The sequence below is a fragment of the Nicotiana tomentosiformis genome, chromosome 2 (assembly GCF_000390325.3).
Source record: "Nicotiana tomentosiformis chromosome 2, ASM39032v3, whole genome shotgun sequence".
NCBI lineage: Eukaryota > Viridiplantae > Streptophyta > Magnoliopsida > Solanales > Solanaceae > Nicotiana > Nicotiana tomentosiformis.
The window spans coordinates 72,358,197-72,419,155 of NC_090813.1; the positions used below are offsets into that span (position 1 = coordinate 72,358,197).

The 60,959-nt window shown below is 40.0% G+C and overlaps 11 protein-coding genes and 1 pseudogene across 11 annotated transcripts; all 12 read left to right on the forward strand.

The window, feature by feature from the left end:
* Positions 1-28,594: 28,594 nt before the first annotated feature.
* LOC104115566 (uncharacterized) lies at positions 28,595-29,434 on the forward strand. The gene has a single exon (XM_009626235.2). It carries the CDS (start codon positions 28,595-28,597, stop codon positions 29,432-29,434), a length of 840 nt encoding a protein of 279 aa, XP_009624530.2.
* A 641-nt stretch (positions 29,435-30,075) lies between these two features.
* LOC138905037 (uncharacterized) lies at positions 30,076-30,915 on the forward strand. The gene has a single exon (XM_070193540.1). It carries the CDS (start codon positions 30,076-30,078, stop codon positions 30,913-30,915), a length of 840 nt encoding a protein of 279 aa, XP_070049641.1.
* Positions 30,916-31,546: 631 nt separating this feature from the next.
* LOC138905038 (uncharacterized) lies at positions 31,547-32,386 on the forward strand (annotated as a pseudogene).
* Positions 32,387-33,019: 633 nt separating this feature from the next.
* On the forward strand, positions 33,020-33,859 carry LOC138905039 (uncharacterized). The gene has a single exon (XM_070193541.1). It carries the CDS (start codon positions 33,020-33,022, stop codon positions 33,857-33,859), a length of 840 nt encoding a protein of 279 aa, XP_070049642.1.
* Positions 33,860-34,490: 631 nt separating this feature from the next.
* Positions 34,491-35,330, forward strand: LOC138905040 (uncharacterized). Its single transcript, XM_070193542.1, has one exon. The coding sequence runs from the start codon at positions 34,491-34,493 to the stop codon at positions 35,328-35,330; it is 840 nt and encodes a 279-aa protein (XP_070049643.1).
* Positions 35,331-35,832: 502 nt separating this feature from the next.
* LOC138905041 (uncharacterized) lies at positions 35,833-36,804 on the forward strand. Its single transcript, XM_070193543.1, has 2 exons — positions 35,833-35,845; positions 35,969-36,804. The coding sequence occupies exons 1-2, from the start codon at positions 35,833-35,835 to the stop codon at positions 36,802-36,804; spliced, it is 849 nt and encodes a 282-aa protein (XP_070049644.1).
* A 7,244-nt stretch (positions 36,805-44,048) lies between these two features.
* LOC104116586 (uncharacterized) lies at positions 44,049-44,888 on the forward strand. Its single transcript, XM_070193544.1, has one exon. It carries the CDS (start codon positions 44,049-44,051, stop codon positions 44,886-44,888), a length of 840 nt encoding a protein of 279 aa, XP_070049645.1.
* A 503-nt stretch (positions 44,889-45,391) lies between these two features.
* Positions 45,392-46,363, forward strand: LOC138905042 (uncharacterized). Its single transcript, XM_070193545.1, has one exon. It carries the CDS (start codon positions 45,392-45,394, stop codon positions 46,361-46,363), a length of 972 nt encoding a protein of 323 aa, XP_070049646.1.
* A 631-nt stretch (positions 46,364-46,994) lies between these two features.
* On the forward strand, positions 46,995-47,834 carry LOC104099147 (uncharacterized). The gene has a single exon (XM_009606056.2). The coding sequence runs from the start codon at positions 46,995-46,997 to the stop codon at positions 47,832-47,834; it is 840 nt and encodes a 279-aa protein (XP_009604351.2).
* Positions 47,835-48,469: 635 nt separating this feature from the next.
* Positions 48,470-49,309, forward strand: LOC104108091 (uncharacterized). Its single transcript, XM_070193546.1, has one exon. The coding sequence runs from the start codon at positions 48,470-48,472 to the stop codon at positions 49,307-49,309; it is 840 nt and encodes a 279-aa protein (XP_070049647.1).
* Positions 49,310-49,808: 499 nt separating this feature from the next.
* Positions 49,809-50,366, forward strand: LOC104108092 (uncharacterized). The gene has a single exon (XM_070193547.1). The coding sequence runs from the start codon at positions 49,809-49,811 to the stop codon at positions 50,364-50,366; it is 558 nt and encodes a 185-aa protein (XP_070049648.1).
* Positions 50,367-51,413: 1,047 nt separating this feature from the next.
* On the forward strand, positions 51,414-52,253 carry LOC138905043 (uncharacterized). Its single transcript, XM_070193548.1, has one exon. The coding sequence runs from the start codon at positions 51,414-51,416 to the stop codon at positions 52,251-52,253; it is 840 nt and encodes a 279-aa protein (XP_070049649.1).
* The last annotated feature ends 8,706 nt before the right edge of the window (positions 52,254-60,959 follow it).

Sequence of the window (60,959 nt, forward strand, 5' to 3'; positions counted from 1 at the left end):
GACTTAGTTGGCTTATTTTGAGCAACTTGGATGATGCCACCAGAGTCAAATATGTTCCTGAATGGTAACTTCATGACCCCTGCTGGTTTCCTTTCTCTAGGGATCATTTCAGGTGTGTCATAATCAACAACAACTATACGATCTTCCTGAATAGTAGCAATATTTTTCTCCACTCCTAAACAATCACCATGTACAATATTTTGATCGAAATACTTTTGGGTGATTGCAGTTATTTGAGCCTCAGCATCACTAGTCCAGCCATTGTCCTCACCAATTTCCTCACAACTATTTTTACCAACAACTTGTACAGAATCCTCCACCAAACACCCATATTAGCAGTAATTTTCTTAACTTATGCAATATTAACTACACTATCACCATCTACATTATTTTTGTCACAAAACTTCTGGGTGATTACAGTGATTTCAGGCTCGGCATCCTCAATCCTGGCTTCGTCATCACCAACTCCTTCACTACTTTTACCAGCTTCTGTAGAATTCTTCACCACACCCTCCATAACATCAACAGTTTGCTCTAGACTTACTTCAGTGCCAATCTTTTTCATTACAACTTTCTTACTGCTAATATTTTTCTCCATAACTTTCTCACTACCAAAATTATTCTCTGCAACTTCCATATCGCTAAAATAATTATTATAAATATCACCAGTATCATGATGGCTATGACTATCATGATGGTCGTCATTTTTTCTATCACCTTGTTCAGGTAAAATATACACAAAGTTGTAAAAATTATAATAACAGGTAAAAATAATAAATAAACATAGTCATGAGAATTCCTTTGAAGCACCACGTTCACCTAGAGCTTTAAAAACCTTTTCAAATGAGGAAATCATTAACTGCTCCAAAGACGAAACCTTGTCGTTTACCTATAAAAGAAAAAGTGAAACCGAATATCAATTAAGTTGTCAGAGTTACTCAAAGCCAAAATAGAACTGTACCTTGTTGATTTCACTTCTCAAAAGTTTCAGCTCATTCTCGCTTGAACTCAAGCTACTGGGCGTGGATCCGGATTCTGATTGTTTACAGGTTGTGATTCTAGCTTATTTTTGGGGTGCTTCTTAGCATTTTGTTTAGGTCAAGTGTTGAAATCATTAATATCATCTCTTGGATTAACTTCAGCCACGACTCCAGATACGATATACATCTCATTTTATCTTCATACACCGGGACAAAATCATACAATTCAAGCCTTGTTTGTTCAACATTTGTTGGGGCAATGTTACCAAACACTAACTACAAATAAAAAAAAAAACTTAGCAATCATGAAATTTAAAAATAACAAAAGACAACCAATATATTACTTGTAGAAACTACACATCATACAATTAATTGATATTATGTATATTAAAGGTATAAAATATGTATCAGAAAAGTATAATTTATGTATCAGAAATGTATAATTTATGTATAAGAAGTAAATTCATATGTATTGCTACAAAATATTGTAAACTAAACAAAATTATTTTTTACCTGCTCGCAACTTAAAAGAATTTTTTTTTCATCAACCTCTTAAAGGTCACCTTCTTCTTTACAGTCCAGTTTGGTATGCATGGCACATGATCTCCAATCCGATAAGCGAGGTTTTTGCGAGTATAGGGGCAGCATTCATAAAACCAACACTGAATGCCAAAGGCAAACCACCATATCGGTAAATCTCTCTCCTACTATGAACCTTATCTTTCATTGACTCCAATGTAGCATTGAAAACCACTTTTCCCCAAGGAAAAATCTCAAAATCACTAGATTCAAACAACAGAAAATCATTCTTTGTTATGAAATCATCATTCGTAATAAAAAATAGGAAATTGTGAATGAAATACGATACTGCAATCTTTAATGCGTCTTCATCAGATTTTCACATCTTTTTTAAGAAACAATTAGTTAACAATTTCTTAGACACTTTCGACATGCTTGGAAAGTACAAATCCATCAACCGACTCATTTGGACAGATTCATAATCCTTATTGGGATCACCATTATACTTTAAACCTGTGATAATACAAAACTCTGCAAGTCCAAAGCGTAACTTGGTGCTATTCACTTTAATCCATAACTCATCATCTTTAGGTGACACCACTTTCCTAAGCAATAGTGAATGGATAAGTTGGTTTTGTATAAAAAATTCGGGCAAGTCCACAAAATAACCAAAATATGTTCTTCTAAACATCTCAATCTACGGATCATCCAAAGTATCTTTCAAATGTTCCACTATACTGCAGTTTGTATGCACACTGATATAAGTACTATAATGATCACCCAAAAGAACATAGTAATCCCAAAGCTGAAGACAATACAAAAATATAAATATATATATAAGCTTCATAACAACCACAAATATGCTTTAAACATTACGTATACACTATGTGGATAGATGATACACTTTATATACAAATTGCACATTACTTATTGACTTGATACAAATTATATACTATATCAGAGTTATATCATTAGAAAATACCTTCAAATCAGATGAGCTAGAACATTTTTGATCAACGTGAACTTTTCTCTTTTTTGATGGAACATCATCCCCATCCCTTTTAGCATTCCTTTTAGAACCTTTGCCCTTATCCTTGACAACATCCTTTCCCACCATTTTAATCTTTCTTTTTGAACTTGTGCCTTTTTCAACAACTACACGTTGAGTAGTTTGTGACCTTTGTACTCTATCGCTGGGAGTCCCGCTATGTGAACAAGTCCTTCTATCAACAAGGGTTACTTTGCATTCCTTCAATAGGGTTATTTTGTATTGCTTCAACAGATTTAGGAGTTGCATGCTCCAAATCGCACCCAAATTCTGGTAAATCTTCAAAAGCGTCATCATCATTCCTACTGAAACTAGGGTTAATTTCACTAATTTACCAGCTAATTTCATAGAATGTGGAGATGCCCTCAACTTTATATTTTTCTTCAAAGACTTCCTTTCCTCTATTATAGACTCGACTATTAATAAAAATCCAAAAACCTACTGAAATTTTGACTTACATCGAGAGCAAGAGTAAAAATGGAGAAGTTGTGTTTCAGAAAAATGGAGAAGTTGTGTTTCGAGAGAACCGAGTGTAATAGGCGTGAGAGAAAAAAACGTGAGTGAGTTAAAAGGCGTGGATGGGTCAGTGTATTATGGATTGGGCTATTAGATGTAATATGTTTGGGTCGGAGGGACATTTCGGATCCATAGAGGAAATCATGGACTATTAAAATTTTGAGGGGCTATAGAGGATAGTTTTCTTAAAATGTTTCGGGAAAAAACCCTGAGTTATCGTATTTCACAAACGTACGACCTCAACAACCCATATGCAACGCTAGAAAATTAAATAGTAGTACTAAGAAAATATGAGTAGCGTCACCTAATTCTTTCACAATTATTTTTCTCGACATATTTGTGGAATTTGTCACGGTCCAAAATCCTAACCTGTCGTGATGGCGCCTATCTCAATACTAGAAAGCCGACACCATCAATAACCCATAATTTCCTTTAAGTTTGAAAACATAATGTTTAAACACAATCCAAAATTCTCGCAAATACTGATACCAACACTCCCAAAACTTGGTGTCACTGAGTACATGAGTATCTATACATTACAAGTCTGGAAAATACGGTTTATAATGATATGAGATCAAATATATAAACAAGAGGATATGGAAGGAGAGAGAAGGTCTGCGAAATATGGCAGCTACCACTGAATCTCCGAAAAATCCACTATGTGAAAGAATCAACACCCCATGTGTCCGGGATCACCTGGATCTGCACATGAAGTGCAGGGTGTAGTATGAGTACAACCAACTCAGCAAGTAATAATAATAAATAAGGAACTCAAAGTAGTGACGAGTTTCTCATCTAAGTCCAAATATAATACTTTCCAACATAAAAGGGTAGGCATGCTTTCAAGTCCAACATTTAAAACTCCACAGTAATTTCATATCAAATTTGACTGAAACAGAAAATAATGTTTATTTTGAAATTTCTAAAATAGTGATATATGACAGCTGAAGTGCAGCGATAATGAAATCAATGCATCCTCTCAGAGTAACAGTCACTCAGTCCTCCTATTCACTCCAACCTCACAATCATTCTTTCTTCACATTCACTCATTCCTCTCAATCACTCAGCACTCGGCATTCGCACTCGCACTTAAGTAGGTACCTACGCTCACTAGGGGTGTGTACAGACTCCGGAGGGGCTCCTTCAGCCCAAGCGCTATATCAAGCCAATCATGGCATATAATAATGAAACATGCTGTTGCGCGTAGCTCGATCCCATAAATATCCTCATAATTAGGCCTTCGGCCTCACTCAGTCATCAACCTCTCCAATCTCTCGGGCTCAAGATGTCATGAAAATCAGCCCAAAAATGATAATATTATGCATCAATAATAGCAACAGAGACTGAGATATGATATGAAATGAATGAACATGACTGAGTGTGAAATTATAATTTGAACATATAATTCAACCACAGAAATGACCCCAGTAGGTACCAATAATAACAGCATATGTCTAAGCATGATTTTTAATATGAGTCTCAACTCAATTTTCCCTAACACGTAGAGAATGTACATATATCAACAAATTATTCAACTACAAAGTTACATGGAATTTGACCAAGTCACAATTCCTATGGTGTACGCCACACGCCCGTCACCTAGCATGTGCGTCACCTCAAAACCAATCACATAACACATAATCCGGGGTTTCATACCCTCATGACCAATTTTAGAGTTGTTACTTACCTCAAACCGTATAATTCTTTATTCCGCTATGCCTTTGCCACGAGAATTGGTCTCCGAAAACCTCGTATCTAGTCACAATTAATTTGATTCAATCAATACCAATTATTGTAATTAATTCCATAAGGAAATACTAATTTTCCAATAAAATCTAAAATTTAACTCAAAAATTGCCTGTGGGCCCCACGTCTTGGAACCCTACAAAAGTTACAAAATATAAATGCCCATCCAACCACGAGTCCAACCATACAAATTTTACCAAATTCCGACATCAACTCGACCCTCATATCTTTAATTAAAATCTTTGTAGATTTCTACCATTTTCAACCCAATTTTTTACCCATTTAAACACAACAATCTTTCCACAAACTTTATTGGTATGTGTATGTATAAATAATACTCTCACACCCAAGAATCATATTCCCAATCACCCATCTTTACTCAAACTCGAAATTGAAGACTAGTGTTAGAAATTCTTACCTCTTTGAAGCCCTAACAAGATCCTTGTGAAATCTTCAAACCTTGAACAAGAATTGATGGACAAATGAGGTCTTCACTTTCTCTCTCTAAGATGCTCTCACCTCTCTCTAAAATATCAGATGAAACCCTTCAAAATGATCCCCAATAGTGTTTTATAAGAATGGGGTCGGGTTTAAAAAACCAGAAAAATGAAGCCCCGAAACATACTCTGCGGTCGCATATGCGATCGCAGAATTGATATGCGGTCCGCATATCGGCCGCAAAAATTTGGTGCCCAAAACTGGGGGTCGCCTTCCTGGATCTGCGGTAGTTATGCGGCCAGCAGACCTGTTCTGCGGTTGCATAATGTACTGTAGAACTGTTCTACGGTCGCATAATACATCGCAGAACTGGTCTGCGGTCGCATAATGCACCACAGATCTTCCTCCAAGTTGCCCCGCCTCTGATCACTGTGTGACCATTATGCGGCCCGTAGAGTGATTCTGCGGCCGCATAGTGGGTTGCAGAAATGACTTTTTCTGGCAAAAATATTTCTTTTACTCCCCAGTGCTTTGTTCACCCCAAAAAGTCCGAGTCGCGGCGGGCCGCGAGAATTTCAACAACCTTTGTACTAATTAATCTACCTCGGCACCAGATAACCTTAATTTCCTTAGAAAAAATTGTCCAGGATCGCTACACATAAGTCAACATCCAGTTATCTTTTCCAACTTAAGTTTTCAATTATGAGACTAAGTATCTCATTTTACTCCGAAATCCTTTCGGACCCGAACCAACTAACCCGATAAGTCATAAAAAGCTGTAAAGTATAACTTGAGCAGTAAATGGGGAAACAGGGTTATAATACTCAAAACGATCGGCCGGGTCGTTACATTCTCCCCGTCTTAAACAAACATTTGTCCTTGAACGGATTTAGAATTATACCTGGAGTCTCAAATATGTATGGATATTTGCTCTACATCTCCCGCTCATTCTCCCAAGTAGCTTCTCCAATTGACTGGCCTCTCCACTGCACTTTCACTGAAGCTATGTTCTTTGATCTCAGCTTTTGAACTTGCTGGTCTAAAATAGCCACCGGCTCCACATCATAAGTCAAATTACCATCCAACTGCACTGTGCTGAAATCCAAAATATGAGACGGATACCCGACATACTTTCAGATCATAAATACGTGAAACACTGGATGAACACCCGATTTACTAGATGGAAAGGCAAGTTCATAAGCCATCTTTCCAATCTTCTTAAGCACCTCGCACGGCCCAATATACTGAGGGCTCAACTTTCCCTTTTTCTCGAACCTCAACACACCCTTCATGGGCGAAATTTTGAGCAAAACCTTCTCCTCAACCATGTAAGTTACATCACGGACCTTCCGGTCGGCATAACTCTTCTGTCTAGACTGCGCCGTGCGAAGCCGCTCCTGAATTAATTTAACCTTCTCCAAAGCATCCTGAACCAAATCAGTACCCAATAGCCTAGTCTCACCCGGCTCAAACTATCCCACCGGAGACCGACACCATCTCCTAGATAAAGCCTCATACGGATCCATCTGAATGCTCGATTGATAGTTGTTATTGTAAGCAAACTCTGCGAGTGGCAGAAATTGATCCCAAGAACCCCCCAAATCAATGACACAAACGTGTAGCATATCCTCTAATATCTGAATAGTACGCTTGGATTGTCCGTCCATCTGAGGGTGAAGTGTTGTACTCAACTGAACCTGTGTGCCCAATTCTCGCTGCACTGCTCTCCAAAACTGTGATGTAAACTGCGGGCCCCGATCGGAAATGATGGACACTGGCACATCGTGTAGGCGAACAATCTCGCGGATATAAATCTCTGCCAACCGCTCCGAAGAATAATTAGTACCAACTAGAATAAAATGCGCGGATTTGGTCAACCGATCCACAATCACCCAAACAACATCAAACTTCCTCAAGGTCCGTGGAAGTCCAACTACGAAATCCATGGTAATACGCTCCCATTTCCACTCCGAAATTTCAAGTCTCTGAAGCAATTCTCCCAGTCTCTGATGCTCGTACTTTACCTGTTGACAATTTAAACACCGAGCTACAAACCCAACTATATATTTCTTCATTCGCCTCCACCAATAGTGCTGCCTCAAATCCTGATACATCTTCGCGGCACCTGGATGAATGGAGTATCGCGAACTGTGAGCTTCCTGGAGAATTAACTCACGCAACCTATCTACATTAGGCACACATAGCCTGCTCTGCATCCGTAATACGCCATCATACCCAATAGTGACTTCCTTGGCATCACCGTGCTGAACCGTGTCCTTAAGGACAAGCAAATGGGAGTCATCATACTGACGTTCTCTGATACGATCATAAAGAGAAGACTGAGAAACCACACAAGCCAAAACTCGATTCGGCTCCGAAACATCCAATCTAACAAACTGGTTAGCCAAGGCCGGAACATCCAAGGCTAAAGGCCTCTTTGCTACCGGTAAGTATGCTAAGCTGCCCAAACTCTCCGCCTTACGACTCAAGGCATTGGTCACCACATTGGCCTTTCTGGGATGATAGAGAATGGTGATATCATAATCCTTAAGCAACTCCAACCACCTTCACTGCTGCAAATTAAGATCCTTCTATTTAAATATATGTTATAGACTCCGATGATCGGTATATACCTCACAATGGACACCGTACATGTAATGCCCCCAAATTTTCAAGGCATGGACAATAGCTACTAACTCAAGGTCGTGGACCGGATAATTTTTCTCATGTACCTTCAACTGTATGGACGCATATGCAATCACCCTACCGTCTTGCATCAACACTGCACCGAGACCAATATGCGACGCATCACAATACATAATATAAGACCCAGAACCTGTAGGCAACACCAATATTGGAGCTGTAGTCAAAGTTGTCTTGAGCTTCTGAAAGCTCTCTTCACACTCATCCGACCACCTGAACGGAGTACCTTTCTGGGTCAAATTAGTTAAAGGCCATGCAATAGACGAGAAACCCTCCATAAAGCGACGATAATAACCAGCCAAGCCGAGAAAACTCCGAATCTCAGTAGCTGAAGATGGCCTAGCCAACTCTGAACTGCCTCTATTTTCTTCGGATCCACCTTAATCCCTTCACTGGACACTATATGTCCCAAGAATGCCACTGAACTAGGCCAGAATTCTCCCTTAGAGAATTTGGCATACAATCTCTCCTCTCTCAGCCTCTGTAATACAATACCCAAGTATTGTGCATGCTCCTCCTGGCTACGTGAGTACACTAGGATATTATCAATAAATACTACGACAAATGAGTCAAGATATGGCTGAAACACACTATTCATCAAGTGCATAAATGCAACTGGGGCGTTGGTCAGCCCAAATGACATCACAAGAAATTCATAGTGACCATAACGAGTCCTAAATGCCGTCTTTAGAATATCCGAATCCCTAATTTTCAACTGGTAATACCCCGATCTCAAATCAATTTTGGAGAATACCTTTGCTCCTTGTAGCTGGTCAAATAAATCATTAATACGCGACAAAGGGTACTTATTCTTGATTCTAACTTTATTCAGTTGCATGTAATCGATCCACATCTGCATAGTACCATATTTCTTTTTCACAAACAAAACTGGTGCACTCCAAGGTGACACACTAGGCCTAATAAACCCCTTATCAAGAAGTTCCTGAAGTTGCTCTTTTAATTCTTTTAACTCAGCTGGTGCCATACGATACAGAGGAATAGAAATGTGCTGAGTGCCCGGCACCAAGTCAATATCGAAATCAATATTCCTGTCGGGTGGTATACCCGGCAGGTCTGCAGGAAATATATCCAGAAATTCTAGTACGGCCGGTACTGAATCAATAGTAGGAGTATCTGCATTAACATCTCTCACAAAGGACAAATATGACAAACACCCCTTCCCAATCATATGTTGGGCTTTCAAATAAGAAATTACCCTTCTGGGAACATAATCTAGAGAACCTCTCCTTTCGACATTCGGTAATCCTGGCATTGCTAATGTCACAGTTTTTCTGCGTGACAGTCCAGAATAGCATAACATGGAGACAATCAATCCATACCCAAAATTACATCGAAATCAACCATACTGAGCAATAAAAGATCAACTCTAGTCTCCCCCTAATAGTTACCACACACGACCGATACACACGGTCCACAGTAATAGTATCGCCTAACGGCGTAGATACACGAACAGGTGAAACTAAGGACTCACGGGGCATATACAGATATGGGCATATACAGATAATGAGTAAAGTACAATGATACATACGAATAAGTAGAACCAGGGTCAAATAATATATAAGCTTCCCTATGGCACACTGAGACAATACCTGTGATCACTACATCGGAGGCAACGATATCTGGCCTGGCAGGAAAAACATAGAATCGAGCTTGACCGCCACCTGATCAGCCTCCTTTTCTTGGGCGACCCCTAGCTAACTGAGCCCCACCCCGAGCTGGCCGGGCGGGTGGCGAAGTAACTGGTGCTGAAGTCGTAGCCTGACTCCTCTAATGCACTTGACCTCCCGAGCGACGAGGACACTGTATCCATATATGCCCAAATTCCTCGCACTCAAAGCAGCTCCCTGGTACTGGTGGTGGTGCGGACTGAATCGGGCCCCGAGAACCAAAATAACTACTAGAAGCACCATGTGCAAATGAACCCTGAACTAAAGGGGCACAGGACGAACGCTGGGCTTTTAGGGCATTGAAAGATGACTGACCCTGATGAGAACTATATGCACTATGTCCGGATGATGCACCACGGTGAACTGGACAATCCGTCTGGGCGTGACTATAAGGACGACCCCTACCGCGGTAAAACTGACCCCCTGAAGGAACATCGCTAAAATCACCTGGTCCACGAGGCCTCTTGGCCTCCCCCTCTCCACGTTCCTGACTACGAACCATCTCTATCTGCCGAGCAATGTCAACTACCTCATCAAAAGTAGCACCAGGTACTCTCTCCCGAGTCATAAGTAACCATAGCTGATATGTGAGGCCATCATTGAACCTCCTAATCCTCTCCCTATCAGTGGGAACCAACCAAACTGCATGACGAGCCAATTTAGAAAATCTCATCTCGTACTGCGTCACAGACATGCCATCCTGACGTAACTGCTCAAACTGTCTGCGCAGCTCCTCTCTGCGAGACTACGGCACAAACTTCTCCAAAAAGAGAACGGAGAACTCCTGATATGTAAGTGATACTGCACCGACCGAACTGCGTCTCTCATAAGCCTCCCACCAACTGAAGGTAGCCCCAGAAAACTGAAAAGTAGTGAACGAGACCCCACTGGTCTCCAGAATACCCATTGTCCGAAGCCTTCACTGGCACTTATCTAGAAAATCCTGAGTATCCTCTGACTCAGCTCCGCTAAATGATAGCGGTCGAAGCCTCCCAAATCTCTCAAGTCTCCTCTGCTACACCTCGACCTCTACCTCGGCCGCGACCTCTACCATGGCCACGGCCTCTCGCGGCCCTAACTAGTGGCACTGGTGGCTGACCGTCTGATTCGATAGTACGTGTCCTCACCATATGTGAGAGAATAGAATAACAAAAATTTAGTTTCCGAAATCAACAAATTCGCACGACAGAATGCAAGAAGGTAAAATTTTCCTAAGGGTTCGGCAACCTCTCGAAGATAAGTACAGATGTCTCCATACCGATCCACAAGACTCTACTAAACTTGCTCATGACTCGTGAGACCTATGTAACCTAGGCACTGATACCAATTTGTCACGACCCAAAATCCTAACCTGTCGTGATGGCGCCTATCTCAATACTAGGCAAGTCGACACTATCAATAACCCACAATTTCCTTTAAGTTTGAAAATATAATATTTAAACACAATCCAAAAATCTCGCAAATACCGATACAAATATTCCCAAAACATGGTGTCACTGAGTACATGAGCATCTATACATTAGAAGTCTGGAAAATACGGTCTATAATGATATTAGACCAAATATAATAAACAAGAGGATAGGGAAGGAGAGACAAGGTCTGTGAAACATGGCAGCACCTCTGAATCTCCGAAAAATTCACCGTGAAAGAATCAACACCCCCTGTATCCGAGATCACCTGGATCTGCACACGAAGTGTAAGGTGTAGTATGAGTACAAATAATTCAGCAAGTAACAATAATAAATAAAGAACTCAAAGTAGTGACGAGCTTCTCAGCTAAGTCCAAATACAGTACTTTCCAACATAAAAGGGTAGGCATGCTTTCAAGTCCAACATTTAAAACTCCACAGTAATTTCATATCAAATTTGACTGAAATAGAAAATAATATTTTTTCAAAATTTTCAAAATAGTGATATATGACAGCTGAAGTGCAGCGATAATGAAATCAATGCATCCTCTTAGAGTAACAGTCACTCAGTCCTGCTATTCACTCCAACATCACGATCACTCTTTCCTCACAGTCACTCTTTCCTCACAGTCACTCATTACTCACAGTCACTCATTCCTCTTAATCACTCAGCACTCGGCACTCGGCACTCGCACTCAGTAGGTACCTGCACTTACTGGGAGTGTGTACAGACTCCGGAGGGGCTCCTTCAGCCCAAACGCTATATCAAGCCAATCATGGCATATAAAAATAAAACATGCTACGGCGCACAGCTCGATCCCATAAATATCCTCACAATTAGGCCCTCGGTCTCACTCAGTCATCAACCTCTCCAGTCTCTCGGGCTCAAGATGTCATGCAAATCAGTCCAAAAATGATAATATGATGCATCAATAAATAGCAACATAGACTGAGATAAGATATGAAATCAATGAACATGACTGAGTGTGAAATTACAATTTGAACATATAATTTAACCACAGAAATGATCCTAGTGGAATAACAACAACATATGTCTAAGAATGATTTTTAATACGAGGCTCAGCTCAATTTTCTCTAACACGTAGAGAATGTATAGATTTCAACAGATTATTCAACTACACAGTTCCATGGAATTTGACCAAGTCACAATTTCTACGGTGCATGCCCACACGCCCGTCACCTAGCATGTGCGTCACCTCAAAACTAATCACATAACATATAATTCAGAGTTTCATACCCTCAGGACCAAATTTAGAACTGTTACTTATCTCAAACCGTGTAATTCTTTATTCCGCTATGCCTTTGCCACGAGAATTGGTCTATGAAAGTCTCGTATCTAGCCACAATTAATTCGATTCAATCAATACCAATTATTGTAATTAATTCCATAAGAAAATACTAATTTTCCAATAAAATCTGAAATTTAACTAAAAAATTATCCGTAGGCCCCATGTCTCAGAACCCGACAAAAATTACAAAATATGAACGCCATCCAACCACGAGTCCAACCATACAAATTTTACCAAATTCCGACATCAACTAGACCCTCATATCTTCAATTAAAATCTTTGAAGATTTCTACTATTTTCAACCCAATCTTTTACCCATTTGAACTCAACAATCTTTTCACAAACTTTATTGGTTTGTGCATGTATAAATAATACTCTCATACCCAAGAATCATACTCCCAATCACCCATCTTTACCCAAACTCGAAATTGAAGACTAGAGTTAGAAATTCTTACCTTTTTGAAGCCCTAGCAAGATCCTTGTGAAATCTTCAAACCTTGAACAAGAATTGATGGACAAATGACTAGATCTTCACTTTCTCTCTCTAAGATGCTCTCACCTCTCTCTAAAATATTAGATGAAACCCTTCAAAATGTCCCCCAATAGTGTTTTATAAGAATGGGGTCGGGTTTATAAAACCAGAAAAATGAAGCCCTGAAACACACTCTGTGATCGCATATGCGATCGCAGACGCATATTGGCCGCAAAAATTTGTTGCCCAAAACTGGGGGTCACCTGCCTGGGTCTGCTGTAGAAACTTATTCTGCGGTCGCATAATGCACCGCTGATTTTCCTCCAAGCTGCCCCGTCTCTGATTCACTCTACGACCATTGTGCAGTCCGCAATGTGATTCTGCGACCGCATACTAGGCTGCAGAAATGACTTTTTCTGGCAAAAATTTTTCCTTTACTTCCCAGTGCATTGTTCAACCCAAAAAGTCCGAGCCGCGGCGCTACAACCTTTGTACTAATTATTCTACCTCGGCACGAGATAACCTTAATTTTCTTAGCAAAAATTATTCGGGGTCGTTACACATAAGTCAACATCCGATCAACTTTTCAAACTTAAGTTTTCAATTATGAGACTAAGTATCTCATTTCACTCCGAAATCCTTTCGGACCCGAACCAACTAACCCGGTAAGTCATAAAACAACTGTAAAGCATAACTTGAGCAATAAATGGAGAAACAAGGTTATAATACTCAAAACGACCGGCCGGGTCGTTACAGAATTATAATATATAAAGTTTAAATAAATATGCAATTATTTAGTAAATAGCTTTTTATTGGAGATATTTGGTTTATTAGACTAAAATAAAATATAATATCAAGTATGTGTCTGGTGTACACTAGATAAAGGACTGTTAACGGATACAACCTTGAAAAAGATTTTTTTTTCTCATAGTGTTTTATCCTGGGATTAAGTAATCCCAGGAATATTATCCCACCCTCAATATGGGATATAATAATATCACAAATATGGTATAACTTAATCCCGAAATTATTAATTCTGAATTCGAAAAATAAATTAACCGCAAAATAATTTGCATCTAATTCTAAAATTATTATCCCTTATCCCAACAACCAAACATCCCTTATTCCACCAAGATATATAATTATAACATCTGAATTCAGAAGTTATTGGAACGGTTCTCAATTTCATCTCCATGAAATTTTTTGGATAAACTAGAATCCAGTTTCTGAAAATATTTGAGAAGTAGAGAACGTTTTTAAATCTAAAGAACTTATAACATTAGGATTTGAAATAAATGGAAGACAATGATAACATAGACAATCTAATAATATACAAGTGTGTTTGATAATATTTCCATGGAGAAGTATTTCGAAAACATATTATTCATCGATTTATTCGTGAGTGGAATCACACACACACATATTTATATATTAACAATTACTATAATATTTAATAAATCAAAAAGTCTTTCGATTAAGCTTTTGTATTAAATATGAAGTACCTAATAATAATATCTAAATATTAAAAACATAATAATCATGTCTGATTGTTAATTAAAGCAAATGATACGAAATTAAAAGATAAAATAATTACAAAAGAAAATGACTGCAAACGAGTTCAATATTCGTATGTCACTATTTACAGGATCAAAGATCAATCAAGCTTCTAGATTCCGCAATACCAAACAGTACACTAACATCTAACGGGAAATTCTTCGCCTTCCTCTTTCCTGTTATCAAGAAGATTGGCTTTGGCTGTTGCAAATAAGGGGACGTCAACAACGAGTAGATATAAGGTACGGTTTTGATCACAGAAAACTCCAATTAAGAACATTTTTATGGAGATATCCAAAAGAAGGAACTTACAGTCGGCGACGAGATTTATTATTTATGGCCATCACCATGCTATTACTCCAATGAGATAAATGTGGACATCGCCATGTTGTTATCACTTCATAATCATAACTAATTAGAAATACTCATTTAAAAATCCAGATAATTTTGTTATATTTATTATCAAGAAACTGGCCTTCATTTTGGAAATTTGGCATATCCTACCATAATTTACGTGGCCTCGAGCCGGGGTCCGGGGAAAAATGCCCGCCCTCATGAATATCGGGGCCATGACCCCGGGACCGATTCGAATCCTAAAGGCCCCGGAGAGCACAATCAGGCAATCGAGCACGACCAACAAAAGGCCGTAACATCCGTGATCAGTCGGATATCACGGCGTGGATCTTGGCATGTATCGGCAGAAATCCGGTGATTGGTTAAACGGAAGATTTTTACCTTTTATGGAATTGTACTTAGAGTAGAACTCCCCTACTATATAAAAGGAGGGGGGAGGGGGGGGAGGTCTGATTATTCATTAAGCACATTGTAATACAGTCAGACCTCTCTATAACATCACTAACAACTCTTCACTATAAAAGCCAAGCTTTTTCGGAACCAATTTTTATGTTATGTTATAATATATGTTCTATATAACAACAATTCGCTAGAACATCCAAAAATATTTAGAACAAATGAGGCTGTTATAGAGAGGTTTGACTGTACACTAATCAAGGTAATATACCCTTATTTTCTTTGCTATTCCGAATTCATCAATTCTTCATTATCGTGAGCTCGAGATCGAAGGCAGGCATTTCACTAAAGTTGTTACTGAGTCGGGGTTCACTCCCCCCAATTGGTTCAACGATTTATTACGTTCTTTATCCGTCTGATCTATCGCGATTTATCATTTGTATTGAATTAATTCGCATATCCTTAAAACCACATTTAAATTCAATTGTTATCCGTTTTTTCGGTAAACGGTTTGGCACCCACCGTGGGGCTAAGGATAATAGAGGTGGTTTGATACAAATTTTCATAACACACTCTATTTTACGCTTTTCATTTGAGCTTTTAATTTCAGGTCGAGATAGAAATGTCGAACTCCCAATCTATCCATTTGAATGTTGACGCTGAATCCGACCACCATGGAGAGAACAACAACGAGGTGCCCCTTGATGGTCCCAATGGAGTCCTAGTCACTGATCAGATCGATGCTAACTCACACGTTGCTATCAAAGCAAAACTGTCTACCGACCCCGAAAATAGCATTCACGGGGGAGCCTAGTCGATAGCTCGAAGTGCGCACGATGGCGAAGACGCTGGGATCAACTTGCGTGTGATCTTCGAAATGTTGCAGGCTCAACAGGTAGCGATAGCCCAGTTGCAGAACCAAAGCCCCTCCCCCAGCAGAGTTGAGCCCGAACCATCTCGGGAAAACGCTCGCAGAAACGAACTGGCAGTAGAAAGGCCGGGTGAAGCAGAAACCAGGACTAGCCTCGAGATAATAAAGATGCTTGAGAAGCTGACAAAACAAGTGGAATCGGGAGAAAAGAAAATCGAAGCCAACGACAAAAAGAGTTGAGACCTATAACACCAGGGTCGATCAAATCCTGGCAGCACCCCCGATACTGAAAGGCCTGGATTCCAAAAAGTTTATCCAAAAACCTTTCCCTCTGAGCGCAGCTCCGAAGCCGATCCCAAAGAAATTTCAAATGCCCAAAATTCAAAAGTACAATGGAACATCCGAATATTCAGGGAGCTAAGTCCTCTTCCGATGTTAAAACATACGTGGAGAAAGACGAAGACTTCATTGATTTTGGAGTTTTCCAAATCGATGGCAGATCAAGTAGAGGAGGTTGCCAATCTGCCAACGATTCATACGCAAAGGCCATTAATTCAGGATCCACCATTAATGCCCTTAAAATATTAATGGAGGAACAGCCCAGAGATTATATTAGAGATTTAGATAAATTAAAGGCTAATTTAGATAGACATTTCTACCCTCCTAAACAACTATTTATTTCAAAATAGGACCCACAAAGCTATGTGGTCCCAGATGATATAGAGCAATGGTTAGGTGAGGTTTTCGAAGATCCATCTGCGAGGCCAGTGAAGAATAATAGTAGTGACAGACCATTGAGTCTGATACTGGAGGGGCCAAGCAGAATAGGTAAGACTGCTTGGGCCAGATCATTAGGCGTTCATAATTATATTAGTGGTCATTTAGATTTTAATGCAAAATCTTATTCCAATAATGTAACTTATAACGTCATTGATGACATATCCCTAATAAGAGTGAGGTCTTCGAATCAGAGCTAGTTAAGCCTAGTGATATCTTGTACAGAAGAAAATATATCACGGAAGGCAGGTAGTGTTCCATTGGGCTCCTGGTCCACTACCACGGCCCAAAACACTCTATAGCTACGGGGGTCATAGATGCTGCAGTATCTAGTTCCCCCCAAAATCGAAAAAAAATGGACTCAATTAAGTCCACATCAGACTCACGCTGATTCTGGGCCAGGCCCAGAGTAAGCCCATTTAATAAATTCACAGACCCAGCATTGGTTATAGGCCCAAGGTATTGAAGCCATTGGTTGCATTAATGCAACCACCCCCTATGATATATAATGTGATAAACATGCCCATCAAGTTCTAGGAAAGTCACGGCTAGCATGACTTTCTAATCCGGATATATTTAATTTGAAATTTGAATATGCAATGATTACATTCCGACAACATTCAATCATCTACAGTGAATAGTACAGACATATGGGGAACACTTTTAAAAATGCGCGTCCATCCGGTAATATTATAACGGATGGACGCCACGTGTGTGAACTGGATCAATAAGGCTATTAAGGGTTCTAGTATATATGGTACTCCAATCTCCAATTCATTTCACCAAGTTGAAGGGAGCTCTGATTCGGAGACCTCACTCTTATTACAAATATGCCACCATCTAAAAAATTTAGAATTCAAGCCAAGAATTATTTCTTGACTTATCCCCACTGTTCACTTACAAAAGACGAAGCTCTTACACAGTTACAAAATATTTTTACCCCAGTAAATAAATTATTTATTAGGGTTTCCAGAGAATTACACGAAGATGGGGAACCTCATCTCCATGTGCTCAAGGAGGTAGCCAATCTGCCAACGATTCATACGCAAAGGCCATTAATTCAGGATCCACCATTAATGCCCTTAAAATATTAATGGAGGAACAGCCCAGAGATTATATTAGAGATTTAGATAAATTAAGGGCTAATTTAGAGACATTTCTGCCCTCCTAAACAACTATTTATTTCAAAATAGGACCCACAAAGCTATGTGGTCCCATATGATATAGAGCAATGGTTAGGTGAGGTTTTCGAAGACCCATCTGCGAGGCCAGTGAAGAATAATAGTAGTGACAGACCATTGAGTCTGATACTGGAGGGGACAAGCAGAACAGGTAAGACTGCTTGGGCCAGATCATTAGGCGTTCATAATTATATTAGTGGTCATTTAGATTTTAATGCAAAATCTTATTCCAATAATGTAACTTATAACGTCATTGATGACATATCCCTAATAAGAGTGAGGTCTCCGAATCAGAGCTAGTTAAGCCCAGTGATATATTATACAAAAGAAAATATATCTCGGAAGGCAGGTAGTGTTCTATTGGGCTCCTGGTCCACTACCACAACCCAAAACACTCTATAGCTACGGGGGGTCATAGATGCTGCAGTATCTAGTTCCCCCCAAAATCGAAAAAAATGGACTCAATTAAGTCCACATCAGACTCACGCTGATTCTGGGCCAGGCCCAGAGTAAGCCCATTTAATAAATTCACAGACCCAGCATTGGCTATAGGCCCAAGGTATTGAAGCCATTGGTTGCATTAATGCAACCCCCCCCCCCCCCCCCATGATTTATAATGTGACAAACTTGCCCAGCAAGTTCTAGGAAAGTCACGGCAAACATGACTTTCTAATCCGGATACATTCAATTTGAAATTTTAATATGCAATGATTACATTATGACAACATTCAATCATCTACAGTGAATTAGTACAGACATGTGGGGCCCACTTTTAAAATTGCGCGTCCATCCGGTAATATTATAATGGATGGACGCCACGTGTGTGAACTGGATCAATAAGGCTATTAAGGGTTCTAGTATATATGGTACTCCAGTCTCCAATTCATTTCACCAAGTTGAAGGGAGCTCTAATTCGGATACCTCACTCTTATTACAAATATGCCACCGTCTAAAAAATTTAGAATTCAAGCCAAGAATTATTTCTTGACTTATCCCCACTGTTCTCTTAAAAAAGACGAAGCTCTTACACAGTTACAAAATATTTCTACCCCAGTAAATAAATTATTTATTAGGGTTTCCAGAGAATTACACGAAGATGGGGAACCTCATCTCCATGTGCTCAAGAAGGTTGCCAATCTGCCAACGATTCATACGCAAAGGCCATTAATTCAGGATCCACCATTAATGCCCTTAAAATATTAATGGAGGAACAGCCCAGAGATTATATTAGAGATTTAGATAAATTAAGGGCTAATTTAGATAGACATTTCTGCCCTCCTAAACAACTATTTATTTCAAAATGGGACCCACAAAGCTATGTTGTCCCAGATGATATAGAGCAATGGTTAGGTGAGGTTTTCGAAGACCCATCTGCGAGGCCAGTGAAGAATAATAGTAGTGACAGACCATTGAGTCTGATACTGGAGGGGACAAGCAGAACAGGTAAGACTGCTTGGGCCAGATCATTAGGCGTTCATAATTATATTAGTGGTCATTTAGATTTTAATGCAAAATCTTATTCCAATAATGTAACTTATAACGTCATTGATGACATATCCCTAATAAGAATGAGGTCTCCGAATCAGAGCTAGTTAAGCCCAGTGATATATTGTACAGAAGAAAATATATCACGGAAGGCAGGTAGTGTTCCATTGGGCTCCTGGTCCACTACCACGGCCCAAAACACTCTATAGCTACGGGGGGTCATAGATGCTGCAGTATCTAGTTCCCCCCAAAATCGAAAAAAAATGGATTCAATTAAGTCCACATCAAACTCACGCTGAGTCTGGGCCAGGCCCAGAGTAAGCCCATTTAATAAATTCACAGACCCAGCATTGGTTATAGGCCCAAGGTATTGAAGCCATTGGTTGCATTAATGCACCCCCCCCCCCCCCCCATGATTTATAATGTGACAAACTTGCCCAGCAAGTTCTAGGAAAGTCACGGCAAACATGACTTTCTAATCCGGATACATTTAATTTGAAATTTGAATATGCAATGATTACATTCCGACAACATTCAAACATCTACAGTGAATTAGTACAGACATGTGGGGCCCACTTCTAAAATTGCGCGTCCATCCGGTAATATTATAATGGATGGACGCCACGTGTGTGAACTGGATCAATAAGGCTATTAAGGGTTCTAGCATATATGGTACTCCAGTCTCCAATTCATTTCACCAAGTTGAAGGGAGCTCTGATTCGGAGACCTCACTTTTATTACAAATATGCCACCGTCTAAAAAATTTAGAATTCAAGCCAAGAATTATTTCTTGACTTGTCCCCACTGTTCTCTTACAAAAGACGAAGCTCTTACACAGTTACAAAATATTTTTACCCCAGTAAATAAATTATTTATTAGGGTTTCCAGAGAATTACACGAAGATGGGGAACCTCATCTCCATGTGCTCAAGGAGGTTGCCAATCTGCCAACGATTCATACGCAAAGGCCACTAATTCAGGATCCACCATTAATGCCCTTAAAATATTAATGGAGGAACAGCCCAAAGATTATATTAGAGATTTAGATAATTTAAGGGCTAATTTAGATAGATATTTCTGCCCTCCTAAATAACTATTTATTTTAAAATGGGACCCACAAAGCTTTGTGATCCCAGATGATATAGAGCAATGGTTAGGTGAGGTTTTCGAAGACCCATCTGCGAGGCCAGTGAAGAATAATAGTAGTGACAGACCATTGAGCCTGATACTGGAGGGGCCAAGCAGAACAGGTAAGACTGCTTGGGCCAGATCATTAGGCGTTCATAATTATATTAGTGGTCATTTAGATTTTAATGCAAAATCTTATTCCAATAATGTAACTTATAACGTCATTGATGACATATCCCTAATAAGAGTGAGGTCTCCAAATCAGAGCTAGTTAAGCCTAGTGATATCTTGTACAGAAGAAAATATATCACGGAAGACAGGTAGTGTTCCATTGGGCTCCTGGTCCACTACCACGGCCCAAAACATTCTATAGCTACGGGGGGTCATAGATGCTGCAGTATCTAGTTCCCCCCAAAATCGAAAAAAAATGGACTCAATTAAGTCCACATCGGGCCAGGCCCAGAGTAAGCCCATTTAATAAATTCACAGACCCAGCATTGGTTATAGGCCCAAGGTATTGAAGCCATTGGTTGCATTAATGCAACCCCCCCCTATGATTTATAATGTGACAAACTTGCCCAGCAAGTTCTAGGAAAGTCACGGCAAGCATGACTTTCTAATCCGGATACATTTAATTTGAAATTTGAATATGCAATGATTATATTCCGACAACATTCAATCATCTACAGTGAATAGTACAGACATGTGGGGCCCACTTTTAAAATTGCGCGTCCATCCGGTAATATTATAACGGATGGACGCCACGTGTGTGAACTGGATCAATAAGGCTATTAAGGGTTCTAGTATATATGGTACTCCAGTCTCCAATTCATTTCACCAAGTTGAAGGGAGCTCTGATTCGGAGACCTCACTCTTATTACAAATATGCCACCGTCTAAAAAATTTAGAATTCAAGCCAAGAATTATTTCTTGACTTATCCCCACCGTTCTCTTACAAAAGACGAAGCTCTTACACAGTTACAAAATATTTCTACCCCAGTAAATAAATTATTTATTAGGCTTTCCAGAGAATTACACGAAGATGGGGAACCTCAAATCCATGTGCTCAAGGAGGTTGCCAATCTGCTAACGATTCATACGCAAAGGCCATTAATTCAGGATCCACCATTAATGCCCTTAAAATATTAATGGAGGAACAGCCCAGAGATTATATTAGAGATTTAGATAAATTAAGGGCTAATTTAGATAGACATTTCTGCCCTCCTAAACAACTATTTATTTCAAAATGGGACCCAAAAAGCTTTGTGGTCCCAGATGATATAGAGCAATGGTTAGTTGAGGTTTTCGAAGACCCATCTGCGAGGCCAGTGAGGAATAATAGTAGTGACAGACCATTGAGCCTGATACTGGAGGGGCCAAGAAGAACAGGTAAGACTGCTTGGGCCAGATCATTAGGCGTTCATAATTATATTAGTGGTCATTTAGATTTTAATGCAAAATCTTATTCCAATAATGTAACTTATAACGTCATTGATGACATATCCCTAATAAGAGTGAGGTCTCCGAATCAGAGCTAGTTAAGCCCAGTGATATCTTGTACAGAAGAAAATATATCACGGATGACAGGTAGTGTTCCATTGGGCTCCTGGTCCACTACCACGGCCCAAAACACTCTATAGCTACGGGGGATCATAGATGCTGCAGTATCTAGTTCCCCCCAAAATCGAAAAAAATGGACTCAATTAAGTCCACATCAGACTCACGCTGATTCTGGGCCAGGCCCAGAGTAAGCCCGTTTAATAAATTCACAGACCCAGCATTGGTAATAGGCCCAAGGTATTGAAGCCATTGGTTGCATTAATGCAACCCCCCCTCCCTATGATTTATAATGTTACAAACTTGCCCAGCAAGTTCTAGGAAAGTCACGGCAAGCATGACTTTCTAATCCGGATACATTTAATTTGAAATTTGAATATGCAATGATTATATTCCGACAACATTCAATCATCTACAGTGAATAGTACAGACATGTGGGGCCCACTTTTAAAGCGCGTCCATCCGGTAATATTATAACGGATGGACGCCACGTGTGTGAACTGGATCAATAAGGCTATTAAGGGTTCTAGTATATATGGTACTCCAGTCTCCAATTCATTTCACCAAGTTGAAGGGAGCTTTGATTCGGAGACCTCACTCTTATTTCAAATATGCCACCGTCTAAAAAATTTAGAATTCAAGCCAAGAATTATTTCTTGACTTATCCCCACCGTTCTCTTACAAAAGACGAAGCTCTTACACAGTTACAAAATATTTCTACCCCAGTAAATAAATTATTTATTAGGCTTTCCAGAGAATTACACGAAGATGGGGAACCTCATATCCTTGTGCTCAAGGAGGTTGCCAATCTGCCAACGATTCATACGCAAAGGCCATTAATTCAGGATCCACCATTAATGCCCTTAAAATATTAATGGAGGAACAGCCCAGAGATTATATTAGAGATTTAGATAAATTAAGGGCTAATTTAGATAGACATTTCTGCCCTCCTAAACAACTATTTATTTCAAAATGGGACCCAAAAAGCTTTGTGGTCCCAGATGATATAGAGCAATGGTTAGTTGAGGTTTTCGAAGACCCATCTGCGAGGCCAGTGAAGAATAATAGTAGTGATAGACCATTGAGCCTGATACTGGAGGGGCCAAGCAGAACAGGTAAGACTGCTTGGGCCAGATCATTAGGCGTTCATAATTATATTAGTGGTCATTTAGATTTTAATGCAAAATCTTATTCCAATAATGTAACTTATAACGTCATTGATGACATATCCCTAATAAGAGTGAGGTCTCCGAATCAGAGCTAGTTAAGCCCAGTAATATCTTGTACAGAAGAAAATATATCACGGAAGACAGGTAGTGTTCCATTGGGCTCCTGGTCCACTACCACGGCCCAAAACACTCTAAAGCTACGGGGGGTCATAGATGCTGCAGTATCTAGTTCCCCCCAAAATCGAAAAAAAATGGACTCAATTAAGTCCACATCAGACTCACGCTGATTCTGGGCCAGGCCCAGAGTAAGCCCAGTTTAAGTCAAATCAATTTTATACTTTCAAGTTCATGTAATCCGGATACAGAATCTTTCAGGAATTTCACAAAAATAATAGATAGAAACTAAGTGCATCAACAAATGAAAAGTAAGTACAGTCTCACAGGACAACAATCACTCACTGGGCTCCCACCTCTCAGCACTCACACTAAATGGGTACCCGCGCTTACTAGGGGTGTACAGAATCCGGAGGGGCTCCTACAGCCCAAGCGTTATAATCTGCACGGACAACTCACATGCTGTACGGACAACTCACGTGCCATAATATAAATATCTGAATCCGCACGGACAACTCACGTGCTGCACGGACAACTCACGTACTATAGTATCAATATTTGGATCCGCACGGCCAACTCACGTGCTGCACGGATAACTCATATGCTATAGTATCAATATCTGGATCCGCACGGATAACTCACATGCTATAGTATCAATACCTGGATCCGCACGGACAACTTTAAGCCCAGTGATATCTTGTATAGAAGAAAATATATCACGGAAGACAGGTAGTGTTCCATTGGGCTCCTGGTCCACTACCACGGCCCAAAACACTCTATAGCTACGGGGGGTCATAGATGCTGCAGTATCTAGTTCCCCCCAAAATTGAAAAAAAATGGACTCAATTAAGTCCACATCAGACTCACGCTGATTCTGGGCCAGGCCCAGAGTAAGCCCATTTAATAAATTCACAGACCCAACATTGGTAATAGGCCCAAGGTATTGAAGCCATTGGTTGCATTAATGCAACCCCCCCTCCCTATGATTTATAATGTGACAAACTTGCCCAACAAGTTATAGGAAAGTCACGGCAAGCATGACTTTCTAATCCAGATACATTTAATTTGAATTTTGAATATGCAATGATTACATTCCGACAACATTCAATCATCTACAGTGAATAGTACAGACATGTGGGGCCCACTTTTAAAATTGCGCGTCCATCCGGTAATATTATAACGGATGGACGCCACGTGTGTGAACTGGATCAATAAGGCTATTAAGGGTTCTAGTATATATGGTACTCCAGTCTCCAATTCATTTCACCAAGTTGAAGGGAGCTCTGATTCGGAGACCTCACTCTTATTACAAATATGCCACCGTCTAAAAAATTTAGAATTCAAGCCAAGAATTATTTCTTGACTTATCCCCACCGTTCTCTTACAAAAGACGAAGCTCTTACACGGTTACAAAATATTTCTACCCCAGTAAATAAACTATTTATTAGGATTTCTAGAGAATTACACGAAGATGGGGAACCTCATATCCATGTGCTCAAGGAGGTTGCCAATCTTCCAACGATTCATACACAAAGGCCATTAATTCAGGATCCACCATTAATGCCCTTAAAATATTAATGGAGGAACAGCCCAGAGATTATATTAGAGATTTAGATAAATTAAGGGCTAATTTAGATAGACATTTCTGCCCTCCTAAATAACTATTTATTTCAAAATAGGACCCACAAAGCTTTGTGGTCCCAGATGATATAGAGCAATGGTTAGTTGAGGTTTTCGAAGACCCATCTGCGAGGCCAGTGAAGAATAATAGTAGTGACAGACCATTGAGCCTGATACTGGAGGGGCCAAGCAGAACAGGTAAGACTGCTTGGGCCAGATCATTAGGCATTCATAATTATATTAGTGGTCATTTAGATTTTAATGCAAAATATTATTCCAATAATGTAACTTATAACGTCATTGATGACATATCCCTAATAAGAGTGAGGTCTCCGAATCAGAGGTAGTTAAGCCCAGTGATATCTTGTATAGAAGAAAATATATCACGGAAGACAGGTAGTGTTCCATTGGGCTCCTGGTCCACTACCACGGCCCAAAACACTCTATAGCTACGGGGGGTCATAGATGCTGCAGTATCTAGTTCCCCCCAAAATTGAAAAAAAATGGACTCAATTAAGTCCACATCAGACTCACGCTGATTCTGGGCCAGGCCCAGAGTAAGCCCATTTAATAAATTCACAGACCTAGCATTGGTTATAGGCCCAAGGTATTGAAGCCATTGGTTGCATTAATGCAACCCTCCCCCCCCCCATGATTTATAATGTGACAAACTTGCCCAGCAAGTTCTAAGAAAGTCACGGCAAGCATGACTTTCTAATCCGGATACATTTAATTTGAATTTTGAATATGCAATGATTACATTCCGACAACATTCAATCATCTACAGTGAACAGTACAGACATGTGGGGCCCACTTTTAAAATTGCACGTCCAATCGGTAATATTATAACGGATGGACGCCACGTGTGTGAACTGGATCAATAAGGCTATTAAGGGTTCTAGTATATATGGTACTCCAGTCTCCAATTCATTTCACCAAGGTGAAGGGAGCTCTAATTCGGAGACCTCACTCTTATTACAAATATGCCACCGTCTAAAAAATTTAGAATTCAAGCCAAGAATTATTTCTTGACTTATCCCCACCGTTCTCTTACAAAAGACGAAGCTCTTACACAGTTACAAAATATTTCTACCCCAGTAAATAAATTATTTATTAGGCTTTCCAGAGAATTACACGAAGATGGGGAACCTCATCTCCATGTGCTCAAGGAGGTCGCCAATCTGCCAACGATTCATACGCAAAGGCCATTAATTCAGGATCCACCATTAATGCCCTTAAAATATTAATGGAGGAATAGCCCAGAGATTATATTTGAGATTTAGATAAATTAAGGGCTAATTTAGATAGACATTTCTACCCTCTTAAACAACTATTTATATCAAAATAGGACCCACAAAGCTATGTGGTCCCAGATGATATAGAGCAATGGTTAGGTGAGGTTTTCGAAGACCCATCTGTGAAGCCAGTGAAGAATAATAGTAGTGACAGACCATTGAGTCTGATACTGGAGGGGCCAAGCAGAACAGGTAAGACTGCTTGGGCCAGATCATTAGGCGTTCATAATTATATTAGTGGTCATTTAGATTTTAATGCAAAATCTTATTCCAATAATGTAACCTATAACGTCATCGATGACATATCCCTAATAAGAGTGAGGTCTCCGAATCAGAGCTAGTTAAGCCCAGTGATATCTTGTACAGAAGAAAATATATCACGGATGACAGGTAGTGTTCCATTGGGCTCCTGGTCCACTACCACGGCCCAAAACACTCTAAAGCTACGGGGGGTCATAGATGCTGCAGTATCTAGTTCCCCCCAAAATCGAAAAAAATGGACTCAATTAAGTCCACATCAGACTCACGCTGATTCTGGGCCAGGCCCAGAGTAAGCCCATTTAATAAATTCACAGACCCAGCATTGGTTATAGGCCCAAGGTATTGAAGCCATTGGTTGCATTAATGCAATCCCCCCCCCCCCCCATGATTTATAATGTGACAAACTTGCCCAGGAAGTTCTAGGAAAGTCACGGCAAGCATGACTTTCTAATCCGGATACATTTAATTTGCATTTTGAATATGCAATGATTACATTCCGACAACATTCAATCATCTACAGTGAATAGTACTGACATGTAGGGCCCACTTTTAAAAATGCGCGTCCATCCGGTAATATTATAACGGATGGACGCCACGTGTGTGAACTGGATCAATAAGGCTATTTAGGGTTCTAGTATATATGGTACTCCAGTCTCCAATTCATTTCACCAAGTTGAAGGGAGCTCTGCTTCGGAGGCCTCACTCTTATTACAAATATGCCACCGTCTAAAAAATTTAGAATTCAAGCCAAGAATTATTTCTTGACTTATCCCCATCGTTTTCTTACAAAAGACGAAGCTCTTACACAGTTACAAAATATTTCTACCCTAGTAAATAAATTATTTATTAGGGTTTCCAGAGAATTACACGAAGATGGGGAACCTCATCTCCATGTGCTCAAGGAGGTCGCCAATCTGCCAACGATTCTTACGCAAAGGCCATTAATTCAGGATCCACCATTAATGCCCTTAAAATATTAATGGAGGAACAGCCCAGAGATTATATTAGAGATTTAGATAAATTAAGGGCTAATTTAGATAGACATTTCTGCCCTCCTAAACAACTATTTATTTCAAAATGGGACCCACAAAGCTATGTGGTCCCAGATGATATAGAGCAATGGTTAGGTGAGGTTTTGGAAGAGCCATCTGCGAGGCCAGTGAAGAATAATAGTAGTGACAGACCATTGAGTCTGATACTGGAGGGGCCAAGCAGAACAGGTAAGACTGCTTGGGCCAAATCATTAGGCGTTCATAATTATATTAGTGGTCATTTAGATTTTAGTGCAAAATCTTATTCCAATAATGTAACTTATAACGTCATCGATGACATATCCCTAATAAGAGTGAGGTCTCCGAATCAGAGCTAGTTAAGCCCAGTGATATCTTGTACAGAAGAAAATATATCACGGAAGACAGGTAGTGTTCCATTGGGCTCCTGGTCCACTACCACGGCCCAAAACACTCTATAGCTACGGGGGTCATAGATGCTGCAGTATCTAGTTCCCCCCAAAATCGAAAAAAATGGACTCAATTAAGTCCACATCAGACTCACGCTGATTCTGGGCCAGGCCCAGAGTAAGCCCATTTAATAAATTCACAGACCCAGCATTAGTTATAGGCCCAAGGTATTGAAGCCATTGGTTGTATTAATGCAACCCCCCCCCCCCCCATGATTTATATTGTGACAAACTTGCCCAGCAAGTTCTAGGAAAGTCACGGCAAGCATGACTTTCTAATCCGGATACATTTAATTTGAAATTTGAATATGCAATGATTACTTTCCGACAACATTCAATCATCTACAGTGAATAGTACAGACATGTGGGGCCCACTTTTAAAAATGCGCGTCCATCCGGTAATATTATAACGGATGGACGCCATGTGTGTGAACTGGATCAAATAAGGCTATTAAGGGTTCTAGTATATATGGTACTCCAGTCTCCAATTAATTTCACCAAGTTGAAGGGAGCTCTGATTCGGAGACCTCACTCTTATAACAAATATGGCACCGTCTAAAAAATTTAGAATTCAAGCCAAGAATTATTTCTTGACTTATCCCCACCGTTCTCTTACAAAAGACGAAGCTCTTACAAAGTTACAAAATATTTCTACCCCAGTAAATAAATTATTTATTAGAATTTCTAGAGAATTACACGAAGATGGGGAACCTCATCTCCATGTGCTCATCCAATTCGAAGGCAAGTATGTCTGCACCAACAATAGAGCATTCGACCTCACTTCCCCAACCAGGTCAGCACATTTCCATCCGAACATTCAGGGAGCTAAGTCCTCCTCCGATGTTAAAACCTACGTGGAGAAAGACGAAGACTTCATTGATTTTGGAGTTTTCCAAATCGATGGCAGATCAAGTAGAGGAGGTTGCCAATCTGCCAACGATTTATACGCAAAGGCCATTAATTATGGATCCACCATTAATGCCCTTAAAATATTAATGGAGGAACAGCCCAGAGATTATATTAGAGATTTAGATAAATTAAGGGCTTATTTAGATAGATATTTCTGCCCTCCTAAACAACTATTTATTTCAAAATGGGACCCACAAAGCTATGTGGTCCCAGATGATATAGAGCAATGGTTAGGTGAGGTTTTCGAAGACCCATCTGTGAGGCCAGTGAAGAATAATAGTAGTGACAGACCATTGAGTCTGATACTGGAGGGGCCAAGCAGAACAGGTAAGACTGCTTGGGCTAGATCATTAGGCGTACATAATTATATTAGTGGTCATTTAGATTTTAATGCAAAATCTTATTCCAATAATGTAACTTATAACGTCATTGATGACATATCCCTAATAAGAGTGAGGTCTCCGAATCAGAGCTAGTTAAGCCTAGTGATATCTTGTACAGAAGAAAATATATCACGGAAGGCAGGTAGTGTTCCATTGGGCTCCTGGTCCACTACCACGGCCCAAAACACACTATAGCTACGGGGGGGGGGTCATAGATGCTGCAATATCTAGTTCCCCCCAAAATCGAAAAAAAATGGACTCAATTAAGTCCACATCAAACTAACGCTGATTCTGGGCCAGGCCCAGATTAAGCCCATTTAATAAATTCACAGACCCAGCATTGGTTATAGGCCCAAGGTATTGAAGCCATTGGTTGCATTAATGCAATCCCCCCCCCCCCCATGATTTATAATGTGACAAACTTGCCCAGCAAGTTCTAGGAAAGTCACGGCAAGCATGACTTTCTAATCCGGATACATTTAATTTGTAATTTGAATATGCAATGATTACATTGCGACAATATTCAATCATCTATAGTGAATAGTTCAGACATGTGGGGCCCACTTTTAAAAATGTGCGTCCATCCGGTAATATTATAACGGATGGACGCCATGTGTGTGAATTGGATCAAATGAGGCTATTAAGGGTTATAGTATATATGGTACTCCAGTCTCCAATTCATTTCACCAAGCTGAAGGGAGCTCTGATTCGGAGACCTCACTCTTATAACAAATATGGCACCGTCTAAAAAATTTAGAATTCAAGCCAAGAATTATTTCTTGACTTATCCCCACCGTTCTCTTACAAAAGACGAAGCTCTTACACAGTTACAAAATATTTCTACCCCAGTAAATAAATTATTTATTAGAATTTCTAGAGAATTACACGAAGATGGGGAACCTCATCTCCATGTGCTCATCCAATTCGAAGGCAAGTATGTCTGCACCAACAATAGAGCATTCGACCTCACTTCCCCAACCAGGTCAGAACATTTCCATCCGAAAATTCAGGGAGCTAAGTCCTCCTCCGATGTTAAAACATACGTGGAGAAAGACGGAGATTTTATTGATTTTGGAGTTTTCCAAATCGATGGCAGATCAAGTAGAGGAGGTTGCCAATCTGCCAACGATTCATACGCAAAGGCCATTAATTCAGGATCCACCATTAATGCCCTTAAAATATTAATGGAGGAACAGCCCAGAGATTATATTAGAGATTTAGATAAATTAAGGGCTAATTTAGATAGACATTTCTTCCCTCCTAAACAACTATTTATTTCAAAATGGGACCCACAAAGCTATGTGGTCCCAGATGATATAGAGCAATTGTTAGGTGAGGTTTTCGAAGATCCATCTGCGAGGCCAGTGAAGAATAATAGTAGTGACAGACCATTGAGTCTGATACTGGAGGGGCCAAGCAGAACAGGTAAGACTGCTTGGGCCAGATCATTAGGCGTTCATAATTATATTAGTGGTCATTTAGATTTAAATGCAAAATCTTATTCCAATAATGTAACTTATAACGTCATTGATGACATATCCCTAATAAGAGTGAGGTCTTCGAATCAGAGCTAGTTAAGCCCAATGATATCTTGTATAGAAGAAAATATATCACGGAAGGCAGGTAGTGTTCCATTGGGCTCCTGGTCCACTACCACGGCCCAAAACACTCTATAGCTACGGGGGTCATAGATGCTGCAGTATCTAGTTCCCCCCAAAATCGAAAAAAATGGACTCAATTAAGTCCACATCAGACTCACGCTGATTCTGGGCCAGGCCCAGAGTAAGTCCATTTAATAAATTCACAGACCCAGCATTGGTTATAGGCCCAAGGTATTGAAGCCATTGGTTGCATTAATGCAACCACCCCCCCATGATTTATAATTTGACAAACTTGCCCAGCAAGTTCTAAGAAAGTCACGGCAAGCATGACTTTCTAATCCGGATACATTTAATTTGAAATTTGAATATGCAATGATTACATTCCGACAACATTCAATCATCTACAGTGAATAGTACAGACATGTGGGGCCCACTTTTAAAAATGCGCGTCCATCCGGTAATATTATAACGGATGGACGCCATGTGTGTGAACTGGATCAAATAAGGCTATTAAGGGTTCTAGTGTATATTGTACTCCAGTCTCCAATTCATTTCACCAAGTTGAAGGGAGCTCTGGTTCGGAGACCTCACTCTTATTACAAATATGCCACCGTCTAAAAAATTTAGAATTCAAGCCAAGAATTATTTCTTGACTTATCCCCACCGTTCTCTTACAAAAGACGAAGCTCTTACAAAGTTACAAAATATTTCTACCCCAGTAAATAAATTATTTATTAGGATTTCCAGAGAATTACATGAAGATGGGGAACCTCATCTCCATGTACTCATCCAATTCGAAGGCAAGTATGTCTGCACCAACAATAGAGCATTCGACCTCACTTCCCCAACCAGGTCAACACATTTCCATCCGAACATTCAGGGAGCTAAGTCCTCCTCCGATGTTAAAACATACGTGGAGAAAGACGAAGACTTCATTGATTTTGGAGTTTTCCAAATCGATGGCAGATCAAGTAGAGGAGGTTGCCAATCTGCCAACGATTCATACGCAAAGGCCATTAATTCAGGATCAACCATTAATGCCCTTAAAATATTAATGGAGGAACAGCCCAGAGATTATATTAGAGATTTAGATAAATTAAGGGCTAAGTTAGATAGACATTTCTGCCCTCCTAAACAACTATTTATTTCAAAATGGGACCCACAAAGCTAAGTGGTCCCAGATGATATAGAGCAATGGTTAGGTGAGGTTTTCGAAGACCCATCTGTGAGGCCAGTGAAGAATAATAGTAGTGACAGACCATTGAGTCTGATACTGGAGGGGCCAAGCAGAACAGGTAAGACTGCTTGGGCCAGATCATTAGGCATTTATAATTATATTAGAGGTCATTTAGATTTTAATGCAAAATCTTATTCCAATAATGTAACTTATAACGTCATTGATGACATACCCCTAATAAGAGTGAGGTCTCCGAATCAGAGCTAGTTAAGCCTAGTGATATCTTGTACAGAAGAAAATATATCACGGAAGGCAGGTAGTGTTCCATTGGGCTCCTGGTCCACTACCACGGCCCAAAACACTCTATAGCTACGGGGGTCATAGATGCTGCAATATCTAGTTCCCCCCAAAATCGAAAAAAAATGGACTCAATTAAGTCCGCATCAAACTAACGCTGATTCTGGGCCAGGCCCAGAGTAAGCCCATTTAATAAATTCACAGACCCAACATTGGTTATAGGCCCAAGGTATTGAAGCCATTTGTTGCATTAATGCAATCCCCCCCCCCATGATTTATAATGTGACAAACTTGCCGAGCAAGTTCTAGGAAAGTCACGGCAAGCATGACTTTCTAATCCGGATAAATTTAATTTGTAATTTGAATATGCAATGATTACATTCCGACAATATTCAATCATCTATAGTGAATAGTACAGACATGTGGGGCACACTTTTAAAAATGTGAATCCATCCGGTAATATTATAACGGATGGACGCCATGTGTGTGAACTGGATCAAATAAGGCTATTAAGGGTTATAGTATATATGGTACTCCAGTCTCCAATTCATTTCACCAAGTTGAAGGGAGCTCTGATTCGGAGACATCACTCTTATAACAAATATGGCACCGTCTAAAAAATTTAGAATTCAAGCCAAGAATTATTTCTTGACTTATCCCCACCGTTCTCTTACAAAAGACGAAGCTCTTACACAGTTACAAAATATTTCTACCCCAGTAAATAAATTATTTATTAGGATTTCCAGAGAATTAAACGAAGATGGGGAACCTCATCTCCATGTGCTCATCCAATTCGAAGGCAAGTATGTCTGCACCAACAATAGAGCATTCGACCTCACTTCCCCAACCAGGTCAGCACATTTCCATCCGAAAATTCAGGGAGCTAAGTCCTCCTCCGATGTTAAAACATACGTGGAGAAAGACGGAGATTTTTTTGATTTTGGAGTTTTCCAAATCGATGGCAGATCAAGTAGAGGAGGTTGCCAATCTGCCAACGATTCATACGCAAAGGCCATTAATTCAGGATCCACCATTAATGCCCTTAAAATATTAATGGAGGAACAGCCCAGAGATTATATTAGAGATTTAGATAAATTAAGGGCTAATTTAGATAGACATTTCTGCCCTCCTAAACAACTATTTATTTCAAAATGGGACCCAAAAAGCTTTGTGGTCCCAGATGATATAGAGCAATGGTTAGTTGAGGTTTTCGAAGACCCATCTGCGAGGCCAGTGAAGAATAATAGTAGTGACAGACCATTGAGCCTGATACTGGAGGGGCCAAGCAGAACAGGTAAGACTGCTTGGGCCAGATCATTAGGCATTCATAATTATATTAGTGGTCATTTAGATTTTAATGCAAAATCTTATTCCAATAATGTAACTTATAACGTCATTGATGACATATCCCTAATAAGAGTGAGGTCTCCGAATCAGAGCTAGTTAAGCCCAGTGATATCTTGTATAGAAGAAAATATATCACGGAAGGCAGGTCGTGTTCCATTGGGCTCCTGGTCCACTACCACGGCCCAAAACACTCTATAGCTACGGGGGTCATAGATGCTGCAGTATCTAGTTCCCCCCAAAATCGAAAAAAATGGACTCAATTAAGTCCACATCAGACTCACGCTGATTCTGGGCCAGGCCCAGAGTAAGCCCATTTAATAAATTCACAGACCCAGCATTGGTTATAGGCCCAAGGTATTGAAGCCATTGGTTGCAATAATGCAACCACCCCCCCATGATATATAATGTGACAAACATGCCCAGCAAGTTCTAGGAAAGTCACGGCAAGCATGACTTTCTAATCCGGATACATTTAATTTGAAATTTGAATATGCAATGATTACATTCCGACAACATTCAATCATCTACAGTGAATAGTACAGACATATGGGTCCCACTTTTAAAAATGCGCGTCCATCCGGTAATATTATAACGGATGGACGCCATGTGTGTGAACTGGATCAAATAAGGCTATTAAGGGTTCTAGTATATATGGTACTCCAGTCTCTAATTCATTTCACCAAGTTGAAGGGAGCTCTGATTCGGAGACCTCACTCTTATTACAAATATGCCACCGTCTAAAAAATTTAGAATTCAAGCCAAGAATTATTTCTTGACTTATCCCCACCGTTCTCTTACAAAAGACGAAGCTCTTACACAGTTACAAAATATTTCTACCCCAGTAAATAAATTATTTATTAGGATTTCCAGAGAATTACACGAAGTTGGGGAACCTCATCTCCATGTGCTCATCCAATTCGAAGGCAAGTATGTCTGCACCAACAATAGAGCATTCGACCTCACTTCCCCCACCAGGTCAGCACATTTCCATCCGAACATTCAGGGAGCTAAGTCCTCCTCCGATGTTAAAACATACGTGGAGAAAGACGGAGACTTTATTGATTTTGGAGTTTTCCAAATCGATGGAAGATCAAGTAGAGGAGGTTGCCAATCTGCCAACGATTCATACGCAAATGCCATTAATTCAGGATCCACCATTAATGCCCTTAAAATATTAATGGAGGAACAACCCAGAGATTATATTAGAGATTTAGATAAATTAAGGGCTAATTTAGATAGACATTTCTGCCTTCCTAAACAACTATTTATTTTAAAATGGGACCCACAAAGCTATGTGGTCCCAGATGATATAGATCAATGGTTAGGTGATGTTTTCGAAGACCCATCTGCGAGGCCAGTGGAGAATAATAGTAGTGACAGACCATTGAGTCTGATACTGGAGGGGCCAAGCAGAACAGGTAAGACTGCTTGGGCCAGATCATTAGGCGTTCATAATTATATTAGTGGTCATTTAGATTTTAATGCAAAATCTTATTCCAATAATGTAACTTATAACGTCATTGATGACATATCCCTAATAAGAGTGAGGTCTCCGAATCAGAGCTAGTTAAGCCCAGTGATATCTTGTACAGAAGAAAATATATCACGGAAGGCAGGTAGTGTTCCATTGGGCTCCTGGTCCACTACCACGGCCCAAAACACTCTATAGCTACAGGGGGTCATAGATGCTGCAGTATCTAGTTCCCCCCAAAATCGAAAAAAAATGGACTCAATTAAGTCCACATCAGACTCACGCTGATTCTGGGCCAGGCCCAGAGTAAGCCCATTTAATAAATTCACAGACCCAGCATTGGTTATAGGCCCAAGGTATTGAAGCCATTGGTTGCATTAATGCAATCCCCCCCCCCATGATTTATAATGTGACAAACTTGCCCAGCGAGTTCTAGGAAAGTCACGACAAGCATGACTTTCTAATCCGGATACATTTAATTTGAAATTTGAATATGCAATGATTACATTCCGACAACATTCAATCATCTACAGTGAATAGTACAGACATGTGGGGCCCACTTTTAAAAATGCGCGTCCATCCGGTAATAGTATAACAGATGGATGCCATGTGTGTGAACTGGATCAAATAAGGCTATTAAGGGTTCTAGTATATATGGTACTCCAGTCTCCAATTCATTTCACCAAGTTGTAGGGAGCTCTGATTCGGAGACCTCACTCTTATAACAAATATAGCACCGTCTAAAAAATTTAGAATTCAAGCCAAGAATTATTTCTTGACTTATCCCCACCGTTCTCTTACAAAAGACGAAGCTCTTACACAGTTACAAAATATTTCTACCCCAGTAAATAAATTATTTATTAGGATTTCCAGAGAATTACACGAAGATGGGGAACCTCATCTCCATGTGCTCATCCAATTCGAAGGCAAGTATGTCTGCACCAACAATAGAGCATTCGACCTCACTTCCCCAACCAGGTCAGCACATTTCCATCCGAACATTCAGGGAGCTAAGTCCTCCTCCGATGTTAAAATATACGTGGAGAAAGACGGAGACTTTATTGATTTTGGAGTTTTCCAAATCGATGGCAGATCAAGTAGAGGAGGTTGCCAATCTGCCAACGATTCATACGCAAATGCCATTAATTCAGGATCCACCATTAATGCCCTTAAAATATTAATGGAGGAACAACCCAGAGATTATATTAGAGATTTAGATAAATTAAGGGCTAATTTAGATAGACATTTCTGCCCTCCTAAACAACTATTTATTTCAAAATGGGACCCACAAAGCTATGTGGTCCCAGATGATATAGAGCAATGGTTAGGTGAGGTTTTCGAAGACCCATCTGCGAGGCCAGTGAAGAATAATAGTAGTGACAGACCATTGAGTCTGATACTGGAGGGGCCAAGCAGAACAGGTAAGACTGCTTGGGCCAGATCATTAGGCGTTCATAATTATATTAGTGGTCATTTAGATTTTAATGCAAAATCTTATTCCAATAATGTAACTTATAACGTCATTGATGACATATCCCTAATAAGAGTGAGGTCTCCGAATCAGAGCTAGTTAAGCCCAGTGATATCTTGTACAGAAGAAAATATATCACGGAAGGCAGGTAGTGTTCCATTGGGCTCCTGGTCCACTACCACGGCCCAAAACACTCTATAGCTACGGGGGTCATAGATGCTGCAGTATCTAGTTCCCCCCAAAATCGAAAAAACATGGACTCAATTAAGTCCACATTAGACTCATGTTGATTCTGGGCCAGGCCCAGAGTAAGCCCATTTAATAAATTCACAGACCCAGCATTGGTTATAGGCCCAAGGTATTGAAGCCATTGGTTGCATTAATGAAACCACCCCCCCCATGATTTATAATGTGACAAACTTGCCCAGCAAGTTCTAGGAAAGTCACGGCAAGCATGACTTTCTAATCCGGATACATTTAATTTGAAATTTGAATATGCAATGATTACATTCCGACAACATTCAATCATCTACAGTGAATAGTACAGACATGTGGGGCCCACTTTTAAAAATGCGCGTCCATCCGGTAATATTATAACGGATGGACGCCATGTGTGTGAACTGGATCAAATAAGGCTATTAAGGGTTCTAGTATATATGGTACTCCAGTCTCCAATTCATTTCACCAAGTTGAAGGGAGCTCTGATTCGGAGACCTCACTCTTATAACAAATATGGCACCGTCTAAAAAATTTAGAATTCAAGCGAAGAATTATTTCTTGACTTATCCCCACCGTTCTCTTACAAAAGACGAAGCTCTTACACAGTTACAAAATATTTCTACCCCAGTAGATAAATTATTTATTAGGATTTCCAGAGAATTACACGAAGATGGGGAACCTCATCTCCATGTGCTCATCCAATTCGAAGGCAAGTATGTCTGCACCAACAATAGAGCATTCGACCTCACTTCCCCAACCAGGTCAGCACATTTCCATCCGAACATTCAGGGAGCTAAGTCCTCCTCCGATGTTAAAACATACGTGGAGAAAGACGGAGACTTTATTGATTTTGGAGCTTTCCAAATCGATGGCAGATCAAGTAGAGGAGGTTGCCAATCTGCCAAAGATTCATATGCAAATGCCATTAATTCAGGATCCACCATTAATGCCCTTAAAATATTAATGGAGGAACAGCCCAGAGATTATATTAGAGATTTAGATAAATTAAGGGCTAATTTAGATAGACATTTCTGCCCTCCTAAACAACTATTTATTTCAAAATGGGACCCACAAAGCTATGTGGTCACAGATGATATAGAGCAATGGTTAGGTGAGGTTTTCGAAGACCCATCTGCGAGGCCAGTGAAGAATAATAGTAGTGACAGACCATTGAGTTTGATACTGGAGCGGCCAAGCAGAACAGGTAAAACTGCTTGGGCCAGATTATTTGGCGTTCACAATTATATTAGTGGTCATTTAGATTTTAATGCATAATCTTATTCCAATAATGTAACTTATAACGTCATTGATGACATATCCCAAATAAGAGTGAGGTCTCCGAATCAGAGCTCGTTAAGCCCAGTGATATCTTGTACAGAAGAAAATATATCACGGAAGGCAGGTAGTGTTCCATTGGGCTCCTGGTCCACTACCACGGCCCAAAACACTGTATAGCTACAGGGGGTCATAGATGCTGCAGTATCTAGTTCCCCCCAAAATCGAAAAAATATGGACTCAATTAAGTCCACATCAGACTCACGCTGATTCTGGGCCAGGCCCAGAGTAAGCCCATTTAATAAATTCACAGACCCAGCATTGGTTATAGGCCCAAGGTATTGAAGCTATTGGTTGAATTAATGCAACCACTCCCCCATGATATATAATGTGACAAACATGCCCAGCAAGTTCTAGGAAAGTCACGGCAAGCATGACTTTCTAATCCGGATACATTTAATTTGAAATTTGAATATGCAATGATTACATTCCGATAACATTCAATCATCTACAGTGAATAGTAAAGACATGTGGGGCCCACTTTTAAAAATGCGCGTCCATCCGGTAATATTATAACGGATGGACGCCACGTGTGTGAACTGGATCAATAAGGCTAATAAGGGTTCTACTATATATGGTACTCCAGTCTCCAATTCATTTCACCAAGTTGAAGGGAGCTCTGATTCGGAGACCTCACTCTTATTACAAATATGCCACCGTCTAAAAAATTTAGAATTCAAGCCAAGAATTATTTCTTGACTTATCCCCACTATTCCCTTACAAAAGACGAAGCTCTTACACAGTTACAAAATATTTCTATCCCAGTGAATAAATTATTTATTAGGGTTTCCAAAGAATTACACGAAGATGGGGAACCTCATCTCCATGTGCTCAAGGAGGTTGCCAAGCTGCCAACGATTCATACGCAAAGGCCATTAATTCAGGATCCACTATTAATGCCCTTAAAATATTAATGGAGGAACAACCCAGAGATTATATTAGAGATTTAGATAAATTAAGGGCTAATTTAGATAGACATTTCTGCCTTCCTAAACAACTATTTATTTCAAAATGGGACCCACAAAGCTATGTGGTCCCAGATGATATAGAGCAATGGTTAGGTGAGGTTTTCGAAGACCCATCTGCGAGGCCAGTGAAGAATAATAGTAGTGACAGACCATTAAGTCTGATACTGGAGGGGCCAAGCAGAACAGGTAAGACTGGTTAGGCCAGATCATTAGGCGTTCATAATTATATTAGTGGTCATTTAGATTTTAATGCAAAATCTTATTCCAATAATATAACTTATAACGTCATTGATGACATATCCCTAATAAGAGTGAGGTCTCTGAATCAGAGCTCGTTAAGCCCAGTGATATCTTGTACAGAAGAAAATATATCACGGAAGGCAGGTAGTGTTCCATTGGGCTCCTGGTCCACTACCACGGCCCAAAACACTCTATAGCTACGGGGGTCATAGATGCTGCAGTATCTAGTTCCCCCCAAAATCGAAAACAAATGGACTCAATTAAGTCCACATCAGACTAACGCTGATTCTGGGCCAGGCCCAGAGTAAGCCCGTTTAATAAATTCACAGACCCAGCATTGGTTATTGGCCCAAGATATTGAAGCCATTGGTTGCATTAATGCAACCACCCCCCTATGATATATAATGTGACAAACATGCCCAGCAAGTTCTAGGAAAGTCACGGCAAGCATGACTTTCTAATCCGGATACATTTAATTTGAAATTTGAATATGCAATGATTACATTCCGAAAACATTCAATCATCTACAGTGAATAGTACAGACATGTGGGGCCCACTTTTAAAAATGCGCGTCCATCCGGTAATATTATAACGGATGGACGCCACATGTATGAACTGGATCAATAAGGCTAATAAGGGTTCTAGTATATATGGTACTCCAGTCTCCAATTCATTTCACCAAGTTGAAGGGAGCTCTGATTCGGAGACCTGACTCTTATTACAAATATGCGACAGTCTAAAAAATTTAGAATTCAAGCCAAGAATTATTTCTTGACTTATCCCCACTATTCTCTTACAAAAGATGAAGCTCTTACACAGTTACAAAATATTTCTACCCCAGTAAATAAATTATTTATTAGGGTTTCCAGAGAATTACACGAAGATGGGGAACCTCATCTCCATGTGCTCAAGGAGGTTGCCAATCTGCCAACGATTCATACGCAAAGGCCATTAATTCAGGATCCACCATTAATGCCCTTAAAATATTAATGGAGGAACATCCCAGAGATTATATTAGAGATTTAGATAAATTAAGGGCTAATTTAGATAGACATTTCTGCCCTCCTAAACAACTATTTATTTTAAAATGGGACCCACAAAGCTATGTGGTCCCAGATGATATAGAGCAATGGTTAGGTGAGGTTTTCGAAGACCCATCTGCGAGGCCAGTGAAGAATAATAGTAGTGACAGACCATTGAGTCTGATACTGGAGGGGCCAAGCAGAACAGGTAAGACTGCTTGGGCCAGATCATTAGGCGTTCATAATTATATTAGTTGTTATTTAGATTTTAATGCAAAATCTTATTCCAATAATGTAACTTATAACGTCATTGATGACATATCCCTAATAAGAGTGAGGTCTCCGAATCAGAGCTAGTTAAGCCCAGTGATATCTTGTACAAAAGAAAATATATCACGGAAGGCAGGTAGTATTCCATTGGGCTCCTGGTCCACTACCACGGCCCAAAACACTCTATAGCTACGGGGGGTCATAGATGCTGCAGTATCTAGTTCCCCCCAAAATCGAAAAAATATGGACTCAATTAAGTCCACATCAGACTCACGCTGATTCTGGGCCAGGCCCAAAGTAAGCCCATTTAATAAATTCACAGACCCAGCATTGGTTATAGGCCCAAGGTATTGAAGCCATTGGTTGCATTAATGCAACCCCCCCCTATGATTTATAATGTGACAAACTTGCCCAGCAAGTTCTAGGAAAGTCACGGCAAGCATGACTTTCTAATCCGGATACATTTAATTTGAAATTTGAATATGCAATGATTACATTCCGACAACATTCAATCATCTACATTGAATAGTACAGACATGTGGGGCCCACTTTTAAAAATGCGCGTCCATCCGGTAATATTATAACGGATGGACGCCACGTGTGTGAACTGGATCAATAAGGCTATTAAGGGTTCTAGTATATATGGTACTCCAGTCTCCAATTCATTTCACCAAGTTGAAGGGAGCTCTGATTCGGAGACCTCACTCTTATTACAAATATGCCACCGTCTAAAAAATTTAGAATTCAAGCCAAGAATTATTTCTTGACTTATCCCCACCGTTCTCTTACAAAAGACGAAGCTCTTACACAGTTACAAAATATTTCTACCCCAGTAAATATATTATTTATTAGGGTTTCCGGAGAATTACATGAAGATGGGGAACCTCATCTCCATGTGCTCAAGGAGGTTGCCAATCTGCCAACGATTCATACGCAAATGCCATTAATTCAGGATCCACAATTAATGCCCTTAAAATATTAATGGAGGAACAACCCAGAGATTATATTAGAGATTTAGATAAATTAAGGGCTAATTTAGATAAACATTTCTGCCCTCCTAAATAATTATTTATTTCAAAATAGGACCCACTAAGCTATGTGGTCCCAGATGATATAGAGCAATGGTTAGGTGAGGTTTTCGAAGACCCATCTGCGAGGCCAGTGAAGAATAATAGTAGTGACAGACCATTGAGTCTGATACTGGAGGGGCCAAGCAGAACAGGTAAGACTGCTTGGGCCAGATCATTAGGCGTTTATAATTATATTAGTGCTCATTTAGATTTTAATGCAAAATCTTATTCCAATAATGTAACTTATAACGTCATTGATGCCATATCCCTAATAAGAGTGAGGTCTCCGAATCAGAGCTAGTTAAGCCCAGTGATATCTTGTACAGAAGAAAATATATCACGGAAGGCAGGTAGTGTTCCATTGGGCTCCTGGTCCACTACCACGGCCCAAAACACTCTATAGCTACGGGGGGTCATAGATGCTGCAGTATCTAGTTCCCCCCAAAATCGAAAAAACATGGACTCAATTAAGTCCACATCAGACTCACGCTGATTCTGGGCCAGGCCCAGAGTAAGCCCATTTAATAAATTCACATACCCAGCATTGGTTATGGGCCCAAGGTATTGAAGCCATTGGTTGCATTAGTCCAACCACCCCCCCATGATATATAATGTGACAAACTTGCCCAGCAAGTTCTAGGAAAGTCACGGCAAGCATGACTTTCTAATCCGGATACATTTAATTTGAAATTTGAATATGCAATGATTACATTCCGACAACATTCAATCATCTATAGTGAATAGTACAGACATGTGGGGCCCACTTTTAAAAATGCGCGTCCATCCGGTAATATTATAACGGATGGACGCCACGTGTGTGAACTGGATCAATAAGGCTATTAAGGGTTCTAGTATATATGGTACTCCAGTCTCCAATTCATTTCACCAAGTTGAAGGGAGCTCTGATTCGGAGACCTCACTCTTATTACAAATATGCCACCGTCTAAAAAATTTAGAATTCAAGCCAAGAATTATTTCTTGACTTATCCCCACTGTTCTCTTACAAAAGACGAAGCTCTTACACAGTTACAAAATATTTCTACCCCAGTAAATAAATTATTTATTAGGGTTTCCAGAGAATTACACGAAGATGGGGAACCTCATCTCCATGTGCTCAAGGAGGTTGCCAATCTGCCAACGATTCATACGCAAAGGCCATTAATTCAGGATCCACCATTAATGCCCTTAAATTATTAATGGAGGAACAGCCCAGAGATTATATTAGAGATTTAGATAAATTAAGGGCTAATTTAGATAGACATTTCTGCCCTCCTAAACAACTATTTATTTCAAAATGGGACCCACAAAGCTATGTGGTCCCAGATGATATAGAGCAATGGTTAGGTGAGGTTTTCGAAGACCCATCTGCGAGGCCAGTGAAGAATAATAGTAGTGACAGACCATTGAGTCTGATACTGGAGGGGCCAAGCAGAACAGGTAAGACTGCTTGGGCCAGATCATTAGGCGTTCATAATTATATTAGTGGTCATTTAGATTTTAATGCAAAATCTTATTCCAATAATGTAACTTATAACGTCATTGATGACATATCCCTAATAAGAGTGAGGTCTCCGAATCAGAGCTAGTTAAGCCCAGTGATATCTTGTACAGAAGAAAATATATCACGGAAGGCAGGTAGTGTTCCATTGGGCTCCTAGTCCACTACCACGGCCCAAAATACTCTATAGCTACGGGGGGTCATAGATGCTGCAGTATCTAGTTCCCCCCAAAATTGAAAAAACATGGACTCAATTAAGTCCACATCAGACTCACGCTGATTCTGGGCCAGGCCCAGAGTAAGCCCATTTAATAAATTCACAGACCCAGCATTGGTTATAGGCCCAAGGTATTGAAGCCATTGGTTGCATTAATGCAACCACCCCCTCTATGATTTATAATGTGACAAACTTGCCCAGCATGTTCTAGGAAAGTCACGGCAAGCATGACTTTCTAATCCGGATACATTTAATTTGAAATTTGAATATGCAATGATTACATTCCGACAACATTCAATCATCTACAGTGAATAGTACAGACATGTGGGGCCCACTTTTAAAAATGCGCGTCCATCCGGTAATATTATAACGGATGGACGCCACGTGTGTGAACTGGATCAATAAGGCTATTAAGGGTTCTAGTATATATGGTACTCCAGTCTCCAATTCATTTCACCAAGTTGAAGGGAGCTCTGATTCGGAGACCTCACTCTTATTACAAATATGCCACCGTCTAAAAAATTTAGAATTCAAGCCAAGAATTATTTCTTGACTTATCCCCACTGTTCTCTTACAAAAGACGAAGCTCTTACACAGTTACAAAATATTTCTACCCCAGTAAATAAATTATTTATTAGGGTTTCCAGAGAATTACACGAAGATTGGGAACCTCATCTCCATATGCTCATCCAATTCGAAGGCAAGTATGTGTGCACCAACAATAGAGCATTCGACCTCACTTCCCCAACCAGGTCAGCACATTTCCATCCGAACATTCAGGGAGCTAAGTCCTCCTCCGATGTTAAAACATACGTGGAGAAAGACGGAGACTTCATTGATTTTGGAGTTTTCCAAATCGATGGCAGATCAAGTAGAGGAGGTTGCCAATCTGCCAACGATTCATACGCAAAGGCCATTAATTCAGGATCCACCATTAATGCCCTTAAAATATTAATGGAGGAACAACCCAGAGATTATATTAGAGATTTAGATAAATTAAGGGCTAATTTAGATAGACATTTCTGCCCTCCTAAACAACTATTTATTTCAAAATGGGACCCACAAAGCTATGTGGTCCCGGATGATATAGAGCAATGGTTAGGTGAGGTTTTCGAAGACCCATCTGCAAGGCCAGTGAAGAATAATAGTAGTGACAGACCATTGAGTCTGATACTGGAGGGGCCAAGCAGAACAGGTAAGACTGCTTGGGCCAGATCATTAGGCGTTCATAATTATATTAGTGGTCATTTAGATTTTAATGCAAAATCTTATTCCAATAATGTAACTTATAACGTCATTGATGACATATCCCTAATAAGAGTGAGGTCTCCGAATCAGAGCTAGTTAAGCCCAGTGATATCTTGTACAGAAGAAAATATATCACGGAAGGCAGGTAGTGTTCCATTGGGCTCCTGGTCCACTACCACGGCCTAAAACACTCTATAGCTACGGGGGGTCATAGATGCTGCAGTATCTAGTTCTCCCCAAAATCGAAAAAACATGGACTCAATTACGTCCACATCAGACTCGCGCTGATTCTGGTCCAGGCCCAGAGTAAGCCCATTTAATAAATTCACAGACCCAGCATTTGTTATAGGCCCATGGTATTGAAGCCATTGGTTGCATTAATGCAACCCCCCCTCCTCATGATTTATAATGTGACAAACTTGCCCAGCAAGTTCTAGGAAAGTCACGGCAAGCATGACTTTCTAATCCGGATACATTTAATTTGAAATTTGAATATGCAATGATTGCATTCCGACAACATTCAATCATCTACAGTGAATAGTACAGACATGTGGGGCCCACTTTTAAAAATGCGCGTCCATCCGGTAATATTATAACGGATGGACGCCACGTGTGTGAACTGGATCAATAAGGCTATTAAGGGTTCTAGTATATATGGTACTCCAGTCTCCAATTCATTTCACCAAGTTGAAGGGAGCTCTGATTCGGAGACCTCACTCTTATTACAAATATGCCACCGTCTAAACAACTTTAGAATTCAAGCCAAGAATTATTTCTTGACTTATCCCCACCGTTCTCTTACAAAAGACGAAGCTCTTACACAGTTACAAAATATTTCTACCCCAGTAAATAAATTATTTATTAGGGTTTCCAGAGAATTACACGAAGATGGGGAACCTCATCTCCATGTGCTCATCCAATTCGAAGGCAAGTATGTCTGCACCAACAATAGAGTATTCGACTTCACTTCCCCAACCAGGTCAGCACATTTTCATCCGAACATTCAGGGTTCTAAGTCCTCCTCCGATGTTAAAACATTCGTGGAGAAAGATGGAGACTTCATTGATTTTGGAGTTTTCCAAATCGATGGCAGATCAAGTAGAGGAGGTTGCCAATCTGCCAACGATTCATACGCAAAGGCCATTAATTCAGAATCAACCATTAATGCCCTTAAAATATTAATGGAGGAACAACACAGAGATTATATTAGAGATTTAGATAAATTAAGGGCTAATTTAGATAGACATTTCTGCCCTCCTAAACAACTATTTATTTCAAAATGGGACCCACAAAGCTATGTGGTCCCAGATGATATAGAGCAATGGTTAGGTGAGGTTTTCGAAGACCCATCTGCGAGGCCAGTGAAGAATAATAGTAGTGACAGACCATTGAGTCTGATACTGGAGGGGCCAAGCAGAACAGGTAAGACTGCTTGGGCCAGATCATTAGGCGTTCATAATTATATTAGTGGTCATTTAGATTTTAATGCAAAATCTTATTCCAATAATGTAACTTATAACGTCATTGATGACATATCCCTAATAAGAGTGAGGTCTCCGAATCAGAGCTAGTTAAGCCCAGTGATATCTTGTACAGAAGAAAATATATCACGGAAGGCAGGTAGTGTTCCATTGGGCTCCTGGTCCACTACCACGGCCCAAAACACTCTATAGCTACGGGGGTCATAGATGCTGCAGTATCTAGTTCCCCCCAAAATCGAAAAAACATGGACTCAATTAAGTCCACATTAGACTCACGCTGATTCTGGGCCAGGCCCAGAGTAAGCCCATTTAATAAATTCACAGACCCAGCATTGGTTATAGGCCCAAGGTATTGAAGCCATTGGTTGCATTAATGCAACCACCCCCCCATGATTTATAATTTGACAAACTTGCCCAGCAAGTTCTAGGAAAGTCACGGCAAGCATGACTTTCTAATCCGGATACATTTAATTTGAAATTTGAATATGCAATGATTACATTCCGACAACATTCAATCATCTACAGTGAATAGTACAGACATGTGTGGCCCACTTTTAAAAATGCGCGTCCATCCGGTAATATTATAACGGATGGACGCCACGTGTGTGAACTGGATCAATAAGGCTATTAAGGGTTCTAGTATATATGGTACTCCAGTCTCCAATTCATTTCACCAAGTTGAAGGGAGCTCTGATTCGGAGACCTCACTCTTATTACAAATATGCCACCGTCTAAAAAATTTAGAATTCAAGCCAAGAATTATTTTTTGACTTATCCCCACCGCTCTCTTACAAAAGACGAAGCTTTGACACAGTTACAAAATATTTCTACCCCAGTAAATAAAGTATTTATTAGGGTTTCCAGAGAATTACACGAAGATGGGGAACCTCATCTCCATGTGCTCATCCAATTCGAAGGCAAGTATGTCTGCACCAACAATAGAACATTCGACCTCACTTCCCCAACCAGGTCAGCACATTTCCATCCGAACATTCAGGGAGCTAAGTCCTCCTCCGATGTTAAAACATACGTGGAGAAAGACGGAGACTTCATTGATTTTAGAGTTTTCCAAATCGATGGCAGATCAAGTAGAGGAGGTTGCCAATCTGCCAACGATTCATACGCAAAGGCCATTAATTCAGGATCCACCATTAATGCCCTTAAAATATTAATGGAGGAACAACCCAGAGATTATATTAGAGATTTAGATAAATTAAGGGCTAATTTAGATAGACATTTCTGCCCTCCTAAACAACTATTTATTTCAAAATGGGACCCACAAAGCTATGTGGTCCCAGATGATATAGAGCAATGGTTAGGTGAGGTTTTCGAAGACCCATCTGCGAGGCCAGTGAAGAATAATAGTAGTGACAGACCATTGAGTCTGATACTGGAGGGGCCAAGCAGAACAGGTAAGACTGCTTGGGCCAGATCATTAGGCGTTCATAATTATATTAGTGGTCATTTAGATTTTAATGCAAAATCTTATTCCAATAATGTAACTTATAACGTCATTGATGACATATCCCTAATAAGAGTGAGGTCTCCGAATCAGGGTTAGTTAAGCCCAGTGATATCTTGTACCAAAGAAAATATATCACGGAAGGCAGGTAGTGTTCCATTGGGCTCCTGATCCACTACCACGGCCCAAAACACTCTATAGCTACGGGGGTCATAGATGCTGCAGTATCTAGTTCCCCCCAAAATTGAAAAAACATGGACTCAATTAAGTCCACATCAGACTCACGCTGATTCTGGGCCAGGCCCAGAGTAAGCCCATTTAATAAATTCACAGACCCAACATTGGTTATAGGCCCAAGGTATTGAAGCCATTGGTTGCATTAATGCAACCACCTCCCCCCTATGATATTATAATGTGACAAACTTTCCCAGCAAGTTCTAGGAAAGTCACGGCAAGCATGACTTTCTAATCCGGATACATTTAATTTGAAATTTGAATATGCAATGATTACATTCCGACAACATTCAATCATCTACAGTGAATAGTACAGACATGTGGGGCCCACTTTTAAAAATGCGCGTCCATCCGGTAATATTATAACGGATGGACGCCACGTGTGTGAACTGGATCAATAAGGCTATTAAGGGTTCTAGTATATATGGTACTCCAGTCTCCAATTCATTTCACCAAGTTGAAGGGAGCTCTGATTCGGAGACCTCACTCTTATTACAAATATGCCACCGTCTAAAAAATTTAGAATTCAAGCCAAGAATTATTTCTTGACTTATACCCACTATTCCCTTACAAAAGACGAAGCTCTTACACAGTTACAAAATATTTCTATACCAGTAAATAAATTATTTATTAGGGTTTCCAGAGAATTACACGAAGATGGGGAACCTCATCTCCATGTGCTCATCCAATTCGAAGGCAAGTATGTCTGCACCAACAATAGAGCATTCGACCTCACTTCCCCAACAAGGTCAGCACATTTCCATCCGAACATTCAGGGAGCTACGTCCTCCACCGATGTTAAAACATACGTGGAGAAAGACGGAGACTTCATTGATTTTGGAGTTTTCCAAATCGATGGCAGATCAAGTAGAGGAGGTTGCCAATCTGCCAACGATTCATACACAAAGGCCATTAATTCAAGATCCACCATTAATGCCCTTAAAATATTAATGGAGGAACAGCCCAGAGATTATATTAGAGATTTAGATAAATTAAGGGCTAATTTAGATAGACATTTCTGCCCTCCTAAACAACTATTTATTTCAAAATGGGACCCACAAAGCTATGTGGTCCCAGATGATATAGAGCAATGGTTAGGTGAGGTTTTCGAAGACCCATCTGCCAGGCCAGTGAAGAATAATAGTAGTGACAGACCATTGAGTCTGATACTGGAGGGGCCAAACAGAACAGGTAAGACTGCTTGGGTCAGATCATTCGGCGTTCATAATTATATTAGTGGTCATTTAGATTTTAATGCAAAATCTTATTCCAATAATGTAACTTATAACGTCATTGATGACATATCCCTAATAAGAGTGAGGTCTCCGAATCAGAGCTAGTTAAGCCCAGTGATATCTTGTACAGAAGAAAATATATCACGGAAGGCAGGTAGTGTTCCATTGGGCTGCTGGTCCACTACCACGGCCCAAAACACTCTATAGCTACAGGGGGTCATAGATGCTGCAGTATCTAGTTCCCCCCAAAATCGAAAAAACATGGACTCAATTAAGTCCACATCAGACTCACGCTGATTCTGGGCCAGGCCCAGTGTAAGCCCATTTAATAAATTCACAGAACCAACATTGGTTATAGGCCCAAGGTATTGAAGCCATTGGTTGCATTAATGCAACCCCCCCTACGATTTATAATGTGACAAACTTTCCCAGAAAGTTGTAGGAAAGTCACGGCAAGCATGACTTTCTAATCCAGATACATTTAATTTGAAATTTGAATATGCAATGATTGCATTCCGACAACATTCAATCATCTACAGCGAATAGTACAGACATGTGGGGCCCACTTTTAAAAATGCGCGTCCATCCGGTAATATTATAACGGATGGACGCCACGTGTGTGAACTTGATCAATAAGGCTATTAAGGGTTCTAGTATATATGGTACTCCAGTCTCCAATTCATTTCACCAAGTTGAAGGGAGCTCTGATTCGGAGACCTCACTCTCATTACAAATATGCCACCATCAAAAAAAATTTAGAATTCAAGCCAAGAATTATTTCTTGACTTATCCCCACCGTTCTCTTACAAAAGACGAAGCTCTTACACAGTTACAAAATATTTCTACCCCAGTAAATAAATTATTTATTAGGGTTTCCAGAGAATTACACGAAGATTGGGAACCTCATCTCCATGTGCTCATCCAATTCGAAGGCAAGTATGTCTTCACCAACAATAGAGTATTCGACTTCACTTCCCCAACCAGGTCAGCACATTTTCATCCGAACATTCAGGGTGCTAAGTCCTCCTCCGATGTTAAAACATTCGTGGAGAAAGACGGAGACTTCATTGATTTTGGAGTTTTCCAAATCGATGGCAGATCAAGTAGAGGAGGTTGCCAATCTGCCAATGATTCATACGCAAAGGCCATTAATTCAGAATGAACCACTAGTGCCCTTAAAATATTAATGGAGGAACAACCCAGAGATTATATTAGAGATTTAGATAAATTAAGGGCAAATTTAGATAGACATTTCTTCCCTCCTAAACAACTATTTATTTCAAAATGGGACCCACAAAGCTATGTGGTCCCAGATGATATAGAGCAATGGTTAGGTGAGGTTTTCGAAGACCCATCTGCGAGGCCAGTGAAGAATAATAGTAGTGACAGACCATTGAGTCTGATACTGGAGGGGCCAAGCAGAACAGGTAAGACTGCTTGGGCCAGATCATTAGGCGTTCATAATTATATTAGTGGTCATTTAGATTTTAATGCAAAATCTTATTCCAATAATGTAACTTATAACGTCATTGATGACATATCCCTAATAAGAGTGAGGTCTCCGAATCAGAGCTAGTTAAGCCCAGTGATATCTTGTACAGAAGAAAATATATCACGGAAGGCAGGTAGTGTTCCATTGGGCTCCTGGTCCACTACCACGGCCCAAAACACTCTATAGCTACGGGGGGTCATAGATGCTGCAGTATCTAGTTCCCCCCAAAATCGAAAAAACATGGACTCAATTAAGTCCACATCAGACTCACGCTGATTCTGGGCCAGGCCCAGAGTAAGCCCATTTAATAAATTCACAGACCCAGCATTGGTTATAGGCCCAAGGTATTGAAGCCATTAGTTGCATTAATGAAACCACCCCCCCCATGATTTATAATGTGACAAACTTGCCCAGCAAGTTCTAGGAAAGTCACGGCAAGCATGACTTTCTAATCCGGATACATTTAATTTGAAATTTGAATATGCAATGATTACATTCCGACAACATTCAATCATCTACAGTGAATAGTACAGACATGTGGGGCCCACTTTTAAAAATGCGCGTCCATCCGGTAATATTATAACGGATGGACGCCACGTGTGTGAACTGGATCAATAAGGCTATTAAGGGTTCTAGTATATATGGTACTCCAGTCTCCAATTCATTTCACCAAGTTGAAGGGAGCTCTGATTCGGAGACCTCACTCTTATTACAAATATGCCACCGTCTAAAAAATTTAGAATTCAAGCCAAGAATTATTTCTTGACTTATCCCCACTGTTCTCTTACAAAAGACGAAGCTCTTACACAGTTACAAAATATTTCTACCCCAGTAAATAAATTATTTATTAGGGTTTCCAGAGAATTACACGAAGATGGGGAACCTCATCTCCATGTGCTCATCCAATTCGAAGGCAAGTATGTCTGCACCAACAATAGAGTATTCGACTTCACTTCCCCAACGAGGTCAGCACATTTCCATCCGAACATTCAGGGAGCTAAGTCCTCCTCCGATGTTAAAACATACGTGGAGAAAGACGGAGACTTCATTGATTTTGGAGTTTTCCAAATCGATGGCAGATCAAGTAGAGGAGGTTGCCAATCTGCCAACGATTCATACGCAAAGGCCATTAATTCAGGATCCACCATTAATGCCCTTAAAATATTAATGGAGGAACAACCCAGAGATTATATTAGAGATTTAGATAAATTAAGGGCTAATTTAGATAGACATTTCTGCCTTCCTAAACAACTATTTATTTCAAAATGGGACCCACAAAGCTATGTGGTCCCAGATGATATAGAGCAATGGTTAGGTGAGGTTTTCGAAGACCCATCTGCGAGGCCAGTGAAGAATAATAGTAGTGACAGACCATTGAGTCTGATACTGGAGGGGCCAAGCAGAACAGGTAAGACTGCTTGGGCCAGATCATTAGGCGTTCATAATTATATTAGTGGTCATTTAGATTTTAATGCAAAATCTTATTCCAATAATGTAACTTATAACGTCATTGATGACATATCCCTAATAAGAGTGAGGTCTCCGAATCAGAGCTAGTTAAGCCCAGTGATATCTTGTACAGAAGAAAATATATCACGGAAGGCAGGTAGTGTTCCATTGGGCTCCTGGTCCACTACCACGGCCCAAAACACTCTATAGCTACAGGGGGTCATAGATGCTGCAGTATCTAGTTCCCCCCAAAATCGAAAAAAAATGGACTCAATTAAGTCCACATCAGACTCACGCTGATTCTGGGCCAGGCCCAGAGTAAGCCCATTTAATAAATTCACAGACCCAGCATTGGTTATAGGCCCAAGGTATTGAAGCCATTGGTTGCATTAATGCAACCCCCCCCCCCATGATATATAATGTGACAAACATGCCCAGCAAGTTCTAGGAAAGTCACGGCAAGCATGACTTTCTAATTCGGATACATTTAATTTGAAATTTGAATATGCAATGATTACATTCCGACAACATTCAATCATCTACAGTGAATAGTACAGACATGTGGGGCCCACTTTTAAAAATACGCGTCCATCCGGTAATATTATAACGGATGGACGCCACGTGTGTGAACTGGATCAATAAGGCTATTAAGGGTTCTAGTATATATGGTACTCCAGTATCCAATTCATTTCACCAAGTTGAAGGGAGCTCTGATTCGGAGACCTCACTCTTATTACAAATATGCTACCGTCTAAAAAATTTAGAATTCAAGCCAAGAATTATTTCTTGACTTATCCCCACTGTTCTCTTACAAAAGACGAAGGTCTTACACAGTTACAAAATATTTCTACCCCAGTAAATAAATTATTTATTAGGGTTTCGAGAGAATTACACGAAGGTGGGGAACCTCATCTCCATGTGCTCAAGGAGGTTGCCAATCTGACAATGATTCTTACGCAAAGGCCATTAATTCAGGATCCACCATTAATGCCCTTAAAATATTAATGGAGGAACAGCCCAGAGATTATATTAGAGATTTAGATAAATTAAGGGCTAATTTAGATAGACATTTCTGCCCTCCTAAACAACTATTTATTTCAAAATGGGACCCACAAAGCTATGTGGTCCCAGATGATATAGAGCAATGGTTAGGTGAGGTTTTCGAAGACCCATCTGCGAGGCCAGTGAAGAATAATAGTAGTGGCAGACCATTGAGTCTGATACTGGAGGGGCCAAGCAGAACAGGTAAGACTGCTTGGGCCAGATCATTAGGCGTTCATAATTATATTAGTGGTCATTTAGATTTTAATGCAAAATCTTATTCCAATAATGTAACTTATAACGTCATTGATGACATATCCCTAATAAGAGTGAGGTCTCCGAATCAGAGCTAGTTAAGCCCAGTGATATCTTGTACAGAAGAAAATATATCACGGAAGGCAGGTAGTGTTCCATTGGGCTCCTGGTCCACTACCACGGTCCAAAACACTCTATAGCTACGGGGGGTCATAGATGCTGCAGTATCTAGTTCCCCCCAAAATCGAAAAAAATGGACTCAATTAAGTCCACATCAGACTCACGCTGATTCTGGGCCAGGCCCAGAGTAAGCCCATTTAATAAATTCACAGACCCTGCATTGGTTATAGGCCCAAGGTATTGGAGCCATAGGTTGCATTAATGCAACCACCCCCCCATGATATATAATGTGACAAACATGCCCAGCAAGTTCTAGGAAAGTCACGGCAAGCATGACTTTCTAATCCGGATACATTTAATTTTAAATTTGAATATGCAATGATTACATTCCGACAACATTCAATCATCTACAGTGAATAGTACAGACATGTGGGCCCCACTTTTAAAAATGCGCGTCCATCCGGTAATATTATAACGGATGGACGCCACGTGTGTGAACTGGATCAATAAGGCTATTAAGGGTTCTAGTATATATGGTACTCCAGTATCCAATTCATTTCATCAAGTTGAAGGGAGCTCTGATTCGGAGACCTCACTCTTATTACAAATATGCTACCATCTAAAAAATTTAGAATTCAAGCCAAGAATTATTTCTTGACTTATCCCCACTGTTCTCTTACAAAAGATGAAGCTCTTACACAGTTACAAAATATTTCTACCCCAGAAAATAAATTATTTATTAGGGTTTCCAGAGAATTACACGAAGGTGGGGAACCTCATCTCCATGTGCTCAAGGAGGTTGCCAATCTGACAATGATTCATACGCAAAGGCCATTAATTCAGGATCCACCATTAATGCCCTTAAAATATTAATGGAGGAACAGCCCAGAGATTATATTAGAGATTTAGATAAATTAAGGGCTAATTTAGATAGATATTTCTGCCCTCCTAAACAACTATTTATTTCAAAATGGGACCCACAAAGCTATGTGGTCCCAGATGATATAGAGCAATGGTTAGGTGAGGTTTTCGAAGACCCATCTGCGAGGCCAGTGAAGAATAATAGTAGTGACAGACCATTGAGTCTGATACTGGAGGGGCCAAGCAGAACAGGTAAGACTGCTTGGGCCAGATCATTAGGCGTTCATAATTATATTACTGGTCATTTAGATTTTAATGCAAAATCTTATTCCAATAATGTAACTTATAACGTCATTGATGACATATCCCTAATAAGAGTGAGGTCTCCGAATCAGAGCTAGTTAAGCCCATTGGTATCTTGTACAGAAGAATATATATCACGGAAGGCAGGTAGTGTTCCATTGGGCTTCTGGTTCACTACCATGGCCCAAAACACTCTATAGCTACGGGGGGTCATAGATGCTGCAGTATCTAGTTCCCCCCAAAATCGAAAAAAAATGGACTCAATTAAGTCCACATCAGACTCACGCTGATTTTGGGCCAGGCCCAGAGTAAGCCCATTTAATAAATTCACAGACCCAGCATTGGTTATAGGCCCAAGGTACTGAAGCCATTGGTTGCATTAATGCAACCACCCCCCCATGATATATAATGTGACAAATATGCCCAGCAAGTTCTAGGAATGTCACGGCAAGCATGACTTTCTAATCCGGATACATTTAATTTGAAATTTGAATATACAATGATTACATTCCGACAACATTCAATAATCTACAGTGAATAGTATAGACATGTAGGTCCCATTTTTAAAAATGCGCGTCCATCCGGTAATATTATAACGGATGGACGACACGTGTGTCAACTGGATCAATAAGGCTATTAAGGGTTCTAGTATATATGGTACTCCAGTATCCAATTCATTTCACCAAGTTGAAGGGAGATCTGATTCGGATACCTCACTCTTATTACAAATATGCTACCGTCTAAAAAATTTAGAATTCAAGCCAAGAATTATTTCTTGACTTATCCCCACTGTTCTCTTACAAAAGACGAAGCTCTTACACAGTTACAAAATATTTCTACCCCAGTAAATAAATTATTTATTAGGGTTTCCAGAGAATTACACGAAGGTGGGGAACCTCATCTCCATGTGCTCAAGGAGGTTGCCAATCTGTCAATGATATATACGCAAAGGCCATTAATTCAGGATCCACTATTAATGCCCTTAAAATATTAATGGAGGAACAGCCCACAGATTATATTAGAGATTTAGATAAATTAAGGGCTAATTTAGATAGACATTTCTGCCCTCCTAAACAACTATTTATTTCAAAATGGGACCCACAAAGCTATGTGGTCCCAGATGATATAGAGCAATGGTTAGGTGAGGTTTTCGAAGACCCATCTGCGAGGCCAGTGAAGAATAATAGTAGTGGCAGACCATTGAGTCTGATACTGGAGGGGCCAAGCAGAACAGGTAAGACTGCTTGGGCCAGATCATTAGGCGTTCATAATTATATTAGTGGTCATTTAGATTTTAATGCAAAATCTTATTCCAATAATGTAACTTATAACGTTATTGATGACATATCCCTAATAAGAGTGAGGTCTCCGAATAAGAGCTGGTTAAGCCCAGTGGTATCTTGTACAGAAGAATATATATCACGGAAGGCAGGTAGTGTTCCATTGGGCTCCTGGTCCACTACCACGGTCCAAAACACTCTATAGCTACGGGGGGTCATAGATGCTTCAGTATCTAGTTCCCCCCAAAATCGAAAAAAAATGGACTCAATTAAGTCCACATCAGAATCACGCTGATTCTGGGCCAGGCCCAGAGTAAGCCCATTTAATAAATTCACAGACCCTGCATTGGTTATAGGCCCAAGGTATTGGAGCCATAGGTTGCATTAATGCAACCACCCCCCCATGATATATAATGTGACAAACATGCCCAGCAAGTTCTAGGAAAGTCACGGCAAGCATGACTTTCTAATCCGGATACATTTAATTTTAAATTTGAATATGCAATGATTACATTCCGACAACATTCAATCATCTACAGTGAATAGTACAGACATGTGGGCCCCACTTTTAAAAATACGCGTCCATCCGGTAATATTATAACGGATGGACGCCACGTGTGTGAACTGGATCAATAAGGCTATTAAGGGTTCTAGTATATATGGTACTCCAGTATCCAATTCATTTCACCAAGTTGAAGGGAGCTCTGATTCGGAGACCTCACTCTTATTACAAATATGCTACCGTCTAAAAAATTTAGAATTCAAGCCAAGAATTATTTCTTGACTTATCCCCACTGTTCTCTTACAAAAGATGAAGCTCTTACACAGTTACAAAATATTTCTACCCCAGAAAATAAATTATTTATTAGGGTTTCCAGAGAATTACACGAAGGTGGGGAACCTCATCTCCATGCGCTCAAGGAGGTTGCCAATCTGACAATGATTCATACGCAAAGGCCATTAATTCAGGATCCACCATTAATGCCCTTAAAATATTAATGGAGGAACAGCCCAGAGATTATATTAGAGATTTAGATAAATTAAGGGCTAATTTAGATAGATATTTCTGCCCTCCTAAACAACTATTTATTTCAAAATGGGACCCACAAAGCTATGTGGTCCCAGATGATATAGAGCAATGGTTAGGTGAGGTTTTCGAAGACCCATCTGCGAGGCCAGTGAAGAATAATAGTAGTGACAGACCATTGAGTCTGATACTGGAGGGGCCAAGCAGAACAGGTAAGACTGCTTGGGCCAGATCATTAGGCGTTCATAATTATATTACTGGTCATTTAGATTTTAATGCAAAATCTTATTCCAATAATGTAACTTATAACGTCATTGATGACATATCCCTAATAAGAGTGAGGTCTCCGAATCAGAGCTAGTTAAGCCCATTGGTATCTTGTACAGAAGAATATATATCACGGAAGGCAGGTAGTATTCCATTGGGCTTCTGGTTCACTACCATGGCCCAAAACACTCTATAGCTACGGGGGGTCATAGATGCTGCAGTATCTAGTTCCCCCCAAAATCGAAAAAAAATGGACTCAATTAAGTCCACATCAGACTCACGCTGATTTTGGGCCAGGCCCAGAGTAAGCCCATTTAATAAATTCACAGACCCAGCATTGGATATAGGCCCAAGGTACTGAAGCCATTGGTTGCATTAATGCAACCACCCCCCATGATATATAATGTGACAAATATGCCCAGCAAGTTCTAGGAATGTCACGGAAAGCATGACTTTCTAATCCGGATACATTTAATTTGAAATTTGAATATGCAATGATTACATTCCGACAACATTCAATAATCTACAGTGAATAGTATAGACATGTAGGGCACACTTTTAAAAATGCGCGTCCATCCGGTAATATTATAACGGATGGACGCCACGTGTGTCAACTGGATCAATAAGGCTATTAAGGGTTCTAGTATATATGGTACTCCAGTATCCAATTCATTTCACCAAGTTGAAGGGAGATCTGATTCGGATACCTCACTCTTATTACAAATATGCTACCGTCTAAAAAATTTAGAATTCAAGCCAAGAATTATTTCTTGACTTATCCCCGCTGTTCTCTTACAAAAGACGAAGCTCTTACACAGTTACAAAATATTTCTATCCCAGTAAATAAATTATTTATTAGGGTTTCCAGAGAATTACACGAAGGTGGGGAACCTCATCTCCATGTGCTCAAGGAGGTTGCCAATCTGCCAATGATTCATACGCAAAGGCCATTAATTCAGGATCCACCATTAATGCCCTTAAAATATTAATGGAGGAACAGCCCACATATTATATTAGAGATTTAGATAAATTAAGGGCTAATTTAGATAGACATTTCTGCCCTCCTAAACAACTATTTATTTCAAAATGGGACCCACAAAGCTATGTGGTCCCAGATGATATAGAGAAATGGTTAGGTGAGGTTTTCGAAGACCCATCTGCGAGGCCAGTGAAGAATAATAGTAGTGACAGACCATTGAGTCTGATACTGGAGGGGCCAAGCAGAACAGGTAAGACTGCTTGGGCCAGATCATTAGGCGTTCATAATTATATTAGTGGTCATTTAGATTTTAATGCAAAATCTTATTCCAATAATGTAACTTATAACGTTATTGATGACATATCCCTAATAAAAGTGAGGTCTCCGAATAAGAGCTAGTTAAGCCCAGTGGTATCTTGTACAGAAGAATATATATCACGGAAGGCAGGTAGTGTTCCATTGGGCTCCTGGTCCACTACCACGGTCCAAAACACTCTATAGCTACGGGGGGTCATAGATGCTGCAGTATCTAGTTCCCCCCAAAATCGAAAAAAAATGGACTCAATTAAGTCCACATCAGAATCATGCTGATTCTGGGCCAGGCCCAGAGTAAGCCCATATAATAAATTCACAGACCCCGCATTGGTTATAGGCCCAAGGTATTGGAGCCATAGGTTGCATTAATGCAACCACCCCCCCATGATATATAATGTGACAAACATGCCCAGCAAGTTCTAGGAAAGTCACGGCAAGCATGACTTTCTAATCCGGATACATTTAATTTTAAATTTGAATATGCAATGATTACATTCCGACAACATTCAATCATCTACAGTGAATAGTACAGACATGTGGGCCCACTTTTAAAAATGCGCGTCCATCCGGTAATATTATAACGGATGGACGCCACGTGTGTGAACTGGATCAATAAGGCTATTAAGGTTCTAGTATATATGGTACTCCAGTATCCAATTCATTTCACCAAGTTGAAGGGAGCTCTGATTCGGAGACCTCACTCTTATTACAAATATGCTACCGTCTAAAAAATTTAGAATTCAAGCCAAGAATTATTTCTTGACTTATCCCCACTGTTCTCTTACAAAAGATGAAGCTCTTACACAGTTACAAAATATTTCTACCCCAGTAAATAAATTATTTATTAGGGTTTTCCAGAGAATTACACGAAGGTGGGGAACCTCATCTCCATGCGCTCAAGGAGGTTGCCAATCTGACAATGATTCATACGCAAAGGCCATTAATTCAGGATCCACCATTAATGCCCTTAAAATATTAATGGAGGAACAGCCCAGAGATTATATTAGAGATTTAGATAAATTAAGGGCTAATTTAGATAGATATTTCTGCCCTCCTAAACAACTATTTATTTCAAAATGGGACCCACAAAGCTATGTGGTCCCAGATGATATAGAGCAATGGTTAGGTGAGGTTTTCGAAGACCCATCTGCGAGGCCAGTGAAGAATAATAGTAGTGACAGACCATTGAGTCTGATACTGGAGGGGCCAAGCAGAACAGGTAAGACTGCTTGGGCCAGATCATTAGGCGTTCATAATTATATTACTGGTCATTTAGATTTTAATGCAAAATCTTATTCCAATAATGTAACTTATAACGTCATTGATGACATATCCCTAATAAGAGTGAGGTCTCCGAATCAGAGCTAGTTAAGCCCATTGGTATCTTGTACAGAAGAATATATATCACGGAAGGCAGGTAGTGTTCCATTGGGCTTCTGGTTCACTACCATGGCCCAAAACACTCTATAGCTACGGGGGGTCATAGATGCTGCAGTATCTAGTTCCCCCCAAAATCGAAAAAAAATGGACTCAATTAAGTCCACATCAGACTCACGCTGATTTTGGGCCAGGCCCAGAGTAAGCCCATTTAATAAATTCACAGACCCAGCATTGGTTATAGGCCCAAGGTATTGAAGCCATTGGTTGCATTAATGCAACCACCTCCCCATGATATATAATGTGACAAATATGCCCAGCAAGTTCTAGGAATGTCACGGCAAGCATGACTTTCTAATCCGGATACATTTAATTTGAAATTTGAATATGCAATGATTACATTCCGACAACATTCAATAATCTACAGTGAATAGTATAGACATGTAGGGCCCACTTTTAAAAATGCGCGTCCATCCGGTAATATTATAACGGATGGACGCCACGTGTGTCAACTGGATCAATAAGGCTATTAAGGGTTCTAGTATATATGGTACTCCAGTATCCAATTCATTTCACCAAGTTGAAGGGAGATCTGATTCGGATACCTCACTCTTATTACAAATATGCTACCGTCTAAAAAATTTAGAATTCAAGCCAAGAATTATTTCTTGACTTATCCCCACTGTTCTCATACAAAAGACGAAGCTCTTACACAGTTACAAAATATTTCTACCCCAGTAAATAAATTATTTATTAGGGTTTCCAGAGAATTACACGAAGGTGGGGAACCCCATCTCCATGTGCTCAAGGAGGTTGCCAATCTGCCAACGATTCATACGCAAAGGCCATTAATTCAGGATCCACCATTAATGCCCTTAAAATATTAATGGAGGAACAACCCAGAGATTATATTAGAGATTTAGATAAATTAAGGGCTAATTTAGATAGACATTTCTGCCCTCCTAAACAACTATTTATTTCAAAATGGG

Excerpts from the sequence above, each read along its gene's own strand:
- LOC104115566 (XM_009626235.2), top strand. The coding sequence starts at position 28,595 with ATGGCACCGTCTAAAAAATTTAGAATTCAAGCCAAGAATTATTTCTTG.
- LOC138905037 (XM_070193540.1), top strand. The coding sequence starts at position 30,076 with ATGGCACCGTCTAAAAAATTTAGAATTCAAGCCAAGAATTATTTCTTG.
- LOC138905039 (XM_070193541.1), top strand. The coding sequence starts at position 33,020 with ATGGCACCGTCTAAAAAATTTAGAATTCAAGCCAAGAATTATTTCTTG.
- LOC138905040 (XM_070193542.1), top strand. The coding sequence starts at position 34,491 with ATGCCACCGTCTAAAAAATTTAGAATTCAAGCCAAGAATTATTTCTTG.
- LOC104116586 (XM_070193544.1), top strand. The coding sequence starts at position 44,049 with ATGCCACCGTCTAAAAAATTTAGAATTCAAGCCAAGAATTATTTCTTG.
- LOC138905042 (XM_070193545.1), top strand. The coding sequence starts at position 45,392 with ATGGACGCCACGTGTGTGAACTGGATCAATAAGGCTATTAAGGGTTCT.
- LOC104099147 (XM_009606056.2), top strand. The coding sequence starts at position 46,995 with ATGCCACCGTCTAAAAAATTTAGAATTCAAGCCAAGAATTATTTTTTG.
- LOC104108091 (XM_070193546.1), top strand. The coding sequence starts at position 48,470 with ATGCCACCGTCTAAAAAATTTAGAATTCAAGCCAAGAATTATTTCTTG.
- LOC104108092 (XM_070193547.1), top strand. The coding sequence starts at position 49,809 with ATGGACGCCACGTGTGTGAACTTGATCAATAAGGCTATTAAGGGTTCT.
- LOC138905043 (XM_070193548.1), top strand. The coding sequence starts at position 51,414 with ATGCCACCGTCTAAAAAATTTAGAATTCAAGCCAAGAATTATTTCTTG.